A 72089-nucleotide genomic window follows, 5' to 3' on the forward strand; every position below is an offset into this window, starting at 1 on the left:
AGGAGTTTATATTTTCGTTCCATAAATATAGAATCAACAGAATTGATTGAAGAGATTATAATTCAGTTGAATGGTTATCGTTCACATCTTATTGTGGCCCAATTCATGATATATAGCAAACATCCGATTATTGTTCTGGTCAGTAAAGTCAACACCTTGCAATGAGCAACGCTGAAAATTGCTTCCAATTTATCTGAAATCATTTACCGTGTTATTGGACCTCACAGCTGCCTGAGACACAGAGAGACTCAGTGGCCTGTTCCAAAATCTGTGCATTGGGCTTCTAACGTGGTTCAGGGCAGTCAGTCAAACATTACTTCAAAACAAATAATTTGGAATCCTCCTTGGGCAGGGGGATAACCCGCCAACAGACTATCACTGGTCTCAGTGTAGGTACAAATATTGTCCAGGTTAAATACTAATGGCTGACCAGCAACTAGGTTTTGAAATTCATCTTCAGTCAGAGCCTGGACCAGAGAGCAGACGTGTTGACATGGAGAGCCAGAATCACTCCATACAAGTTACCTGTGGTGATGAAATCTGACCTGTCTCCCAGACTCCATATACCTGCACCCCGGACCAGACATGGGTGAAGACGTTAACAAGTTGACAATCTATTGCAGTGCCTTGTGTCTCACAAAGAAACCTCTAAAGCCATGTTCAATACATGTCACCTTCACATTCTCCAGTATCAAAGTAAAATTGTACATCTCTATGAATGGTCAGAGATTACTACATGGATCACACAGTAGAACGTAAGTAAAGTAACCAGCAGCAAACGGCAATCCACAAATCACATTAATAACTGAACTTGGCGGATTCTGTCTGGTCGAAGTAACCACACAGATTATACTGGCTTTCAGTAACTGTGACAATGCACACCAAAACTGGATGTTTTGGCCTTACACATGTTTGTGGGCGGCACGGTGGCACAGTGGTTAGCACTGCTGCCTCACAGCGCCGGAGACCCGGGTTCAATTCCCGCCTCAGGCGACTGACTGTGTGGAGTTTGCACATTCTCCCCGTGTCTGCGTGGGTTTCCTCCGGGTGCTCCGGTTTCCTCCCACAGTCCAAAGATGTGCAGGTCAGGTGAATTGGCCATGCTAAATTGCCCGTAGTGTTAGGAAAGGGGTAGATGTAGATATAGATGTAGGGGTATGGGTGGGTTACGCTTCGGCGGGGCGGTGTGGACTTGTTGGGCCGAAGGGCCTGTTTCCACACTGTAAGTAATCTAATCTAATCTAATCTACCTCTCCAAAGCTTCGTGATCTCACACACATCACTCCCTCACACATTCAACAGTTGATGAAAATCCACAAGCTGGGTGAAACTGGAAACAGAGAACAGTGCAGCACTGTACAGGCCCTTCGGCCTTTGACGTTCTGTCGACCTTTTATCCTATTCTAAAATCAGACTAAACTACATAACTTTCATTATACTATCATTCATGTGCCTATCCATTTAAATATCCATAATATAGCTGATTTTACTACAACTATTGGCTGTTCATTGCACACACCCACGACTGTCTGTGTAAGGAACTTACCTCTGACATCTCCCCTAAACCTTCCTCCAATTACCTTAAAATCATACCCCATCGAGATAGCCATTTCCACCCTGGGAGAAAGTCTCTGGCTATCCACTCTATCTATGCCTCTCATCATCTTGCATACCACTGTCAAGTCAAGTTCCATTCTTCTTCGTTCCAAAGAGGAAAACAATCTAGCTCCCTCACATTTTCTTTGCACGACATGTCCTTCAGTCCAGGCAGCATCTTGATAAATTTCCTCAGCATTCTCATCAAAGCTTCCACATGTTTTCCATAACGAGGCAACCAGAATTGATCACAATATTCTAAGTGTGGTCTCACAAGAGCTCCATATAGTTGGAGCATAACGTTCCAGCTCTTAAACTCAATCCCTCGGCTAATGAACACATCAAACACCTTCTTAACAACCGTATTAACCTGGGTAGAAACTTTGTGGGAGCTTTGCTATGGCCCATATGATCCTCCATTCCTCCACAATGTAAGAATCCTGCCTCTAACCCTGTATTCTGCATTCAAATTCGACCTTCCAAAATGAATCGTATCCCGCTTTTCCATCTTGAGCACCATCTGCCAGTTAGCAGCCGAGTCCTGCATCCTGTCAATGTCCTGTTGCAAACGACAACAGCCCTCCACACTATCCACAATTCCACCAACCTGTGTTACATCATCAAACTTACTAACCTACCCTTCCACTTCGTCATCCAAGTCATTTATCAAAATCACAAACAGCAGAGGTCCCAGAACCGATCCTTACAGAACACCACTGGTCACCAAGTTCCACACTAAATACTACCCATTTACCACCACCCGCTGTCTTCTATGGGCTAGCCAATTCTGTATCCAGACAGATAGGTCTCCCTGTATGCCATGCCTCCTTACTTTCTGAATGAAACTACCACGGGGAAGTTTATCAAACACCTTGTAAAAATGCATGCACTCCGCATTCACTGCTCTACCTTCTTAAGTGCGATTAATCCAATCCTCAAAGAATCCAATAAGAGTTGTGAGGTATGACCTGCCCCTCACAAAGCCATGCTGACTATTTTATATCAAACTATGATTTTTCAGAATCCTCTCCAATACTTTGGTCAATACTGATGCAAGACTGACTGGTCTGTCATTCTCAGGACCATCCCTGTTCCCTTGCCTGAACAAGGGAGTAACGTTTGCCACCCTCCAATCAACCGACGCTACTCAAATGGAGAGTGAAGACGCAAAGACCATCGCCAAAAGCACAGAAAGCTCTTCCCTCTCTTCCTGTAGTAACCTAGGGTGTTTCCTGTCTGGCCGAGGGATTTATCTATCCTTATGTTTGTACTTCAATCAGTCTGTATTTCACCTCAACTTGTTTACTCCCTGTCCAACCAACTGATTGACTGCTTTCCATTTCAGGGCTCTGTACAGTGCTGCCTTCCTGAGCAAGTATGGTTCCCAATATCCTGTGTATTATGTAATGGAAAACATGGGAATGCCTTTCTCATGAAGGACAGATGCCAAAACTTTGACTCTGCTGTTCTTCTGATGCTGCCTGAATGGCTGTGCTTTCCCAGCGCCACACTTTTCGACTCTGATCACCAGGATCTGCAGTACTCACGATCTCCATTACTGAGGGCTGTCCTCTCTGCACACTGAGAAGGCAATTAATCAACAGAAACCAGTTGTATTTAGAACTGGCTGTTCAGTTCTGGAAAGATGCATTTGACGAACACTTTTACTAAAAACGAAATTACAATTCAAAAAATTTTCATTCAGTCCCAGAGTTACAGTTTTGGTTCATGAATTGGACAGCTTGATAACTAGCAGTGAATGACTGAAGAACTCCGAGGTACAGAGTATTCCAGGCGATATATTTCATGTTGGATGTGCTTTACTTTAATGCTGCTAATATTATCAGGCAGACGAATAAGACAAGGAAACGAGGTGACATGTGGAAGTGTGGCACTTTTGCCATTACAGAGATGTGTTTGAGGGAGGTCATGGCTAACAACTCAATATTCTGTGGTACCAGAACTTTTGTCAGGACACGAAAGGGGGTAAAAGAGGAGGTAGTGGTGCCTTATTAATTATGGAGTCAGTTACTGGCGTAAGAAGGGACGATATCTTGAAAGGATCTTCTACTGAGGCTTGGTGGTTAAAGGTCAGTCTCAAAACCATGACAGAAACACTGTTTGGGATATATTGTAGACCCCCAGATAAAGGAAAGTACGGGAGCAGGTATATAACCAAGTTATTTGGATGTGTAAAAACAATAATACGATCATTATATTCAGGTATTTTAATTCCAAACATTAGTTCGGTCAGTGATAACTTCTTAAGCGGGGGCAGGTGCTTTGAAATTTATTCCAAACAGCTTCTTATATCAACATAGAGCAGATACAACAATGGGCAGTGCAGTGCTCGGCCTCACTGTGGGGAACGAAGCCACTCAGGTGTTTCAGGCAGAAGTGGGAGACCATTATAGGACCAGTGACCGTGATATCGCACATTTTGACTTTGCTAAGCAAAAGACCCCAAAACTGTTTGAAATATAAAAGCTTTTTGGATTGGGTATACAGATTTTATGAAAAAAAATGACAGGATCTGGGCAAAGTGCAGTTGCTTCTGGGTGAAATCGTAGCAGAACAAGGTGGGGCGAAGGTTGAGGGATCACTTGATTAAAATGGAATTGATGACAGTGTCGGCCCCGCATGTTACACCGAAGATAAAATTTAGGAAAACAAGCCCAGAGAACCTCAGATATCGACGCAAATTCCGAACAGGATGAAAAAAGGAAGAGAAGCTTAACGCAGATACCAAGTGAGCGGGCCAATGACGGTCCTAAAAGAATATAGCAAGTGGAGGGCTAAACTTAAAAACTCAGTAGAAGAGCAGAAGAAGGGTTGATAAAACTTTAGCATGTAAGATTAGCAAGAATCCAAAGTCTTTTTTTTGGTTTATTAAGGGGAAGACGATAATGTGGGAAAGAATGAGAGTGTTAGGGTGTAAGAGGACAGCCTGTTCACAGAGCCAGAGAATATGTTAAATACATTCTACGAATCGGTCTTCAGTTTGGACGAGCTGTTTCTGGATTCAGGGAGATTGACCGTTTGACCCTTGAGCAAATTGACACAGGTGCTGAGTAAGAATTGGAAGTTGATGCAAGATAGAGTGGGCAAATAACCAGATTAAAGACCACCAAGTCTCACATCAGTGAGGGGGAAACAATTGTAGAAAATTCGGAGGGCTGTTAAGGCTGGATCATTAAATTTCTTCAAGGCTGAGACAGACAGATTTTTATACAAGTGTTACAGGAAATCATAGGAAAGTGGAATGGGGATTGGCAAAATAAATATAACCTAATCGAAGGAAAAGCAGACTCAGTGAGAGGATAGATATATTGTTTCCCCTTTGTTTAATGGAGTTCTTTTCCAATAGCCCTGTATTCACAAGAACATCAACCTCTCTCACTATGGAGTGAGACTCAGTTTGGAATGCAATTGAGGGATTCAAGGAATTCATAAACGCGATACTAATAGACAGAAAGTACGAGAGGTCTGCAATAACACGGATTGCCTGTCGGGGTGAGGATTTGCATCGACACTGGCACCACTACCAGAAGGAAGACCTCAGCAAGACACCCTCCAAGGCTAAGCAGAGACCTGCACTGGAGAACAGGTAGTCAGGGGCCAGGTGTCAAGGAGTGCTGAAGGCCTAAAGACTATGAAACTATCGTGTCTCCTTCCTTCCCTTCCCTGACCAAAACTATGTGTGGAGGGGTAGAGAGACATGCCGTTGTAGCAGTAGGGCTTTGACATGAAGGGCTTCGGACAGCTCCAGCTCAGCAAAATGTACAGGGAAACTGAAATAAAGTCCTTTTAACTTTATTGCTACAGCAGTCGAGATGGCAGTTAGGGCAGTCTCACTTTCCTCGTGTGGGATGTGGGAGCTCACGGAGATTTTCACTGTCCCTGATGGCTACACGTGTGTCTGTGCACCCAGCTTCAGCTCCTGGAAGACCGTGTTAGGGCGCTGGAGCTGGATGGCACGGTGGCTCAGTGGTTAGCACTGCTGCCTCATAGCACTAAGGGACCAGGGTTCAAATCCTGGCTCAGGCAACTGTCTGCATTGAGTTTGCACGTTTTGCCCATGTCTGCATGTGTTTCCTCTGGGTGCTCCGGTTTCCTCCCATAGTTTCAAAGATGTGCAGGTTAGATGCATTGGTCATGCTAAATTTTCCCGTAGTGTTAGGTGTAGGGTAGTGGGTCTGGGTGGGCTGCTCTTCGATGGGTCGGTGTAGATTTGTTGGGCCGAAGGGCCTGTTTACACGCCGTAGGTAATCTAACTTAGGATGCACTCAGAGTCATCTGAGATACTGAGAACTTCATAGATAAGTGCTTTAGTGTAGTGGCCACGCCCAAGACACGCCCCTAGTTATGTCCCCCCAGTTATGTAATATTCCAGTCCAATGTTCATCGCCCTCAGTTCATTAGCTTTACCTGTCAGTCCTGTTGTAGTTAAATAAACACACTTTATTCCAACAGGCATACCTTGCTTCCTGTCATATTCTAGGTAGAGAGTGGCTGTGCGACCACCAGGAATTGCAAAGGGAGTAGGCAGAGAGTACAGAAATCTCGTGTGGCCATTCCTCTCGATAACAAGTAGACCATTTTGGATTGTTGGGGGCGATGACCGTTCAGAGGAAACCAGCAGTAGCCAAGTTGGTGGTACTACCACTGGCTCTGGGGCACAGCAGGAAAGCGGAAAGGTAAACAGGACGTTAAAGATAGGAGGGTCGATTGTTAGAGAGACAGATCAGAGATTCTGTGGCCACAAACGGGAATCCAGGATGGTGGGTTACCTCCCAGGTGCTAGGGTCCAGGATGTCTCCAAGTGGCTGCAGAACATTCTCAACAGGTTGAGTGAGCATCCAGAAATCATTATGCACGTTGGCACAAATGGTACCCGTAGCAACAGGGACGAGTTCCTGCAGCGTGATTGCAGAGAGCTAGGAGAAACATTTAAAAAGAAACCTTGACAGTGGTAATCTCATGAGATGGAGATTACCATCAGAGACTTGTACTAGAGGGGGCACCAATATCTTGGCGGCCAGTTTTTATAGTGTTACAAGGGTGGGTTTAAACTGGATTGGCAGGGGGTGATATCCTCAAGAGCAGGGAGGCAAGTGCGAGGCTGGAAGGAGATATAGTAATCAGAAATAGTAAGATTAGGCTGGAAAACGACAGAGAAATGCCTTTTGGATTAAATTGCATCTATGTCAATGCAAGAAGGCCTACAGGTAAGGCCGATGAACTCAGGGAGTGGATTCGTCGGTGGGACTGGGATATTATAGCCATTACAGAAATATGGCTAAGTGATGGAAAGGACTGACAGCTTAATGTGCCAGGGTACACGTGCTTTGGGTGAGACAGAGATGGCGGAAAGAGGGGAGGGTAGTTGCATTTCTGATTAAGGGGAGTTCCACAGCAGTAATCAGAGACAAAATAATTGATGGATCACCCAGTGAGGCTTTGTGGGTGGAGTTAATAAATAGGAAGGTGTTGGTGAGGTGATTGGGGATGTATTATAGGCCCAGAAATAGTCTACAGGGATGAGAGTAACAAAAATGCAGGGAGAGAGGGGAGACCTGCAGGAGCAATAGGGTTATCATAATAGGAAATATAATTTTTAAAATACAGACTGGAATGGACAGAGCTAAGGGATTTGATGGGATAGAATCGGATAAAAGCGTCAGGAAAGTTTCTTCAAGCAGTATACAGAGTGTCCTACTCGGGAAGGGGCAAAACTCGAAATTTTCTTCGGAAATAGGGCAGGAAAAGTGACTGAGTTAACAGTGGGGGAGCACTTTGTGACCAGTAAGCGTAGTTCTATTAATTTTCAAATAGTTATGTAGAGGGGCAAAACTGGTCCTCAGGTTCATGTTCGAACTTGGGGCGTGGCTCAGGTCCAGGCAGCTGGGATCAAGGTAATCCCTGGAGGTATATAAGAGATAACGGAGTTTACTGAAGAAGGAAATCAGTAGGGTGAAAAGGGGACAAGAAAGAGCCTTGGCTGAGAAGATTAAGATGAATCCAAAAAGCTACTTTAAATATGTTAAAAGAAAACTCAATAACTGGATAGAAAATAGGACCCATCGGAGACCAATGTGGACAAGTATGTGTGGAACTATAAGTGAAGTCCTCAACGAATATTTCTACTCTATGTTTACCATGGAGAAAGACATGTTCACTTGAGAACTTGAGGAAGTTAGTGGTGATATCTTAGGGACAATCCATATCATAGTAGAGGAGATTTTGGACGTACTGGAATGTTTGAAAGTGGATAAATCTCACGGTCCTTACCCGATATATCCAAGAACACCTCAAGGGGCTCCAGAAGAGTTTGCGGGGACACTGGCCTATGATGTTGATCATCATTGACCACAGTGACTTCCCGGAAGACTGGAGGATAGCAAATGTTGTGCCCTTATTCAAGAAGAACTGAACACAAAAAACCTTGGAACTAAAGACCAGTAAATTTCTGAGGGATAAGATTTACTTGCATTTAGAAAGACAGGCTTTGATTAGGAATAGTAAGTGTGGCTTTGTGTGAGGAAGTTTGTACCTGACAATTCTCTTAAAGTTATTGGATGATGTGACTAGGAAAATTGACTTAAGTGGGGCAGTAGATTTCAAAACATGTGGTGTTGAAAAAGCACAGCAGGTCAGGCAGTATTCATCAGGAACGTCCAAACCATCGATTCTCCTGTTCCTCTGATGCTGCCTGACCTGCCGTGTTTTTCCAGTGCCACACTTTTCGACACTGATCTCCAACAACTGTCGTGCTCACTTTCTCCATGGACGGTAGATTTAGTCAATATGGATTTCAATTACACCAGAAAAGAATGAGGCTTTTCATCCCCTGGAGCCTGATATACAATTACAGGAGGAGGCAAATAAGCCCCTAGGGCCTATAAAACTGTAACCAGATCATGCAGCACCAGTATCCAGTTGCACAGGATCAATCTATTCAGCTACTTGAATCAGTAACACAAGAAATGGAAGAGGCCACAAAGTGACTGGACTATGGGGTATGCTGGAATAAAACCAGGCCATATAGCCGCTCAGACCTGCCCTTCCATTCAGTAAGTCAGGGATGATTTGCACTCGGCCGCAATTTCTCTTTAATGCCCAATTCTTTGTAGCCCTCGACTCTCTCTTGGGTCAAAACCCATTGAAACCCACTCACACCCCCCAAACATTTCAGAGATGTAGCCTCCCCTAACTGTCTGGTCCCAACTATCACTACTCCCTGAGAGAAGGAAACACTCCCCACACATATACCTTGGCCTATTGACATGGATAGAAAATATGAACACAGCGTAAAATGACTGGCCCTGATAACACGGCAGTATTTGATTGAGCGAGATGTCAAAGAGACTGAACAAAATTGAACTTGATGAGAATCAGTTGTAAACTCCCCACTGGTTGAATCATTCAGAGCACAATGGGGCTGGTGGACATAAATCCTCAGTCCCTGGATATCTCTGTGGGCAATCCTCAGGGTAGCTTCTTCGGCACAAACATCTTCAGCTGCTTCCTCAATGTCTTTCGTTCTGTCACACAATCAGAGATGGGGATGTTCTTTGAAGATTATACAATGTTCAGAACAATAAGTAAACTCCTAAGGTACTAAAGTATCAAATCTGGACAACATTCAAGCTTGTGCTGTTAATGTATAGGTAACATGAATCAAAAGCTCTGCTGGGCACTAAACATTTCCACGGTTAAAAGAAAGAGGAACCCCTTCAGCAACTCTAGCTGGTTTCCTAGTAATATAAGAAAGCCATTCAGCCCATCAGATCTATTGGATAACAAGAGGCACAATGCATTCACTCACTCCTGCCTATTATACAAGAAGACAATTTAAAATAAAAGCAGATGTTGGAATCCAAAATACACACGCAGGAATCTGGAAGAACAGAATAAGCAAGGTAGCATCAAGACTTTGAGAAGTGAACGCCTTGGATATAACCCTTCGTCAGGACTGTGGATGGGAGTAAGGGGGTATATAGATAAAGTGGCGGGTGAGGGAGGAGGAGGCAGAGTGGCGAGGTGGGGATAAGTAAACACAGGTAAAGGGTATCAGCGAGTTGTTGATGGGAGCGCTGAATCCAGTTGGTAGCTGGGCAAAAGGTTGCTCAGAGGAATGGAAGGCAGGGGAGGGCTTGGGAAGGGAGTCGGGGGATTGGAAGGGAGGTTAATTGAAATTGGAGAATTCAATGTTGCGTCTCCAGGGTATAGGCTGCACAGGTGACAGGTGAAATCTTGTTCCACCAGATTATGGTTTGGTTCATTGTTGCAATGGAGGAGGCCAAGGATGGCCATGTTGGAAAGGGATTGGGAAAGAGACTTGAAATAGGACGTGACTGGGATGTCTTCCATTCCACCTAACGGCCCTAACTTTCAGCTCCCAATGGGATTCATCCCCCCATCGCCCAACCATTTTGTACCCACCACTTGTGTCCACATAGCCGTAACTCACCATCCCCCTGATCTCGCCACCCCAAACCACTCCCTTCCCTCTTTATCTGCAGCTCCCCCTACCCCCCCAACCCAGTTCTGAAGAATGGTTTATACCTGAAATGTTGACTTTCCCAGCTCATGGTGCTGCCTGGCTTGCTGTGTTCTTCCTGCCTTCTGTTTGTCTCCTATAACCCAGGAAGATAAGAGTCTAGTCAGCACAGCGTGCTGGTTGGCAGAAACCACGGGTTGCTCACTGAAGTCTTTGAACCTCTGTCTTCGGGCAAGGAGGAAGATATTCAGTTCCTTGAGACACTGACACATGAACAGAAGAGGCCATTCAGCCCCTCCAAACTGTTAGACTTAAATAGGAGGATGTCATTGTTGCTGCAACACGACAAACCAATGAGGCACAGACTGCACAGACAGACTGCTCCATGTTGTTCCTCCTGGCTCCATTGCTAATGGTACACACGTGCTATGTTAACGTGGTTTGCCGATCATGAGGATGGAAAGTGATTGGTTTGTGCCAAGTCCCAAGGATGCATCTTCTATCTCCGAGATGTTATGGACCAGGCTAGACCACTCAAAACACTTTTAAGCAGGCAGCCCAGCGCATGCCTTTGCAATTTGTTTCGGTAAGTGTACAATGAAAATTAGTCGGAGTAATTTAGATAGGTTGACTACTAGATTTCAAAACAGACATAAACTTTATTCATAAAATTACACAATGAAACACAAAGAACAGAATAAAGAATCACGACAGATTTCAACCTATTCAGGTAGACTTAATTATGCTATTCCGGATATACACAACTGTCCCAATAGGCAAACTCCCAATAAAAACCAATATAAATGGAACACAAACTTCCAGATTGAAGTTGAAGTTCAGAAAAGAGAGAGAGTTTCCACACAGCTCAGTTGAACTTCCCAGTTCAAGACTCAACTGAAAACTGCTCAGGTAAGCTATTTCAACTAAAATAGCTCACCACTCTCCGTTCATTATACTGGTCACTTATAAAGCATGACCACTTTGGCCTGAAGTCTCATCTGTTTCCAAGTAAACAAAAGGCCTCTGAAAATACTTTTCATCTCTGTACCAAACCAGACTGGTCAGAGCTTGGCCCCGTTTTATTGTACCTCTGAAAAAAATCAAGGACAAAGTCTCCTTGAGCCAAGGAACAGCTTTTAGACAAAAAATGGACTTGCTTTGTGACATGTCTCTCCCACCCCTTGAAAAAAAGAACCACCAATACTAAAAGGTGGCTGCATTTTCAACCCTTCCAAACCCAGTTAGTAGTCTCAAAACTGACAGATACACTATATTAATTGTAAACATTGAAACACGCACAAACCCATGCAAATTCAGGCCGCAGTATACCCACTACCGAACACCTCCGTATCTCATTCGAGTCTCAATAACTCATCAGCTTTCACGTTTTCGTGACCTGCCACATACACAATTGTCAGATCGAATGGCTGCAACAACAATCTCTATGTAAACAGTCTGGCATTTTTGTCTTTAAGTTTTTCCACAAATGTCAATGGGTTGTGATCAGTGTATACGATTGTCTCAGATGAATTGCTGATAATATAAACACAGTTATGGTGTAATGCCAACAACAAATTTAAAGTCTTTTTCTCCACCGTTGAAGATTTCTGTTGATGAATGTTCGACTTCCCAGAAAAATACCCGATGGGTCTTTCTATTCCCTCATCATCCTCCTGCACCAACACCGGACCGACACCCACATCACTGGCAACGATAGCCACCTCGAAAGGCTTCATGTAATACAGTGTAGCTAATACTGGGGGCAGTGGCTAACACAGTTTTTAGGCTGCAAAATGCCCTTTGACAGTCCTCTGTCCACTCAGAGTTCTTGCCCTGGACAATTCGGTGAGTGGAGCAGCCACACTGCTTAAAGTTTGGCACAAATTTTCAGTAAAATCCAGTCAATCCCAGGAACCGTAGTATTGCATATTTCTTCTTGTCGACAGTGTGGAACATTCCCATAACTACTATAGTTTTTGTATCTCATGGGGCCATTGGTCCATGTCCAATACCGTGACCCAGGAACGTGACTTGGGCTTTTTCAAATTCGCTTTTAGCTAGGTTAACCACCAAGCCTTCCTTCTGAAGCCAATCAAACAAGTCCGTTAAATGCTGTAAATGTTCTTTCCATGAGTGACTAAAAATCACCAGGTCATCAATGTACATCACATGGTTGGGTAATACGGCAATGACCTTATTATCAGTCTCTGAAATGTGGCTGGATCATTTTACATACCAAATGCAACAACTTTGAACTGATATAGTCCATTTGGCGTTATGAAAGCGGAAATTGCCTTTGCTTTCTCTGTCAGAGGTCCTTGCCAGGAGCCTCTGAGCAAGTTCAACTTAGAACTATAAGTATCTTCTCCCACTTTTTCGACACAGTTCTCCAAACATGGAATTGGACATGCATCAGTCTTTGTAACGAAGTTGACTTTGTGAAAGTCCACACATGCTGGGTAACATCTGGCTTTGGCACCATGACTATATATGAGCTCCAATCACTGTAAGTCACTTCGATTATACCATCGTGGAGCGTGTGCTCTATCTTCGTCTGAACCTGTACCAACATTAGAGGGTAATGCCTTTAAGGATGTTGCTTAATCAGAACAACATCTCCTGTGTCTACATCATGCACAATTATGTTCGTACTTCCCAGTTTATTTTTGCATATATCTCCACGGTATTGCAATACCTCTTTCAGGTTACTATGCTTTTCTTGAGGAAGGTAACTCAATAATTTATCACAAGTTTTGACAATTTTCTCATTGTTCAATTTGATTTGAGAAATGTCCAATTCAGAATCCTCCAAACTTGGTTCTTCTTTCTGTGCTGTAATCATTAACACCTTCTCCTCTTGCTTTCGTTCCCTATCAAAATACCTGTTGAGTATATTCACATGGCACACTCTGTGAGATTTCTGCCTGTCTGGAGTCCGTACCAAGTAGTTCACTTCATTCAATTTCTTCCCAATTTGATAAGGGACACTAAAACTTGCTTGTACAGGCTCAACTGTTACTGGAAGTAACACCAATACCGTATTCCCAATTGCAAAATTGCAAATTTGTGATTTATGATCCACTTCCTGTTTCATTGTATGCTGCGATACTTTTAAATGCTGTCTACCCAACTCTCCAGCACTATTTTAGCTGCATTTCGGAATGGCAGGCAGTGTCCAGTAGGGTACCACAGGGATCCGTGCTGGGACCGCAGCTTTTTACCATATATGTTAATGATATAGAAGATGGTATCAGCAATAACATTAGCAAATTTGCTGATGATACAAAGCTGGGTGGCAGAGTGAAATGTGATGAGGATGTTAGGAGATTACAGGGTGACCTGGACAAGTTAGGAGAGTGGGCAGATGCATGGCAGATGCAGTTTAATGTGGATAAATGTATGGTTATCCACTTTGGTGGCAAAACAGGAAGGCAGATTACGACATCAATGGAATCAATTCAGGTAAAGGGGCAATTCAGAGAGATCTGGGTGTTTTTTTACACCAGTCAATGAAGGTAAGCATGCAGGTACAGCAGGTAGTGAAGAAGGCTAATAGCATGCTGGCCTTCATAACAAGAGTGATTGAGTATCGAAGCAAAGAGGTGCTTCTGCAGCTGTACAGGGCCCTGGTGAGACCAGCCATGGAGTACTGTGTGCAGTTCTGGTCTCCAAATTTGAGGAAAAACATTCTGGCTATTGAGGGAGTGCAACGTAGGTTCACCAGGATTATGAAAGGATTGGACACTCTGGCAGCAGGAAACATGTTTCCGCTGATGGGTGAGTGCCGAACCAGAGGACACATTTTAAAAATACAGGGAAGACTATTTAGGACAGAGATGAGGAGAAACTTCTTCAGCCAGAGAGTGGTGGCTGTGTGGAATGCTCTGCCCCAGATGGCAGTGGAGGCTCAGTTTCTGGATTCATTTAAGAAAGAGTTCGATAGAGCTCTCAAAGATAGTGGAATCAAGGGTTATGGAGATAAGCCAGGAAGAGGATACTGATTAGGAATGATCAGCCATGATCATATTGAATGGCAGTGCAGGTTTGACGGCAGAATAGCCTACTCCTGCACTATTGTCTATTGTCTATTGTCTATTTAATCGTTCGCTAAAATTTGACACATCGTCCAAATGTGTGGTCTCTGAATTCTGACTTATTAATTTTTCCTTAACTAATGGTAATGGTCCTTACACTTCTTGCCCACAAATTAATTCAAATAGTCTGAATTTGGTCGATTCATTTCGTGCGTCTCTGATCACAAATAGTTCAAAAGGAATTTCCTTATCGCAATCATCTGGATTATCCTGACCATAAACCCTCAACATGGTCTTCCTTGTTTGATGCTCATGCTCACTGTGATTCCGAATACTACATAGTAGATTTGAATTGCTTTATTCCCAAGTAATCAATCACCTGCTTGAATAGTTCGGATGTTAGGCTTGATCTGTCTGGATCTCTATTGGTAGTCCGTACCTAGTTAAAAATAAGTTTTGTTTTCTACAACTGTTTTAGTTGTGATGCTGCATAATGGGTCTGCCTCTGGAAATCGAGTCGACATATCCATTATTGTTAATAAATACTTATTCCAACTTTTTGTTTGAGATAGGGGACCTATAAAATCTGTCAAGACTCTTGTGTAAGGTTCCTCAAATTCTGGAATAGGTATTCAAGTTGTAGGTTTTATTCATGCCCGTGTGACATATTTGAGATGTTCTGGCAATATTCAACTACATCTTTATGTAGTCTAGGCCAGTGAAAATATCTTTGTATTTCAGCCTGTAATGTCCTCACCCCGAAATGATCTCCAAGTGGTAGCTCATGCGCCACTCGCAGCACCTCCTTTCTATACACAACAGGCAAAACAATTTGATGAATTTCTGTCGACGTCTGATCTGCTTTAATGTGTGCTGATCTCCATATCCGCATTAAGACATCATTTGTTAAGTAATAACACACAGGAATGCATTCATTCTCTTTCTTACTAAATATCTTTTGATATAAATTTTGTAACTCCTCATTTTTCAGCTGTAACTCAATCAGCTTATCAGAGCTAAAAATACGCTCATATTTTCCTACTTGTTCCTTCTCTGTTCCACTTATCTGATCAAAAAGAAATTTTCGGATAACTCTACGTCAGCTTCCTTATCTGTGCCTTTATCCTGCTTAGACCTGTGCATCTGTGATCTTCTGGTCATGCAATCAGGGGGAAATTTCTGGACAAACATTCTCCATGTCTTCAGTTGCCTGCATCTCCACTGGCTTTTCAACTAGAATAGGCAGCACGACTACCAAATCAGCTATATTATTTGCAAGGACTGAGAGCTGAGAGTTAGGGGTCCAGTACTCCTACCACACATTCTCCACTCTTCTCTGGACTCCCTAGCCTCACTTTACATAACTAAGCACTTTTTGCCTCACTATGAATTCCTGTTACTAGCACATTTTCTGACAATAGTCTCTCAAGAGTGCATAAACCCTCACCCCTCAGCATTACAGACTAAAAAGATCCTGTGTCAATTAATATCGGAACCTCCTTACCAATTACTCCTGGCCTATGTGAATAAACTCTTCCCTTTCATGTAAGTTTTTATGCAGATTTGACACGTCCACTGATCATCTTGTACACACTGAGGCAGTTGCCTAACTCCCCCTATGCTTTATGTTCCGAGTCCAACAAAACTTCCAGGCTTGTCTGTTATCCTACAGCTGTTTTTCTCCCAGCCCATCAACACTGTGATTTTTTGTGGCCCACTTTATTACAATGAAAACACCATAGTATTTTAACTTCTTTGTCCCCTTCAAGGTTTTCTTTATTACTGTCGTACGTTATCCTTATAATCTGCACTGTGATCTACCTTTCCCTTTGCATGTGAGGATATCTCTTTGCTCCAATTTCTGTCCCTCAGGGACTAGAACTGGTTCTGGAAGCCAAACCAAGTTTATGTACCAGTTCATAATCATCAGCTATTTCAACAGCTAAACTTGCTGTTTACATTCTCTGCTCTTCAACCTGAGTTTGCTCTACTTCAGGTAGTGAAATTTTGAATTCCTCCAAGTACTAACCTCTCTAAGAGCATGATAGCTTTGCTTGAATTTTAAAGCTCATATCCAACTATCGAAATTAGTCTGTGTGATCGTTAAAAACTCAGTGGTTTGACCAGGATCCCTCATTAGATTCCTGAAAGGTCGCCTATACAGACAAAATGTTTTCTGTAACCTGCTCATACTCCCCAGATACTTCCTCTGATAGGGATGTGAATACCTCACCAGTCCTACCTACAAGTTTCGTTTGGATCAACAAAACCCATATTGCCTCTGGCCACTGCATTTGTTTCGCAAACTTTTCAAATGAGATGAAAAGGGCATCACATTCTTCTCATCAAATTGAGGCAATGCTTGAACATACTCAAACAAATTCTCACTAGGCTTCTGACTACCAGGGGCTCGCTCATCGTCACTCTCATCCTTACTAAGCACATACTCAGCCGTTATCTCCAGCCTTTTACACTGACTTCCCTTTTTATGAGTCAGTTTTTGCTATTCAAAAGCTCTCTCTTTCTCTCTCCCCTGTTGCTCTCTCTTTTGCCATTCTTTCTTTTTACTCTCTGTTCTGCTGCTCTCTCTTTTCCCCCTCTTCTGCATTTTATCAAAAGTCAAATGTTTCATTTTGCTGCCCTTTCCCTACTTCTCGATGTTAACTCAAGATGTTTCATTTGCAACTGAATTCTTGCCATCTCTGATTCTGATGGTTTCTCCAACAAGTTTAATTGACGAGCTACTGCTGTAATTATCTCTCCTTTCCTCACAGAAGCAGTCAGTTCCAATTCCAGCTTCTCTGCTAATTCTTGCAACTTGGTCTTAGTCACTTTTCGTAAAATTTCCAAAGTCACTGCATGCACACCCAGGAAACTTTTGGCAACTGAAATAGCCATTACTATTCTAAGCTTTGTCAACCCAATCAAACTAATACCCGAAATAAAGACACTAGCATCTCCCACTCGCTGTTAAAAATCCAGCAATGAGCTTACAATCTGTGATGGACGAGGCGCGAACACTCAAAACATTCTTCAGCAAGCAGCCCAGAGAATAACTTTGCAGTTTGTTTTGGTAATTATCCAATGAAAATTACCCGGAGTAATTTAGCTAGGGTGACTACTAGATTTTAAATCAGACAAAAACGTTATTCACAAAGTTACACAATGAAACACAAAGAACAGAATAAAGAGCCCCTACAGAATTCAACCTGTCCAGCAAGACTTAGTTGTGCTATTCCAAATACACAGAATAGTCCTAATAATCAGACTCCCTTGTAAAAACTTTATAATGGAATGCATGCTTGCAGGTAGAAGCTGAAGGGCAGAAAAGAGAGAGTTTCCACACAGCTCCCAGTTGAACTACCCAGTTCAAGACTCAACAGAAAACTGCTCAGCTCCGCTCAACTCAGCTAGCTCAGCTAAAAGAGCTGACAACAACCCGTTCATTATACAGGTCACTTCTAAAGCATGACAACTTTGCCATGTAGTTTAATCTGTTTACATATAAATAAAAGGCCTCTGAAAATCCATTTCGCGTTTGTATCTCACCAGACTGATTGCAGCCTGGCCCCGTTTTATTGACCCTCTGAAAAACATCAAGGACAGAGTCTACTTGAAGCAATGAACAGCTTTTAGCAAGAAAGAAGGATTTGTTTGTGACAGAGAAGACAGGCTAGTTTTCTGTATGGACGTCAGAAACTGGTGGGAATGGCTAATACTATCAGAGTGTGGCTGATGACAGATTTGTGAACAACATGACGTTCAATGCAGGGTCACACACCAACTGTACATCCAGACGGTGAGAGTTCATTCAGAACCTGGAGCTCTCTCTCAAACAACATGGGGGCTTCATAGAGCTTTGTAAACTATCATAGCGTAATAGAATCCTATAGCACAGAGACTGGCCCATTACCACAAACTGGTTCATGCTGATCAAAATGTCCATCCTTGCTAACCCCATTTCCCTGCGCTTGGTCCATATCCTTCTAAACCTTTCCTATCTATATATTGTTCAAATGTGAAGACACGTACCATGGAAAATATGTTATATCTAATGCTATCCGTGTTTTGTTTTGGAAATAATGAGTGTTGATTCAATACACTCCAGTGTTAATGCAATCACTTTTTTTCTCTTTGTAGCGTTCCAGATTAAACACTCATTTCCTTCACACTCTCCTCATGGTACCATCACCGCAGAGATTAGTCTGCTGAAACTCCGTCACACCATCACTCTTTAGCAAGGAGATGATTGATTATAAATTAAAGAAAATACTGTCTCAAGTACACTCCACAACTGCAGGACGGTGTCTTCACTCTTATACTTTAATCAATTTGTAATGAACGATGCTACTCATTTATTGTGCTGAGTCATAGAGTCATTGAGATGCACAGCATGGAAACAGATCCTTCGGTGGGACCTGTCCGTGCCGACCAGATATCCCAACCCAATCTAGTCCCACCTGCCAGTACCCGACTGCTCTGTAGGAAGTCTGTTAGTGCCTCATGATCAAGTACATCCAGCTCCTTTTCACCAAGAGCACTTCCCATCATCTCGCCTTCTCATAAATACAAACTGAGAAGGATGGCACTTTTTCCAAATCATTTATTGCCTTATGAAGCAAAGTCACACCAAAAACAACATCACTATTGCTGTTGTGGTTCTGTTCGCCGAGCTGGGAATTTGTCTTGCAAACGTTTCGTCCCCTGTCTAGGTTGGGAGTCAGTGCTTGGGAGCCTGATGTGAAGCGCTTCTGTGCTGTTTCCTCCTGCATTTATAGTGGCATTGCCATTGCCATTGCCATTGGAATTGATAGGATATACTGAGGAGGCGATGATCTAGCTGTACTATCTATGAATTTAAATCCAGGGTATCAGGTAATGATCCAGACACCGAATCCAAATCCCACAATGGCAAATGTTGGAAATTGAATTCAATAAAATATCAGGAATTATGAATCAATTAAACCATTGTTGATTGTACTACCTGGCACTCTCATGGCCTTCAGGAAAGGAAATCTACTGTCCTCAGCTGGTCGGGCTTTCATGTAACTCCAGGCCCACAGCAATGTGGTTAACTCTGAGTTGCAGTTTGAAATAGCCAAGCCAGCCACTCAGTTATATCAGTCACTTCAAAGCCTCAAAGAAATGAAACCGTATGGTCCTCAGCACTGACTACTTGCAGCCCACAGACTGCAGTGGGTCAGGAAGGCAGCTCACCAAAACCTTCTTAAAGACAATGGGGAAAGGGGATTAAATGTTGGCCCAGCGTCCCATTAATGAATAAAGAAAGATGTTCCCACTCAGGGAAGAGACATAAATAATTTTAAACAGGGACTTTGACATATACCTTATATGGTCATGATTATCAGTAACATGGGAACAGGAGAAACATAAGCAAGGTTTAATTTTATTTTTTATTTCCATCACAGATGATTATCGGAAATCGCTTTGTTTGCTTCTTTCTCTCTATCTGTCTCTTTCTCCATCTATTCAAATCTGTCCTTCTCCCCTTCATAACAGATGTCGGTGTCACCAACATCAATCACACTATTTCCCAACTGTGTTCCGTTCTGATGTATGGTCATTAGAATCGAATTGCCAATTCTATTTTTCTCCCGACGCGAGGGGGCTGCCAAATCTGTTCAGTTTGTCTCGCACTTTCTCGTTCTTTGTTGTTTCTGATCTGTTGCATCATTCTTTGCTTTATTTAACCTTTAATTTTGTTATTACTTGGAATGTCTGCATTGCTGACAGGGGCAGCATTTGTTATAACCAAATGTCATTTACTGCGAGGTCATTCTTTCAGGCAGTACAGAACCAAGCACATTGCTGTGGGTCTCACATCAATCTTAAGCCAGACCAGATAATAACGCAAGATCTTTTTATCAAAGGACATCAGTGAAATAGATAAACGTATAGACAAAATTCTGGAGATGTAATGGTTGTTATTTCCAATTCCTGTCTTTTGTATTTACTTTCTGACATCGTCTGTGGTTGGATGTGGAACAGTCTCTTTCTGTGTCATAACCTGTGCATCTGAATTACATTTCTTCCGACATTACTGCTCTGAGAGAATGTTCCTGTCATTAAGTTATTTTAGACAACAAGAACAAAGTTGTGATCGAAATATTTGCAACTGAAAGATTGCTTAGAGGAGGGGTGGAGCCATAACGTCTGAATTTTACCAAAGTATAGATAATGGTCTATTAAGCGTTATCATTGATGCCAAGATGGTGACTGGGCATATAATCGAGCTGGTAGTGGATAGGTTTTGTAATGGACAGAATGCCGAGACATAAATGGATTTTATTTATTTAAATTCGGTTTTGAGAACAGTCTCGTTCTCAGATGTTTGTGAGGGCGGGGGTGTGGGCGCTTCTGAAATTTGTGGGTAATCAATGGAATTTGCATTTGAAACTGAAGACAATAGTTTCCGTCTTTGTCAAATATAGATAACAGAAGTAGCAAAGACGTTCGCCATGGTCGAAGAGATTAATAAATGGATAGAGATGAAGAAACTTACCAGGAAAACCAACAATAGCGAGGATAGGATAGTAACCCGCCAGGATAATCATCAGTGCAGCATATATCCGAAATGGCAATGTTGACAAAGACCAGGAAAAATAGAAAAGACCCCAGTATAAACTCCTGTCCATTGTTGCAGCATTCCAGTCTAATGTTCTCAGATTCTGATCCATTAATGGATCATTCCAGACTATTCTCAGATGTTTAAATCTCCTTTTTGTGTCTCTGCAGCTGCTGATCCCTTTGAGCGCTGGAGTTGATGCATTTGCTGCTCCAATGGCATAAACCATTGCAAGAGGCCCCTTACTAATATGAGACGGAAACCATCCAGTGACACAACTCGGATCCATGGAGACTGGCATCAATCACAATCACCGAATAAACAGTTCCATTTAAACCCTTTCAATATGGTTCCTTCAGTTCACAAAAACTACTGGATTGGATTGAATGCTGGCACCGTTGGCTATTGATCACATCTTCTATCACCCATTGCTCTCGTGAAGTTAGTAGTGAGGGAGAATGATGCATGTTTTCTTATAGCAGGCTAGATGATTCTGCTGCGTTGTCAGTTTGCAATACTGTAACCAGCCGAACCTCCCACCACCACCACCCTCAAAAACCACAATCTACGTGCTGTTACCGGGCAGATCTCTCCTGGACTAGACCAGGCACCATCCAATATATTTACAGTGCATATATTTGCATTCCAATACATAGGAAATGTGAATTTGTCTGGGCATTCCTTTAAATTGATCTAATAAGGCATTTTTGTATCTTCAACACTCAATGTGCTTCAGCACTTTGTTTTAATATAAACTCAAAAACACCTTGACATACTTTATTAAGCGCAAGTTTCTTCACTTTATCCTCATGGTAACATCATGTCAGGGTTTAGTCTGGTGAAACTCTTTTGGACTGAATCGCTGACAAGATCATTCTTTATAAAGCTGATTAAACCTGTACACAATGCACCTAACAGTCTCTCAACAAAACACTATCATTGGGAAAGATACATTTACTCTGATACTTTAATCATTTTGCATGAAGAGTCACATATTATTTACTTCCTGCTGCGTAAAGATTCTGTTTGTGACTTCTGACCAAGCACATCCAGGTCTGTTTCCAAGCACTTCCCAGCCTCTCACTATTTAATGAACATTAATGTGAATGATGATATTTGTTGTTCCTATCTGAAATATTTTCTATTTTGCGAATAGCTATTGCCCAAATACTGATCCTTCTGATACCCCAAAGCCTTCACTCCAGAAAATTATATTATTCTCTTCATTCTCTCGATTATCCAACTTTTAATACATTCGGTGTATTCCACCCCTACTTACCCATGGATTCTAACGTTCCCCACTCACCTGTATTCAACCATGTCAAACGTCTGCTGAAAATTCACATACTTCATTTCCATTGGTTTTCAATTGTCCATGTCACAATGGACATCCTCCACAATATCCTGCAGGTTTATCAAAGATCAAGATCATTTTCCTTTCCTGAATCTAGATTGACTCTACCAAATCATGTCAGTATTTCCAAGTGTCTAGTTATCACATTCCTCACAAAAGGTTCCAATATTTTTTGTCAAAGCTTACAAAGCTTACATTGTTTAGTTTGCTGTTTGCTCTCTCCGTTCTGTTTTAAATATTTAGGTTTACAATCGCTGCATTCCAGTCTGGAGGATCCTTTCCAGAATCTAACCAGCTTCGAAGAATAATCAGTCATTCTTTCACTAGCTCTACTGCCACCTCCTCAATACTCTGGGACGTAGCTCATCAGATGCAGCAATATACCAAATTTAAATTCAATGAGATTTTTAAAAATGTACCTTTTATTAATTCTAATGTCCTGCTGTTCCCCATTTTAACCAATCACTCTGTTCCCTTTTATTTCTGAAAGTTTCGTTCTGAAATTTCCTCAGGGAGATGGACACAACATATTGTTCTCAGCGGACAGATGGTTTCTGTCAGCCAGTGAATATATCAGAGGACTGCACTCCGGTGGTGATGGATATGTTACTCACTCCTGCCTGGAAATTTCCAGAATTAATCCAGTTTAATTCATGATGAGCATCAGCACAGTCCTGTCACTGGTGTGTGAGCTGCACAGTATATTGAAGGAGGGGATACAGCTCAGTGACCACCTCAATTTTGAAACAAACTGGTTTCCTACCTGACACATGGTCCAGGTTAGACAAATGTCCCGGGAAATCCCAGGAGAGATAATGCACTGTCCTGCACCTCCCTATTTATAGAGCTTTCCTTCCGTGGAGCCTCATCTCCATTTGTTTACCATGGACCCAGACACTCTGTAAATGCAGTGTATAGAGTGGGGTCACCAGACCCAGCAGCTGATTATACAAACCAGAGATAAGCATCCACAGAAACTCCACTGATTTTCCAATGACAGGAACAAATCAATTCCCCACACGGAACGTGCACGGGCTCAGTGTCGAAAATTATTTCTGCGCCTCAGTTTCTCTTCCTGAATGAGAAAGCCGTTCCATCTCTACACAATCCCACAGTGACAGTTTCTCTCTCCAAAGAAGCAGTTGACAATGTAACATTCCCTTTCTCTATATCTCAGCAACTATAAGGGCAGCACCAGCATTGCGAATGGATTTAATCATCACACTCAGAGAAGAGAGATACAGGGAACCTAACTCACTTTAAATAGGGACAAATCTAAATGGACACGAAATTCAGGAATATGGGAAAATGGGGAAATGTGAGGATAACTTGCCATTTTGTTTTCCTTTCAGTTCATCATCAGCAGCCCCTTTGCTCACTTTTCATTTCATTTCCTCTTTTTCTTGCCATTTCTCCATCCATTCAATTTAAACCTTGCCCCCATCTCTCTCTCCAACCCAACCGTCCATGATACCAGGATAAATAATATTATTTCCCAGTTTGCTTTCAGTTGTGAAGCAGGGTCACTGGACTCAAACCGTTATCTGCATTTCTCCTGACAGAGGCTTACATACCTGCGAGATTCTCCAACACTTTCATACGCTGGAGAATTTTATTTTCGATCTGTAACAACCACCGTCCCTTGGTTTATTTCACCTTTAATGTTGTTGTTTCACGGGATGCCAGCATCATGGGCAAGGGCAGCATTTGTTGTCCATCACTAATTGTCCTTGAAAACGTGGCCATTTGTCAAGACAAAATGGAGCCAACAATGTTGTTGTGGGTCTGAGTTCACACTGAGCTCAGACTGAGTAATATTGTTAAGCTTCTTTAGCAAAGACAATCGGTGAAATAATAAAAATAATTCTTAACGGTTTCTGGTTTCCACGAAGGAAATTAGGTTTCATTCCAATTTTTATCATTCGAATTTAAGCTCTGTCATCGGCTGTGGTAGGGTTTTAAACACTGCCTTGGAGTCACAACCCGTGCCTTTGAATTATGCTTCTAGTTACATGATCACTCTGATACAGAGTCCTCATTGCCTAGTCCGTATTCCCTAGTTCCTGCCAGAGAGGAATGGCGGTTAAATCAGTTTAACTACCAACAATCAAAATAATTTTGGGGAAAAAAGAGAAAGAGAGATTGAGAGGTAATTTCCAGTAAGATCACAGTTTTCGGAATGCTGAAATGAAGACATTTCGACAGCATCTGCAACATGAGCCAGTATTCCTAGGAATGATAGGTGAAGGGGATACTGGCTTCAATAAAGATGAGGGAGAGTTTTAGATGAACATTTGTTCTGCAACTTTGTAACTAGGTGTGGGGTCAGCAGAGTCTTCGACTCATTGGGCTGAATCTAACAATAGTTTGTCTCAGTAACATTTTCATTGAGTGTGACAGAGGGATTGTCTGTACGAGACTGAACTAGTTTCATGGTGCTATCTTATCGAAATCACCTCATTAACTACCTACTCAATCTCATAGTGTTCCTCGCATTCAATGCCATCCCGATTCTCCAACCCAACATGGCTGGAGGGAATCACCATCGCACTGATTTCCCTGACTATTCTATGATCACTGACACTGATGCCAGCTTTAAAAGGCCAATGAGCACACTGTTGTAATTCCTCAGTTTGAAGCCACCCTGCACAGTTGACCCCGAGCATGGCAGATAGGGGGAACTGACACCACGACATTTCAACAGGGGCACAGAGGTCCTCGTGGATGGGCCAGAACAGGGGGTCTATTCTCTTCCCAGAGGAGGCCTGAACATGGTCGGAGCTCACCACGCAGCTCAGTACAGTATCTGCGGTCTCTGTCTCTCTCTTTCTCTCTCTCTCTCTCTCTCTCTCTCTCTCTCTCTCTCACACACACACACTTTGAATATGGAAAATTCCAGATAGTGTTCCAAAGAATTCCCATTTTCAGGTACAGGAACTTTCAATCATTCAACCCCGCGAGGTCCTGCAAAAATATGCACTTATTTTATATCCAATCACAATTAGTAATTCTGGCTATTTCACTTTGTCTCACCTTATTGTATTCAGCCAAACACTGCTTCTAAACACTTGTCCCGTTACGAAATGCAATTTTGAGCAGAGAACTATTTTTCCTCAACTGTTATCTTGACTGTTATCTGAATTGTACCTTTTTTCTTGTTATGAAAGTTTCTCTTGCCCTTTGCCTGTGCCTGTTTCTGTCTGTAACAGTTACACTGTCTCCCAATCAGTTGGCTGGACGGCTGGTTTGTGATGCAGAGGGAGCCCAGCAGTGCAGGTTCAATTCCCCCAAACTGACAGAGGTTGCCATGAAGGGGACACTCTCTCAACAATGGGCAATCGAGCATGGCCAATCCACTCTAAGCTGCACATCTTTGTACTCTGGCAGGAAACTGGAACATTGGGAGAGAACCCACACAGATACGTGGAGAATGTTCAAACTCACTTGAGGTTCGAATTGAACCCAGCTCCTTGGTGATGTGTGGCCGCAGTGCTAACCACATATCCATCATAGTCCTCAGTTAGTTCTGTTAATTACTCGTAGCTGACTGAAGAAATCCAACTGGACTCTTCTGATAACTGACCCTGACCCAGTATGAGACCTTTATCATCGGCCATATCGCCAACCTGGTTACATTTAAAATTTGTTGTGAGCAGTGGAGGAGTGGGACTAGAAATGGAAACAGTGACACCCTCCAACCTCAGTCAGAACCGGAGTGAGGAGAAATTCACAAAGTGGGAATTCATTCAAGTGGGAATTCCCTTGCCCAGAAGGTTGGGAGGGCTGAATCTTCATATTATATCGAGGCTGACTTTGTCAGATTTTCCATAGACAGGTGAATCAGGGATCATTGTGAAATAAGAGAACAGTGCATCTGGGAACACAATGAGATGATCAATGACCTTATTGACTGCTGCAATAGTGTCAAAGTGCCGAATGGCCCAGTCGTGTCCGTTAGCCCTATGTTCTGATGTTCCATTCAGCCCTTCGGTCCTGCTGTGCAGGAGCAGATTGAGGCCACTCTGATGGTTTGGTGTAGTTTGGCAAATGTATTGGAAATCCAGGCTAGGTCAGGCAGTGACCCCCCCTCCCCCATCCCTCTTTTCAGGCTTCCCCTCTCTGTAAGTTCTGCTCCTGATATTGGTCATGTTACAGGCCCAGATTCGCATTGAATAAAGCCCCCATGCTCCACACAAGGTCAACTCAGACAAATCCTCTGCTGTCTCTGAATGCAACATTTTACATTATGACTTCCATGAAAATATTCAATTATTTTCCAAAAACATAAATAGGAACGTAAGAAATAGGAACCTGCGCTGTCATTCAGTAAGAGCATGGCTGATCTACTCTACAACTCAACTCCACTTTCCTGCTTACCCCTTGCATCCCTCAACTCGCTGAAATGTCACAAACCAATCCACCCATCTGTAAATACAATCAGTGACCCAACCTCCACAACTCTCGGGGTTAGGAAATTCCAGCCATTCACTACCTTCTGAAAGAAGACATTTCTTTACGTCTCAGTTTGAAATCGATATTCCTTATTCTGTACCGACATCCCTGACTTCGAGGCTCTGCCTGGTGTGGAACCACATCCTCAACACCGACCTTGTCAAGCCTCCTCTGCATCTTGTCCGTTTCAGTAATGACACCCTCATTCATTTAAACCACAATGAGTAATCGCCTCAGCATTTTTGATGTATTCAATAATTTAATCCTTTCATCCCATGAACCAGTCTAATGAACCAAAATTTCTGCATCAACATGCTGACGTTATGTTTCATGCAGAGAACATGCCACTACGTTGTACTGCTTCTTTTTTTAAGGAGTCCTCTCCATTTAATAACTGCCTGCCTTTTGGTTGTCAGTGTCATCCTCAAACTCGAATGTATATTGCACACAGCTCCTGCCGTCAGGAGCTGAGTGCAGCTCTTGTAAGCAGCTGTTGCCATCGGACTGATATTTGCGGTACTCCATTTTGTTCATAAAGATGAATGAATTCTGACTCTCCGATTTCTATGTGTTTACCAAGTGTTATCCCATGCTAATGCTATACCCATCATACTATGAGCTTCTGTCTTGCGTAAGAACCTTTATTTTGTGAAACCTTGTGGAAAATTTCTGAAAAGCCTCATGATTGCCAGTCCCCCTTTGTCAAGGCCACTTGTTACATTCTCATGGATTTCCAGAAAAAACTTTGCATGATTTTACAGGCAAAATGTAGTTCTCCTTTAACAAGACCATGCTGACTCTGTGTGAAGCTTTTCTAAATGCTCTGCAGTCTCTTCCTTAATAACAGACTCTCACAGATTCCCAGTAATAATGGTGAGGCTAAGTGTTTCCTGCTTTCAGTCTCGCTCGTTTCTTGAAGACAGGCGCAACATTGGAGGGTCTCCAGTTTCACTGGATCACTCCTTTAATCCAGAGAGTTATGGAATATTTCACACAGTGCCACCAGCCACTCTGTGACCACTTCTTTTAAAACCAGCTATGAATTGCTGATGACCTGTTTACCCTTGGTCTTATCTGTTTGAGAAATGCCTTGTTCCTTCTGTTAGACACAGCTCAAGATCTTCCCCCCATTACCATTTTGTTTTGTACCATTGAAATATTTACAGCACCTTCACCCGTGAGGATCGTGTAAAATACTGGCGTAAATTATCTGTCTATTTCCTGTATCCAGTTCCCCAGTCACACCCTCCAATTGTCGCAAAAAACCTTCCTGACTTTCTTTCTACCAAAGATCACACAAACCTCTTGAATTCTTCTTATATAAATGGAAAAGCTCGTTCTGCTTGTTAATATATTTCTTGCCAATTTGCTTACATCACATCTTTTCTTTCATTTATTTCGCTTTCTATATTCATACAATCATATCGCATACAAACACAATCTTTGGTCCAACTTGTCCATGCCGGCCAGGTTATACAAACTAAACTATTCCCATCTTCTTGCATTTGGCCCATATGCCTCTAAACGGCCCTCATTCACGTGTTCGTCCAAATGTCTTTTAAACGTTGGAACTGTTCCCCTGGCAGCTCATTCCATAAACCAGTGGAAAAGACCTCGGCTTTTCATCTTGTCTATGCCTCCCCTGATTTTGTAAATTTCTATAATGCCACCCCACAACCTCCTACACTCCATCTGATACTAACTTCAAGAACAAGCATTTAAAGATCAGCACTGCAAATTTGAAACAATGTTAAAAGCGATAGGTAAACAGCACTCAGACCAATCTTCATACGGTGATTTGTTTTCTTCTTAATGTTACAATACTAAACCAGCATGAAAATCTTACTAGTGCCAATAAGCCGTCAAGTGACTTAATTCCTTGGTCTGTTAGCGGTGATCTCTACAGTGAAAATGTATCTCTGGCCAGATCTATATAATACCACATGTTCAACATTCTCCCTCCTGGCCTCCCTATGGCCTTATGTGGTGGTGTCTTCTTTATGTTGCAGTCAATAGAGAGAACCCATTTCCCCCATTCACATCTTAATTTAAACTCATTTTGTATCATCTTCTCGTTTACTGCTAAAAGCCTGGTTATCTTTTGCCACACCCTCTTTTCCCGCCACCTACCCCCCCACCTCTGGCAAGGAACTAAAATGCCCAGTTTCCAATCCTTTTCAGTTCTGAAGAAGTGTCATACTGGACTTGAAAGGCTAACTCTGTTTCTCTGTCTCTGCAGATGCTGCCAGACCTGCTGAGTTTCTCCAGAAATAAATAGGCACAGCACGAATTTTCAATTAAACAAATAACTATGAATACTTGAAACAAAAATGCACAAATTGCTGTGAAAACTGGGAGCTTTGTCGAAAGGTCACTGGACCCGAAAGATGAACTTAGCTTTCATTTCACAAGATGCAGCGAAAACAGTTTAGTTCCTTCAGCAATTTCTGCATTTGGAACATTATCCAAAGACGTGTGTTGAATCTGCTCAAACACCCTGTCCAGCAGAGAGTGCTGTACATTGGGATTTGAACAAAAATGCAAAGTGCACAAGTTCATTGTCTCTGAAACGACATAAGTCTGGCATCACTGACACGACCGAGGCCTTAATCATGGTCAGGGAGAAAAATACTCGAAAAACATTCATTTCAAACGCAGAAGATATTGTGACGGGAAAGAAAATGATTCAGATTAATATGTTACAAATGTAACAAATTGGAGGCATGACATCAGGGAGAGACCCTCAGCAGAATGAGAATATGAAACTGGAAGTGTTCGCACATCAGAAACGATGTTAAGTCACTGAGTACAGGGCTGATGGGTGAATGGGTCCTGGTGTGTGAGCTGGGGGAATGTCTGTCGAATTGATTTGCAGATATTGCAGATCAAACTGGGTTATCATGTGATGCTGTAGATCACAGCAGCAGCCGCAGCAGAATTGCATTCAATCACAATCCATAACTTTTCCCCAGGCTAATCCATGACTCTACCATTATCATCAAGCCGAGTGATGGTTCAGTGACGAGTTTGGGTGAACATGCCAGAGTCAGAACTATGTGTATCTAAACCTGATGACAACCCATTAAAGCTACCGCACTTAACTGATTACATTCCAAACAGCAGAACTACCATCTGGTGGAGAAGGGGAAATGATCCCAAGACAAACAGATATGATTGAAACTCTGCAGTCAAGCCACATCCAGTCATCATTGTCGATGGATTAATAAACAACTTACAGGAGGAGATAACTCCAAAAATATCCCCAGCTCTGTATATCAGTGTAAAAGACAAGGATAAATACTATCTGCACTATCCTCAGCTAGAAGTGTTGAGTCGATAATCCACCTCAACCTCCTCATGATGCCCACAGAATCACAGATGCCAGTCTTAAACCAATTCGATTCGCTGCACGTGACATGAAGAAACAGCTGAACACAGTAGATATGATAACGACAATGGACCCAGACACCATTCCTGCAATAGGACTGAAGATTGTACTGCACAATAAGCTGTGTCGCTGGGGAAGCTGTTTAAATCCAGCTCCAACTCTGACATCTGCCTGGCCACATGGAAAGTTCCTCAACTATATCCAGTCCCATAACAAGGGAATGAATACTGTCTGATCATTTCCCACGCCCTCAGTCCCGTCGCGATTATTACATTGGTGGGAATTATTTTTGACTGAGCTGTCATACAGTACAAAAATAATGTGCTCAGTGTGGTTTCCGATAGGTCCCCATGTGGAGATGTTGTTGTTGTGCAAATGTCACTGGATTACTGATCCAGACCAGGATAATACTCTGGCAGCTGGTGGAAGTTAAAAACAATTAACAAAATATCGAGACATAAAATCTGGTGCCAGTAATATTGACCTTGAATCTAATGTCCATTGTAAACATCTGTCCCTTCCCCAATGTATTTACAGGAAGTGAATCTCCCGTGCTTCCTCTTCTGGTCTACAAGTGTCTCCTGACAAATAGACATGTGATAAACTCTGCAATGGTCAATGGAACGGCCAAGCAAGACACTCGATTGTACAAAATTGCTCTGAGTTCTTAAAGGATAAAACCAGACAGAACACTGGCAACGAGCTTTGGGAAAGGGAACGGCACACACAGTCCTGTCAACTAGACAGATGCTGCCTTCCTAATGTTTAAGAGCTTGTGACACCAATGAAAGAGCTTTCCCGCACACTGCACAGAAACATCAGGAAGGGAGCAGAGCATGAGACACTTTTAGTTTTCCCTGTTCTAGCTTATGGAGACAAGTTCACTTTTATAACCCTAGTTAATGCATTCTTCATAAACTCATTAATTCCTGTCTTATGCTGCTCAATGATTGACAGTCCAACCCATACAATCACAGAAGCACTGACTCTGTACTGTCAGAAATACAGCACAATCTACATTAGTCCCACTATCCGATAAGAGGCCCATAACCATATATGTTATGGCACTTCAATGGCACGACCACGTATTTATTAACGGTTGTGAGGTTACCTGTGCCAGCTGCCCTCTCAGGAAGTACATTCCTGAACCCAACAGCCTCTGGATGAAAACCAATCCTCATATCCTCACTAAACATCAAACCCTTCACTTTAAAATGGTACTCCCTTCTTCTTCGCCCTTTGACTGAAAGGAGCAGCTGCTGTCTATCCATCCTGTTCATGTCCTTGGTAATCTTATCCTTCTGAAGCATGTCCCTCTCAGCCTTCTCTGCCTCAAAGTAAACAACCCGAGCTGATCTACTCCATCTAAGGGAACATCCTGGTGAATCTCCACTGCACCCTCTCCAGTGCAATCACATTCGTCCTGTAATGGGACTCCCAGAACTGTACATAACTCTACAGAACTGTACGTTTGGCCTCATCAAAGTTCCGCATAGCTCTTGTAATCTGTGCTTCCATGAATAAAGGCTATGTTTATGGTCGCTATGCTTTGGCAACTTGTGCATTAACCTGTTTAATCACATTCAGGGATATGTGGCGCAGCACCCTCTGAGCTTCCTAGTGTGCTGCTATTCATTGAGTCCTCCCCTGTCTGGTTCCTTCTTCCAAAGTACATCACCTCATATTTCTCAGGGTTACATTCCATCAGCCATTGATACACCCATTTGATCATTCCATCTGTATCTTCCTATAATATAAGGCCTTCCTCCTCACTGCCAACCAACAAGCCAAACTTTGTGTCAAACTCAAAATGATTTATCACTCACCCCAACACCTCCATAATCACAGCTGCATCATTTATGAATACTACAAATAATAAGGTTAAAAATCACACAACACCAAGTTATAATCCAACAGTTATATTCGCACGCACTAGCTTTCACAGCGCTGCTTCTTCATCACGTGATTATGCTCTTCGAAAGGTCGTGTCTCCAAATAAACTGTTGGACTATCATCTAGTGTTCTGTAATTTTTAAACTTTGCGCAAGCCAGTCCAACACTGGCATCTCCGAACCACAAATAATATGGGACACAGAACTGATCCCTGTGGTACACGATTGGATACTGGTCTCCAGTGAAACAAACGGACTTCTACCAGCAGACCTTCTGTCTCCTACCACTAAGTTGATTTGAATGCAACTTGACAAGTCACTAACGAGTCCTACCTGTTCCAGGGTTATTCTGTTCCACTTGACGTACCTGTAGAATATCTGGGGATTCTCCCTAATCTTGTCCTACCAGAAGGTTTCCATGTCGCTGTTTCAGACAGTCCTCTTCAAATGAAGAACTGCCTTTTTCTTGCAGTCTGAAATGGTCCATCCTTTACTTGCCATTATTTGCCTTAAATGTAGAGTAGACAACCAGAGAAACATCCTGTTTATTTCCACCTTGTCATTTGTTTAGTGACTTTTCTAAATTTCACTCTGATCACCTCTCATTCTTTGAAACTCTAAAGAACACAGGCCGAGTTTCCATATCAGGCAATCTCACCATCTGAGGGATTAATCTGGAGACTGTCCATTGCACATCCTCCATGGTCAGTATATTCTTTCTCAGATTGTGTCAATACTCTATGTACAGTCTCATTAGCAAGCTGTGAAACTGCTTCAGCATGACCTTCCAACTGTGTTCTGATTCTCGTAAATGAAGGTGAACTTGACTTTAACTTTCCACTTCTATATATTCCTCCAATTACCATTCACATTACTTTATTTAGGAATTCACTGCATGAGTTCTTATAAAAAAGTCTTCTGAAAATCGAAATATGCCATTTCTATGTTGTAATAAACAAGTTCAAATCATTCTAAAGTTTTTCAAGGATGAAGACTCTGTCAGACTCTGTCAGTGTATACTGATTCTCTCCAATGTTGCTGTTAATTTCTAAATATCCAATACCTGATCCTATATAATAGATTCCATCAGTTTCCCTACAGATGTCAAGTTAATTGGTCTGCAGTTCTCCACACTATCTCTTCTTCCCTTTGCAGATGTTTGAATCCCTTCCATTCATCTACAATGCTTGGAACACATTGACTAACTTCCAGCCTCTGCAGAATGTGCAGGAAAATAAAACAGTCATCGACAGCACAATTAATGCGTCTATTGCTGATTTACTTCTAATATTTTGATACGAAGTACAACTGGCTCTTCAGATTTAGCAATGCTCAATCCAGCTACAATACTACTATGCTAACCTTCAACTACTACCTTGTTATTGATATGAATTGATTTTATGTCTTTAGTTCCACAGGTTCCATGTGATCATTTGGTATTTCTCAGCGATTTTCTGGATCTTCCTCCGTGATGACAGATGTAAAGTAACTGGTTACTTTCCTGGCCATTTCCCTGTTCTCCACAATAACCGCTCCTCTCCCGATTATAAAATTCCTCGCTTTTATTTTGACTTCGCTTTTATTTTGTTTTCTTTGCAATACGGATTGCAGATTTATGCAGTCTTTGTGTTCTTCTTTCACAGAATCATTAAAAGTCACAGTGTGGAAAAGGACCTTGGGCCCAACAGGTCCACCCTGCCTCTCTGAAGAGTAACCGCTCAGACCCATTCCCCTCTGATTCTACACTTTGCGATGTATGCACCTAATCTACGCATCCCTGAACACTTTGGGCAAATAAGCATGGCCAATTCACCTAACCTGTAAATCTTTGGACTGTGGGAGGAGACCGGAGCACCTGGAGGAAACCCACGCAGACACGGGAAGAATATGCGAACTCCACACAAACAAATTTCTGAGAATTCTCCGGTTTCCACAATGTCTAGAATTCTTCTGAACTCACTTCCTATGATTAATATAATCTTTAATTTATTATGTTAGCCTTCATTAAGTCACTTGCCCTTTCTTTGGTGATTCTACCTTAAAGAAACAGACATATTTTCAGACATTGCAGTATTTCTGTAGATCTCCTGGTCCTGATCAGGTGTATCCAAGACCACAGCAAGAGGCGAGGGAAGATATTGCGGGGGCCCTGGCTGATCTTTTTGTATCATCGCTGTCCACGGGGAAGGTCCCGGAAGTCTGGAGGGTAATGAATATTGTGCCCTTGTTCAAGTAGTGTTTGTGAAGAAGAACCTGTGAACTATAGACCAGTTAGCTTAACAACTGTGACATGTAAGTTCCTTGAGAAGGTTCTGAGAGATAACATATACATGCATTTGAAAAGATACGGTTTCATAAGGAGCAGTCAGCACTGCCTTGTGCATAGGATATCATGGCTCACAATTCTTTAGCGTTCTTTTGAGGAATTGACCTGGAATGTTGATGAGAGTATGGTGGTAGACGTAGTCTATCTAGGTTTCAGAAAGGCCTTTGATAAGGTTCCACATCATAGGCTGCTCTGAAAGGTTCGATAGCATGGAATCCAGGGGGATCTGGCAAATTGGATACTCAATGTCCTTGATGGTAGAAAGCAGAGGCTAATACTGGAAGGATGCTTGTTGGACTTGAGGCCTGTGACTAGTGAAGTGTCTCAGGGGTCGGTGCTGGGTCTATTACTGTTTGTTATCTATATCAATGATTTGGATGAGGATGTAGAAGGCATGATTGGTAATTAGGCTGATGACAATAAAATCGGCAGTACTGTGAACAGTGAGAAAGGACATCAGGAATTGCAGCAGGACATTTTTTCAGCTGGGGAAGTGGGCCGAGAAATGGCAAATGGAGATTAATATAGATATGTGTGGTTTGTTGCGTTTTGGAAAGTCAAATCCAGGTCGGAGTTTTGTGGTGAATGTTAGACCCTGAAGGAGTGTAGAGGGACAGAGGGACCTTGGAGTTCCGGTCCGTGGTTCTCTGAAAGTAGTTGCACGTAGACAGGGCAGTGAAAAAGGCTTTTGGTACACAGGCCTTCATCAGTAAGGGCACTGAGTATGGAAGTTGGCGAGTTATATTGCAGTTGGACAGGACGCTGGTAAGGCATGCACTTGGAGTATTGTGTTCGGTTGTGTTCACTTTGCCATAGGAAGGATGTGATTAAACTGAAAAGAGGATAGAAGAAATGTACAAGGATGTTGCCAGCACTCAATGGGCTGAGTTGTAGGGAGAGTTTGGACCGACCAGAACATTTTCCTTTGACTGCAAGAAACTGAGGCGAAATCATATGGAATTGTATAAGATCATGAGATGCGTGGATAAGGTGAATGCACTCATTCTTTTTCCCAGTTTTGGGAATCAAGGACTAGAGGAGATCAGGTTAGAGGTGAAAGAATAAAAAGGATCTGAACGGCAACATTTTTACACAGAGGTTGGCGCGCATATGGAATTAGCAGACAGCTAATTTGGTTGAGGCACGTACATTAACAACATTCAAAAGGTTTTTTCGACAAATACGCGGATCAGAAAGATTTAGAAGAATAAGGGGCAAGGGCGGGAACTGGAATTAGCAGGATGGACATTTTGGTCGGCACAGACCACTTTGATCCAAAGGGCCTGAATTCATGCTGCAGGGCTCCATGATTCTATGCCTCTAACAGCCATGGCGTGTCTACTACTTCATGTTCAAACATTCTATATTGTATGCTGGTGCCGTGTAAAATATAACATATTAACGTCTCTAGTTCTCAGACCAAGGTTAATAATGAATCCTTCTGACTACACAACACCAAATCCAAAATAACTTGCTCTCTTGTCTGAGTCACAACATAACTCTTCAACCGACCTGTTATACGCTTATGGAACTTATTTTCACAACATTAGCAGTCACTTAGTTAACGCAGTTTTGATGCAATTTCAGATTATGCAGTAATACTGCAGCACCCACAATATTTGCATCTCTAATTTTCGGAGCATGTAATGCACAGAATTTGCACGAGACCATTGGTTTAGATACATGATACACCAATGCTTGCTTCTCCTTCCTATCTGTAAGATCCACCCAAACTGATTCTGTGGAATCTGAGGGACAGAGTCTGTGGCGTTATTAGTGATAGACTTGGAAAAGACATTCGGGGACTGTCACTTCCACTCTGACATGATCTGAAGAAATGACCAGCATCACAGGACAAGCATCAATATTCTCCCCACTCTGTCAGGTTAACTGTCACCGTACTCTCTCTGCTCCCTCACACACATTACCTGTTATAGCACCTACCCCCTAACAAGTCTCACACACTACCACTCTCACTATTGAATTCGGCACCTTCCGCACAACCCCCACCCCCACCCCCACGCGATCTCTCCCTTCACTATACTCCCAACACTAATAGCCCTGCATGGATACAACACTGTGGAATGACTCCCTCTGGACACCTCAGCATTTCCCCTCCCCCTCCACCTACACCAGCACTAAGAGCAGGGCCACTCACCCCCACCATCACTCCCTCCCCCCTTTCTCCCATTCCAGGAGAAACGGACTGTAATAGGAGAGAAAGGGCCAAGCCAGATGGTGGAGCACCCGATATCTGATCCCTCCTCCACTCCTCCACCATGTGGGGAGGACCCTGGTATGAGCTGGAGAGGACTGGGACGTGTCATCTGGAGAGTCCGTGACATCCATGTCCGTCCAACTGAGTAAAAAGACAATGTTCAGTGAAGGGTAATTCGCACTTTAACCATTCTGTCTGTTCTCACAATTTCTCCCTCCCAAAACAACAAATATCTCATTGCAGAGTGATACAGACACAAAAATATTCAGAGACATATGCAAACACGCTAATATACTGACACTCACAGAGATAGAACCGCACACGTGAAGTGGCATAGAGAGACATAAACAGTCACACACAAATAGACACAAGTAAAACGCACAGGCTAATACACAGATGAACCTATGTCAGCACATAAATACATAAACACACAGACACATGAACAAACACACACAAGTGGACACACAGACCCACAGAGACACAGACACTAGTGCTGACAAGACATAGATAGGTTTTTGCTGAATAAGCATGTCAAGAGTAACAGAGAGTAATCAGGAGAATGATGTTGAGAAATCTCTAAGTCAGTATTAAATGGCATTCAGAGTCGAAGGGCCGAATGTCTTAATTCTGTGTTTTTAATGCTCGTGCGGTGTCATTCTATCAGTTATTCTCTTCCTGGGACAGAAGCAGAGAATGAGTTTAATACATATTTGATTGAAAAGAATCAGTGGTACTATTGGACAGGTTTAGAGGGCTGAATGGTTTATGTCTATGCCTGATTATTCTGTCCTTGTGTTTCAAAAGAGGTGGTGCTTTGATGTTAGGTTAACACAGATTAAAATAACAGGTCCCACACTGAAATAAGGTCGCCCCTTTCACTTTAGTGTTGTACTATCGGTAGGGTCCTCATCCTCAGGGAGCGGTGAAGACTCGGTTATTGAAGATATTCAAGGCTGAGCTCGACTGACCTTCGCTGGACAGGACAGTCAGTATTTATTGAGAACAGACAGGAGACGGATGGTCAAACACAATCGGATCAGCCATGAACATTCTGACTAGTGGCGCCGAATGGACAACTGCTGCCTCAATGTGTTGCTCCCTCAATTCACCCTCGAAGCTGTTACTGAGACATGCTGCTGTCCCTACGCCATGTGTTGCTCTCATAATTCACGGCCAATGCTGTTACAGGGATATACTGTTGTCGCTACCCCATGTGTCGTTCCCTCAAGCCACCCTTCGATGCGGTTACAGGAATATACTGCTGGCCCTACCCAATATGTTGTTCCCTCAATCCACCCTCGATGCTGTTACAGGGATATACTGCTGCCACTACCCCATGTATAGTGCCCTCCATCCACCCCTCGACGCTGTGACAGAGATAGGGGGCCTTCTCATTCAGCCAGTCATTATCGTTACCATGAGACTGGAGGAGACCATTCTGCCTATTTAATGAGTTACAGAGCAAAATAGAACTAATCATTTTGCTCATTGAGTACATTTTACTGCACAGGAGTCCATTTAAACTGCATGAGCTGCTACACAGCAAGCTGTTGCTAACAGGAAATAGAGAATAGAGATTAATGCTTATTTTTACATTACAAAGCTGTAACAGGTGGAGTGCCTCAGAGATCACTATGGGATCATCAACGATCAATATCTGTATCAAAGATCTGGAGGAAGGGACAGGATATATCAGAGCCTAATTAGTTTAAACACCAAGCTGGTCATCCAGTATGTCATCAAATGGAGGTCGTGTGTGATCAATGTGATATAGGCAAAGGGAGGTTAGTGAGCAAACCTTATCCAGATATAGCAAAATGTGAGTTGTCTATTTTGGATGGAAGGATAAAATAATGGTAAACAATTTAAGTGGAGAGAGATTGCAGAACTCTGATACAGACGGTATTCATGATCCTGGTACACGAATCATATGTAATTAGTCTGCACTTGCTGTAAGTGATTTGAAAGCTAAGTGGAATGATTGTGTTTCTGGCAAAGGGTCCCAGGTTTAATCAGGAATGTTTTACTGCATCTGTACCGGTAAAAGTGAGGAGTGCAGATGCTGGAGATCAGAGTTGAACAGTGTGAGGCTTGAAAAGCACAGACAATCAGGCAGCATCCGAGGAGCAAGAAAATTGACGTCACGGGTATAAGTCCTTCATCAGGAATATGCCCGAAGCATCGAATCTCCTGTTCGTTGGGTGTGGCTGACCTGTTGTGGTTTTCCAGCTTCACGTTTTACGAGTCTACATCTGTAGAGGGCGTTGCTAAGACCACATCTGGTACATTATGTGCAGTTTCGACCCCTTAACCTTAAAAAAAGGTTATAGAAGCTTATCAACAATGTTTTGTTCACACCTTCCTGGAATGAAGGCCTTTTCTTCTGAAACATTATCAGTTTTGGACTTAGATGAGAAATCCTTTTGAAGCAAATACAATTTTGAGAAAAGTCAGCTGGATGCATATTTTCTCTTCTCAGGGAGACAAGAACTATGGAATACATTTAAAGAATAAAGTGTATTATTTTAGCACAGATATTATAAAGACATCAAACGATTTTTAAAAATTAAGCATATACATACCAATGATTGCTGGGATCAAGTCCAGCGAGGCAAGGGATCCAGTTGGACCGGTGCAGCTATCAAGTGGATTTAGTGCAGGGATCCGGTACAATGACTGGAGAGATCTAGCTCAATTATCACTGAGATCAAGTAGAGCGAGTGAAGGGATCCATTAGGACCAGCGCAGTGATCCAGTGGATTTAGCGCAGGGATTCAGTAGGATGACTGGAGGTATCGAGTTCAATGATCACTGGGATCAAGTCCAGCGAGGGAAGGGATCCAGTTGGACCGGTGCTGTGATCAAGTGGATCTAGCACCGGGATCCAGTATGATGACTGGAGGGATCTAGTTCAATGATCACTAGGAACAAGTCCAGCTTCCTCATTTCCCCTCCCCCCAACTTATCTCACCCCACCCAATCTTTATAATCTGGCATTTCCATGACTGATGCGTCTAGCCTGCACATCCCTGGACATTATGGGAAATTTAGCGTGGCCAATCCACCTAACCTGTGCATCTTGGGACTGTGGGAGGAAATTGGAGACTGTAATTGAACACGAATCTCTGGTACTCTGAGGCAGCAGTGTTAAGCACTGAGGTACCCAGTGTGGGCAACACAACTTGTCTGCATATTTCAGCGCTTGAAAAGTGACATTTGAGCAGGGAGATTCCATAAGATCCAGACCTGTCATTGAGCGACAAGAGGAGGGCATTGAGATCTTGAATGGCTTGGTCAGGAACAGGAGCAGGACATGCACGCCATCGACACTATAATGTAGGAATACCAAGAGGACATTCAGACCAGCGAGTGTATAAAGCAGGAACAGAATGTGCCCAATCAGCTACTCATGTCTCTTACACAGCAATTAGCACAGATCTTTTACAGCCTTGCTCCTGTTACCCAGGAATTGTGTAAGGAAATGTAAAGGTTATAGAAAGCAAAGAAATTATAATAACCAAATTCATTAGGGAATGAAAAGTTGTGAGAAATCTATTGGTATTGAAGACAAATTGTTAGATTCCATTATGAAGGAATTAATAACAAGAAATTTTCAAAGTCAAGCCAAATTCCAGCACAGTCAACATAGTTTTATGAAGAATAAATCATGTTTGAATGATTTGACTAGCTTTCTTAAAAATGCAACAAACAAAGAACAAAGAAAATTTACAACCCAGGAACAGGCCCTTCGGCCTTACAAGCCTGAGCCAATCCAAATGTACTGTCTAAACCTATCGGTCAATTCCTAAGCTCTGTATCCCTCTGCTCCCCCCCTACTCATGCATCTGTCCAGACGCATCTTAAATGAATCTACCATGCCTGCTTCTTCCACCTCTGCTGACAACGCCCACCACCCATGTATGAAGTACTTGCTGCGAGTATCCCCCTTAAACTTTCCACCTCTCACCATGAAAGCTTGACCTGTCGTTATTGAATCCTTCGCCGTGGGAAAAAGAGCTTGTCTCTATCCGCCCTGTCTATACCCTTCATGATTTTGTAAACCTCAATCAGGTCCCCCCTCAATCTCCTTTTTTCTAATGAAAAATAAACCTAACCTACTCAACCTTTCTTCATAGCTAGCACCTTCTATACCAGGCAACATCCTCGAAAACCTTCTCTACACCCTCTCCAAAGCGTCTACATCCTTTTGGCAATGTGTCGACCAGAACTGTACACAGTATTCTAACTGCGGCCGAACCAATGTCTTGCACAATGTTAACATGACTTGTCAGCTCTTATACTCAATACCTCGTCCAATAAAGGCCAGTGTACTATATGCCTTCTTGACCACTCTAGCCACCTGTGCAGCAACCTTCAGGGTACAGTGACCAGCACACCCAGATCTCTCTGCCCATCAACTTTTCTCAAGGCTCTTCTGTTCATTGTATAATTTGCTCTCGAATTAGTCTTGCCTACATGCATCACCTCACATTTGTCTGGATTGAATGTCATCTCCCAATTTTCCTCCCAACTCACCAGTCTATCTATATCCTCCTATATTCTCTGGCAGTCCCTTTTGCTTTCTGCATAATCTCCACCAATCTTCGTATCATCTGCAAACTTGCTGATCATACCAACAGTACCCTCTTCCAGATCATTTATATATATTACAAACAACAGTGGCCCCAATACTGACCCCTGTGGTACACCACTGGTCAGCTTTCTCCATTTCGAGAAACTCACTTCAACTACTACTCGGTCTCCTGTTTCTCAACCAGTTCTTTATCCTGGCTAGAACAACATGTGACTACAATTTCTCCATTAGTCTACCACGGGGAACCTTATCAAACGTCTTACTAAAGTCCATGAGTATGACATCAACAACCCTTCCTTCCTCTATCAACTTGGTCACTTCCTCGAAGAACTCTATTAAGTTGGTAAGGCACGGTGTCTCCTGCACAAAATAATGTTGCCTATCACTGATAAGCCCATTCTTTTCTAAATATGAATGGAACCTATTCCTCAGTACCTCCTCCAGCAACTTTCCCACCACTGATATCAAGTTCAATGGTCTGTAGTTACCCGGAATATCCCTAGTACCCTTCTTGTACAGGGGGACAACATGAGCAACCCTCCAGTCCTCCAGCACCTCACATGTATTCAAGGATGCCACAAAGATACCTGTCAGGGCCTCAGCTATTTCCTCTCTCACCTCCCTCAGCAACCTGGGATAGATGCCATCCAGTCCTGGGGACTTGTCCACCTTAATAACCTGTAGCATACCCAACACATCTTCCTTACTTATGTCAACATGATGCAGACTAATCAAATTTCTATCTCTAATCTCAACATTCGTCATGTTCCTCTCCTCAGTGAGCACTGATGCAAAGTAATCATTCAGAATCTCACCAATTCTTTCAGGTTCGACACACAGCCTTCCTTCATTATCTTTTAGTGGACCAATCCTTTATCTAGTCACCCGCTTGCTTCTTATATAAGAATAAGATGCTTTGGGATTCTCCTTAATTCTGCTCATTAAAGCTATGTCATGACAACTTTTAGCCCGCTTGATTCCTCGTTTAAGAGATGGGTAATGGGGCTCATCTAGATGTATTATATCTTGATTGCCAGACAGCAGTGCGTAATGTGCCACACAATAGATTAATATGCAAGACAAGACCACATGGGGAAAGGAAAGATTTATTTACTAAGAGAGATAATGGGATAAGTAATAAATAAGTACGATATGGAGCCGCTGGTTTTGGACTGGGTCGGACAATGTCAAAATTCACATGACAGTCGGTTAGAGTCCAACGGGTTTATTTGAAAACGCAAGCTTCCATAGCGCTGCTTCCTCATTAAGTATTAGAGAGAGAGGAAGACCTTCGACCCAGAAGTTATAAGGAAAAGATCAAAGGATTGTACAACTCATGCACATAAATGGTACACACCTAAGATGGCTCTGAAATCCTTAATCACTGAGAATCGAGGTGTAGGTTTTGATTGATTGATATGCAAATCGCAGACATTATCGCTGTAAAGGAGGTGACGCCTCCAATCAGGCAATGTATTTCAGTGGTCAGGTCTTGTTTGGAGTTTGTCTGTGTCTTCATCTGGAGTCAGACTGGGTTTGTTCCGAGTTCAGGAGTTTATAAAATGCCACATTGACTGACTGTCTCCAAATTGTATGTTTTTGGAACAAAATAAAGCGTATCTGCAAATACAAATGCAAATTCACGCTGCAGATTTGTACGTGCATACGTGTGTGTGCGTGTACGTGTGTGTGAGGGGGTGTGCCTGTGTGAGGGGGAGAGAGAGAATGTGTGTACGTGAGAGAGACTGAGGGGGAGTGTGTGTGTGAGTGCGGTATGAATATATAGTGGGTATGGGTGTGCATGCATGTGACAGAGCATAGTGTGCATGTGCACATGTGAGACGGGGGAGTGTGTGTGTGTGTGTGTGTGGAGCAGATAGGGCGTGTGTGCATAAGTTTATGTAACGGGGAGAGTGAGAGTGTGTGTTTGTCCAGGCGAAAACACAAACAGATACTGCAGATCCCTTTCCCCACAGGCACTCACTCCATGGTTTCAGAGCTTCCGCTCTCTGCAGCCTCTGCTCCATTTGTTGTGCATGTTACAGTCCCACATGCTGTAACTACAGTCCCCATGCTCCATCCCGAGTTGGGTCACCAAAAAATCCTCAGTTCTTTCAGAATGTCTGAGGCAGCTCACAGCACAACCTCCAGCAAACCATCCCCTGCACCTCCACTAACCTTTCAATAACAGGAGTCAGTCAGAAGCCCCACAGCTACAAGCCTTATGGACAGACCAGACCCCTCAAAATATTTTTTAAAAGGCAGCCGAGACTTTAACTTTTCCTTATTTTAACTGTAGATGTGAATTGTGCATTCCACAGAAGTTGCAACTGGTCAACCGACTCAACGCTAAGTAATATGTAATCCATTCAAACACTCCAATTAAAACACAATCAAACAGATGAACAAATTGAGATAGCTTCTCAATTGGAACACTTACTCAAACAATAGATACAGTGCCTTCTACTATTTAACTGTGCCAATACAGGAACACCCCATAAACATGTTCCTTGACACAAAGGTACATTCAAACACAGAATCTTAGGTGCAGTTCTCCAATCCAGGAAGAAGTATCTTCAAGAGAGTTTTCAGAGAGAGGAGCAGCTCGGGATCATGCATTGAAGCTTCCAACCCGCCTGGGACACCGAGCAGCTTCTGAATGCTGCAGCTAAAATCAAAATGAGAAGATCTGGTCTGGGAGAGCTGGCCACTGCCCTACAATTGTTACCACTGTTTTAATAAAACCTAAAGGCCTCGTAAGTTAGTTACTTCAGCCGTTTTCAGTAGGCAGTTTGGCATCTCTGCCTTTAAGACTTCTCTTCAAAAAGAGAGAAAATAACATTTTCAAAATGACAGCATTGTCACATCTCCTCCTTTGACAAAATGAACCATTAACACACAACAGCAGCTTCTTTTTAAATCCATTATTCTTACTCTATTAGTGGACTACAATACATAGATACGACATTGACAATAAGTATGCAAACATTCACAACTCCATTCTATTTCAGTCTGTATACTCCTGCCGCAGAACGCCTTTGTCTTTCTTCATTCAAGTCTTGACAACTTGTCAGCAAGTACAGTTTCTTGTCCTGTCACCTGTATAACTTCCAAATCGAATGGCAGCAACAAAAAAACCTATATCTGAACAGATCAGATGTTTTCTCCCTAAATTTCTCTAAAGACTTTTAGGCGTTATGATCGTATATAGATTTGTCTTGGGCAAGTTATTTGCAAGTTAAATGCTGAAATGTTGTGACACCAACACCAAGCTCAAAGTCTCCTTCCCAGTTGTGAAATACTTCTGTTGATGATTTCACCGGACACACCAACCACACCTTACATAATGGAGCAATTTGCATCTCTCCAATAGTTCTTCTGAATGACATGTCTCCTCATTTCTCAGCATCAAGAAATTACATGCCTCTGTACCTCTTAATGTTGTAATGTCTTTTCCTGCTACTCCTGGCCTATGCTAGTCAACCTTACTCTCACAGGTGTATATTTTAAGAAGTTATCATACATTCTTCTCAATCCATCATGGTATCCAAACTTTGATTTGTGGACGAACTCATAATCATCAGCCATTTCTGCTTCTAATCTTGCCATTGTAACTCTCTCCTCTTCTGCGCGAGTTCTCACTATTGCAGGAAGTGAATTTTTGAATTCCTTCGAAAAAAGAACCTTTCTAAGAGTGTCATAGGTTTGCTCAGCTTTTTACACCCTTTACCACCTTTCATAATTACTTTGATTCTTTCAAACTTAATTTGCTTTTTTAGATTCCTGAAACACTGTCTGTCGGCTTCTGACACAAGCTCATATGCTTTCTTCACCTTGTACTCCACAGATACCTCCTCCAATAGGGATACAAACAGCCTGAAGTACACCCCATTGTCCATGGAGCACCACATGGGACAGGCTGGGAAGTGACCAACAGCCTGACATGCACCATTTCATTGTCTCTGCACTTCACCATGCCAGCAGTCGATACACTAGGGAGCCGGAAACCAAGGTCAGGGAAAGGTACAGAGGGACGGAGAGATTCACATTAAAGACAGAAACAGATAGTTAATTACCTGAGAACCTGTTGTGGAAATATGGGGGAAAAGACAGAGCAGTGGGACTAACTGGAGGAGTGAATGCTTCTAGAGAAAAATTATAAGCATGAGAACATTGAATAAAGGTATTTTCAGGTGAATTGAAATGGTTTGTTCAATCAAATTCTGAAACTGATTCACAGAACACTTCAAATAACGAACGCTGGGACAAGATGACAGCCCAGCATGGAGAGCTGTGCACACTATGGTCGTGTATTGCTCAGTAAACTGCACTATCTGCCCAGTATGGGGAGTATTGCAAAACTTGATTATCATATGGGAATGATACACACAACAGATTACTGTCTAAAAGGGGAGGATTTCCAGTATAAGTGAAGGTGTGTGTGTGCATGTGCGCGAGTATGCATGTGTTTGTATGTGCGTCATGCACCCGGGTGTGTGGGTGGGTGCGTGCGTGTGTGTGATGCATTTGGGTGTTGAATGCAAAAATCATTGCAAGAGAGTAAATACACATGAAGGAAAACAGATTAAATATGAACCACTGGCAGGGATTTGGATAAACGACACAGAGAGACTGAGGAAAGTTTCATGAACAGATGAGTGAAAGTGCTTAAGAATAGTAAAATAAAGACATTGCCAGACAAAATAGCGATATAGATCAGCGTGCACAGCAATGTCAGATGAATGGAATTTTGGTGTGTTTTCGAATCAGATTTGTTTCTGCAGGTTTCAATCTAGAGTGTCAGCAGCAGATTGTTGTCATCATTATGTCTGTATTTCACAGTTGGAGATTCAAACAGCAGATGAGTTAAGACAGTGAAGTACTTTCTGGAGCAGTGTGTAGTTAAAGGTAATAATGGTCAGGGCATGGTGTCAGGAATCATCTTATGGCCAAAAGGATCACTAAAGTTGTGATTCGTCTGTTCCAAACACAACCTGCATGTTTCACCTACACGCACCAACCTGCTCCCACTCCCCACGCCCCCCCTCCCCCCCACCATGATTTGGAGATATACTGCTGTTGCTTCAGAATCGTTGGGTCAAATTTCCGGAATTCCCTCCCTACTGGCATTGTGGGTAAACCCATAGCAAGTGGACTGCAGCAATTCAAGAAGGCAGCTCACCACCTTTTCATGGGCAAATAGGAATGTGCCATTAATGCTGGACAGCCAGCGATGCCCAAGACCCAGAAATGAATGAAAAAAGATATTGGCCAAGGATGGGATGGAGCCCCAGGAAGAAAATTGAGTTTGTAAACATAATAGACGACAATGACCCCCACACTCCCAATATTTAAATAACAAGGGCAGAGAGACAATGGTTCATATCTGCAATTGAGTAGGTCAACATAGAGACCCATGAGTAATACAGCCAGATGCAAAGAGGGAGACAGGAATTGAACTGGATTCAAAGTCTCAACAGGAACACTATTGGGGGCAAGAAGCGTAGACTACACGAAAGAACACAAATTCAGCCGTAACTGGCTTATAGAAAAAAAATATCTGGACAGTGAGACTTACCAGGTACACCGATAGACAGGAGAGGATAATAAAAATATTGAATAATGCGAAGTGCACAATAGATCCGCCATGAAATTGACAACCGACCATAATACATAGAAAGATACCAAATATAATAGGATAAACTCCTGTCCGTTGTTGGAACATTCCAGTCTAATGTTCTCAGATTCTGATCCATTGTTGGAACATTCCAATCTAATATTCTCAGATTCTGATCCATTGCTGGAACATTCCAATCTAATATTCTCAGATTCTCATCTCTCCTCGCTTCTGTCTGGAGCTGCTGATCCCTGTTTGTGCTGTTGGTGATTCTCCCGCTCATACTCTGGCATAACACATTGAACTGCACCCATTTATGATTTAAAGACGGGAACTCTCCACTGGGGTATTTAGAATCCATGGAGACTGACATTAATCACAATCACTGAACAAACAGGCTCAGTTAAGCCCTTCCTTCCATCACATCTCATATCACAATAAAAGGGAATATTTACTCAGTTTGAATGGAATGGATGAGTGTTACTGGATGGACTATGAATCGTACATTTTAAAAATATTTTTCCTTGAATGTACGGGTACTGTAAGAGCACTGCAGGATTGTTCATGTAACACTCTGTCTATGAAAGGAGACAGGGTTTAAATGTCAGACTAGCTGCATAAGATATCTGGTGAGGAAATTTCTGGATACACTGACACAAGAAAGTGAGGATTGCAGATGCTGAAGATCTGAGTCGGGAAAGTGGTGCTGGAAAAGCACAGCCAGTCAGGCAGCTTCCGAGGAGCAGGAGAATCAACATTTTGTATGTAAACCTTTCAATAGGAAAAAAGGTTTGAGGCCCAAGGGTGTTAAGAGATAAATGGGATGGGGTGAGTTTGGTGGGAAGGTAGCTGTGAATGTGATAGGTCGATGAAGGTGGTATGTCGGAGAGGAGGGTAAAGGGATAGGTGGGAAGGATAATGGACGGGAGGACACATCAACAGTGCCGTGCTGAGTTGGAAGGTTAGATTTGGGATAAGGTGGGGGTCGGGAAATGAGAAAACTGGAGAAATCATCATTGATCACATGTGGTGTATGGTCCCAGGGTGGAAGATGAAGCTTTCTTCCTCCAGGCGTCGGGTGGTTAAGGAGTGGAGGTTGAGGAAGCCCAGGACGTGCATGTGCATGGCAGAGTGGGAGCGGGAGTTAAAGTGCTCAGCTTCGGTGCGGTGTGATTGGTTGGTGTGGGTGTCCCACAGATGCTCTGTGGAGTGTTCCGTAAGTTGGTGTCCTGTCTCCCCAATATAGACGAGTTAACATCGGGAGCAACGGATACAGTAGGTGCCATATGTGGAAGTGCAGGTAAAAATCCAATTGACGTGGAAGGTTCCTTTGGGGTATTGGACAGAGGTGAGGGAGAGGTGAAGGTGCACGTTTTACAACTCCTTCGGTGGCACAGTAATGTGCCAAGATGGCAGGGTGGGTTGGTGGGTGGTGTGGACCTGACAAGACAGTCGCGCCTGGAATGTTCTTTATGGACCACAGGTAGGGTGGGGAGGGAAATATAACCATGGTGTTGGGGTCTGTTTGTAGGTGGCCCAGATGGGGGACGATGATGCATTGCATCGAGAGGTTTGGTAGGGAGGAGGATGAGGACCAAGGTGTTCTTTCCCTGTTGCATTTGGAAGGGTAGGATTCAAGGGCGGAGGTGCAGGAAGTGGATAAGATGCGCTGGAGGGCATCGTCGACCATGTAGGAGGGAAAATTGCGGTCTTTGAAGAAGGAGACCATTTGGGATATACACTGGGTTCAGAGTGCGGTACTGGAAAAGCCCAGCAAGGCTGACAGCATCCGAAATCGCTTTTGCCTGAAACATCGATTTTCCTGCTCCTCGGATACTGCCTGACCTGCTGTGCCTTTCCAGCACCATATTATCGACACTAATCTTCAGTACCTGCAATACTCACTTTCGCCAACACACGAGGCTCAGGGACTTTCATAATACTGCCTTGAATTCAGTTTACCCTGCTTTAGAAAAGTTGTTGTTAAATTTGAAAGAGTGCAGAAAACTTTTACAAGTATGTTGCTAGTGTTAGGAGTGGGTGATGTTGAGCTACACGGAGAGTACAAATAGGTTGGGGCTATATTCCCTGGGGTGTTGAGTCTGAGGAGTGACCTTACTGAGGTTTATCGCAGTGAATCCCAATTCTCCAGGGTGAGCAACGTCAAAGGCCAGGGAAATAGAACAGTTTTACTCACATTTGAAATGGACAATAACACATGGGACAACACGTCACTGAACGATGGTGATAGATTGAAGAATGGGACTGGCCAGTGGAGTCAGGATTTGGAGGGTCCAACCACAAGAATGAGAACAAAAGTAAAAGCATTGCCATATCATTTGAAGTCATTAGTTCTATCACATTCTCAATCCACCTCAGAGAACCAGCCCAGACACCATAAACCCAGAGGAGATATCTGTTCAGCATGGAGCACTGTGCAGAACCATGCTCATGTATTGCTGAACACAACCCTCAATTGGTCCAGAGTATAACACTGTACAGACCTCTGAAGTGATTGATCTATAAACCCAGATGAGATATGTGTTCAGTATGATACACTGCAGGCCGGACTGGTGTACTGTACAATAAAATCCCCAATCGACACAGAGTGGAAAGATATGCAGACCACAGCAGTGTATTGATCTATAAAACCAAATGAGACATGAGACCATGGTGTGGAACTGTGTCCACCACCCCAGTACGTTTCTCAGTAACACTGCATGAGATCACTGTCCTGCGTACAGTATCCTGTAACATTAGCCAGTGCTTCCAGGAATAATTGGTGAATGGGATATTGGTGTGAGTTCAGGAGAATTTTGGATTAACATTTGTTCTGCAGCCATTGTAACTGGGAGTAGGGTCAGCACAGACTTCGACCCATTGGGCTGAATCTAACAATAATTTGTCTCAGTGACATGTTCGTTGAATGTGATAGAGGGATCGTCAACACAAGGCTGAGCTAGTTTCCTGGTGCTATCGTATCGAACTCACCTCATTAACAACCACCCCTCCTCATGTTGTCCCTCTCATTCAATGCCAGACTGATTCCAACACCCATCATGGCTGGAGGTACTCACCATCGCTTGGATACCCCTGGATATTCTGTGATCCCTGGCACTGTGGCCAGCTTTAAAAGGCCAACGGGCGCATGTTTGAGCTTTCTCTATTAGGAACTGCCCTGCAAAGTTTACCCCGAGCATGGCAGATAAGGGGCAATTACACCACATTTGTCGACACGGGCACGGAGGTCCTGGTGGATGGGCTAGTACAGAGGGGGAACATTCTCTTCCCAGAGGGGCCACACCACTAGACCCACCGAGCATGATCTGAGCTCACCACCCAGTTGAGTGCAGTATCTGCAGTCTGAAGAAACGTCCAGCAATACAGGACAAGCATCAATAACCTTCCCCGTTCTGTCAGAATAAGGGTCACCGTATTCTCTCTGCTCCCTCAGTCTCACTGTATATCTGTTATAGCACCGACCCCCGAACAAGGCTCATGCTCCACCACTCTCACTGATGCATGTAGCATCTTCCCCCTCTCTCTCTGCTTCTCTCACCTCCACTATACCCCCCACACTAACAACACTGCATGGATACAACACTGTGGACAGACGCCACTCAGAAAACCTCTTTATTCCCCCCTCAGACCTACACCAGCACTAACAGCAGGACCACCCACCCCCCACCCTCCCTCCCTCCCTCCCTCCCTCCCTCCCATTTCAGAAGCCTGGAATAGGACAGAAAGGGACAAGCTGGGTGGTGGAGTGCCCAATATCCGTTCCCTCACCGGCCATGTGGGGAGGACCCTGGTACGAGTTGGACAGGAATGGGACGCCTCGTGTGGAGATTCTGAAGCATCCACGTCCCACCGACCGAGTAAGCAGCAAAGTTCAGTGAAGGGAAATTCTCACGTTAAATCCATTGGCAGTTCCGTTTCCCCCGACACAACTTCGAAGCCGTGACCCTGATGCCATCTCCCTTTTGTATCGAGCTGCTACAAATGGAATCCCCGCGGTGGACAGGAGGGTGGGCTCACAACACATCGTCACCACCACCTCCCAGGAAGGGAGCACGGAGACTCCGTCTTACGCCTCCCCCTGTAAACAGCTCAGATACTGAAGCTAATCTGTGATAGTTACTGCTCTCCCCACTTGTCCTGACATCTTCAATAATCTGTGCTCATACACACCGAGGTCGCTCTGCTCCTGCACCCACTTTATAACAGCACAGCCTGTTTTCCTTCCAAACTTCATCACATCACACTGTCTTGCATTGATCGTCGTATGAAATATACCTGAACTCTACACCAAATTGGCGTTGTCCTGTTGCTGTTGCACTCCATCCTCCACACACTTCACAATTCTTCCAGGTTTGCTGACATCAACAAGCATCAAAGTTGTCATAGTGTCACACGCCAGTCAAAATAACTGAAAGAGAATGTGGTGCTGGAAAAGCACAGCAAGTCAGAAAGTAAGGACTGCAGATGCTGGAGATCAAAGCGGAGAGTTGGTGCTGGAAAAGCACAGTAAGTCAGGCCAGAATCGGGATTATACACAGGGCTGATGAAGGGCTTATGCCCACAATGCTAATTCTCCTTGTCTTCGGATGCTGCCTGACCTGCTGTGTTTTTCCAGCACCACACTCTCGGTTTTGATCTCCAGCATCTGCAGTCCTTACTTTCCCCTACAGAACAATTGAAATACTGACAGACTCACTGATGTGATCAAGGTGTACACTGATACCTAAGGAGCGTCAGAAATGACAACACACACCCCAAAGAGCCAGAGAAGAAAACTGACATGCTGCAAACAGAGAAATAGAAATAATATTGTACACCATACAGAGTGGATGAAATAGCGAGAATTTGCCACAGAGAAAGAGAAATACCGATTGAATCCCATGTTTGTCTAATGTCAGTGTATCTGTGTGCGTGTATTTATTTGTATGTCTGCATCTTCGTGTATGTAATAGTGCATGCAACTGTGTGTATTAGTGTGTGTGGGTGTACCTCTGTGTGGGAATGGTCTGGCGGTCCCTGTGTTGGTTAAAGTGATGGAATTCCACACTCTGCTGGCCTTTCCACTCCATTGCACAGACAGTGGCGGAGGGTGAAAACCATCTGGTAGGAGGGAGGGCAGCAGGTCACAGCAACATACCAACTGACACCAACATCAACAGTACACTGATAGACAGACAGACTCAGTCACAGACACACAGATGCAGACACGGACTCTCTGTCTCTCTGTCTCTCTGTCTCTGTCTCTCTGTCTCTCTCTCTAGACTGGTGTGGAGAGATTGCAATTGTACTGAGGATCATATGGGGAAATGTCTGTGCTCCACAGCATTTGTCTTCAGACGTCTGTTAGTGAACCATTGTGGAAGAAGATGAGATAATTTGATTGCACGTTCTGCACGTTCTGCTACTTGCATTTTATTTGCTCTACACTCTGACAAATGATAAGTGCGAAAGCATTGTTCATGACACAATGGTGCCAGCAGGCCAATGCTAGACATTTCCACCTCCTTCTCTAATATCTCAGGGACAGCATTGCAAGGGATCTGATAAACTCCTCTCTGTTGCTAATGCTATTCTTTGAAGCATGAATGTGGGTGATTCACAGTTATTGATACATTCTCAAGCAAACGATGAGTTCTCTACTTTCCCCCTGTAGTTCAAAGATGTGCAGGTTAGATAGATTGGCCGTGCTAAGTAGTCCATAATGCTTAGGGATGTGCAGCTTAGAAAGATTAGCCATGTGAAACACAGGGTTAAAGGGATGGGAATGATTGTGGGACACTCTATGGCTGGTCAGTGTGAACTAGAGGGAATTAATTACAAACTGAATGGATTCTATGAAGCCTACTGCTTGCAAAGTGGAGTTGGTGAACCAGCAGAGGATTATATTACATCATTTTAAGCATTCGAGGAAACAAGGCGTTATTCCCCATTTCAATTAATCGCCAGTCCCCAAACAAGAGAGATCCCATTACACAGTGTTTCAGGATGGAGCAGAACTCTCAAAATAGATTAAGAAGTTAGTCTGGACCCTAATGTTTTCTTATTTTAAACATAAGGTGCCGTGTTCCAGATCCAATTCAGTTGATCAAACTAATTGAAGTTACTCAAATCACAGTTTATTTGATCACTATAGTATAAATATAATCAAAGAAAGATGAATATGGAATAACTCTACTCTATTGGAAATCTTAACAAAACTCAGTAAATAATTTTACTACTAAACAGTAACTGATCCAATGTGGGAACAGCTCATAAACACACCCTGGGCACAAAATTCAGAAAAACAAACTGCAGGACATGCAACTCCTGCAACCCAGAAAGGAAAATTCAGAGAGAGTAGCAGCCAGCGACATGTAGTACAGTGTTCAACCCTGGTGAGATCCCGGCTACAACTGCGGCAAACTGCCGACTATACGCCCTGCTTCTTTGAGACCTTGACTGTACTCATTGAGGCTGCTTCTATTGTTCCAACTTGTAAAAAACTAAGGTCCCACAAACTATTTACTCTAGTTGCTCTGGAAGATTGCTCGGTAACTCTGCCTGAAAACTTAAACTTAAAAGAGTCCAGGATAAAATAATCCCTTAAATCTACAACAGACACATGCACAAACACACATACAGACACTCATATATGAACAAACATGCAAACACAGTAACACAGTAGCGGCTTTGAGATAGAGTTTGGTAAACTTTTGATTAATAAGTGAATCAAGGATAATTGGGAGAAGTGAGGAGTATGTGGTTGAGAAACAAACCATCCAAGATCAAGCAGCAGAGCAGATTCGATGGAGCTAATTCTGTTCTCGTTTCTTATGATACTTTGATATCTGGAAATGGCTTTCTGAGGGTGCTGTGCAGACTGGCTTTGATAGATAATAAACCAAAATATAGTCAGTGGTAAAGTGGGGCATGTTTGGAAGCTGAATGTTTTATGTCTATTCCTAATTATTGTCATTTCCTGCTCCTCAAAAGCAGTAGTGAATTTATTGTGAGGTTTGCACATTTTGCACGTTCTCCCTGTGTCTGCGTGGGTTTCCTCGGGTGCTCCGGTTTCTCCCACTGTCCAAAGATGTGCAGGTCAAGTGAACTGGCTATGTTAAATTGCCCATAGTGTTAGGTGCATTCGTCAGAGGGAAATGGGTCTGGGTGGGTTACTCTTCAGAAGGTCGGTATGGACTGGTTGGGCCAAAGGATCTGTTTCCACACTGTAGGGGGTTTAATTTACTCTAATTTAAACTAATCTGATCAAATATATGATAAAATAAGCGCCTTCTAATTAAGACTGAGTTAAGGATATTTTTTTCTTCTTGTCGATTTTCACATTCCCAGGGAACAGTGAAGACTGGGTTATTGAAAGTATTCAAGACTGAGCTCAACTGACCATTGATAGACAACAGAGTCAGTGTTTATTGGGAACAGACAGGAAAAGGATGCTCAGACACAATCATATCAGCCAAGAGCATTCTGAATGTTGCAGCATGCCTGAGGGGGCGATTGGCCAACTAATGATCCTATCTCCTGTGTTGTTCTCTCAATCCACTCCTCAATGCTGTTACAGAGGGAGAGAAAGACCACATTCAGCCAGGAAGGCAATAAGACAGCGGGAGACCATTATGCCCCTCTAAGGAGTTAGACAGAAATGAGGTGATGGTATTCAGCCATCCAGTACACACTACACAGCACAGGACGAGGCCATACAAACTGCCTTCGGTGCTGAGCAATCACAGCAGCCTCCTGAATATAACAGGAAGTAGTGCTTCGAGATTAATATTGGTTTGCAGGTTGTAAAACAGATATATATTAATCTCTGAGTTACTCCACTAGTTACAGTTATTTGGATGACCCGATGGATTGAAGCTATATGAGCTAATTTATCAAGATTGTCATACAATGCTTCGTCAACTGGACGCAGGGAGTCAGCAATGGGATACAGACAGGGGTGGTTTAGTGCGAAAATCTTCAGCAGAAACTGTTTAATGTGGATTATGAGAGTGGGTGTTTTGGAAGAAGGATATAAAATCACTAACTGTTTAAATGGTGAGAGATTTCAGAACTCAGTGACACACAAGGATTTGTGAGTACTGTCGCGTGAATCATGTAAAGTTAGTCACCATGTGTAGCAAATGATTAGGAATGTAAATGGAATGATGCTGCTAAGGGTATCGGGTTTAACCGTAGGAATGTTTTACTGCATTCGTACAGGGCATCGCTGAGATCACGCCTGATGCAATGTAAAATGTTTTGAATCCTAAACTAACAAAAAGAAAGATTCAAACTGAGGAGGGGCACCATTCAGACCCAAAATGTTAACTTTGATTTCTCTTCAGAGAAGTTGCCATATCTGCTGAGATTTTCCAGGAAATTCTGTTTTTGTTCCTGATTTACAACATGAAGTTGTGTGTAGAATTTTATATTGATTTTCAGGTTGAAAAACCGAAACCAGTGGAATGCTCCAGGGATCGGTTTATATCTGTTATCCAACGTGCTTTTGGTTTCTGGAAAAATAGATTCATTTCATTTAGAAACTTCCAAAGATACTTCACTTTATTATTTGTGAGTTAAAGGCTTTGTATTATGAAAGCTATGCATTTTAGGTCTCAGTGAAGTGTTCTTGCTATTGTACTAAACAAGATCTTGAAAACCGTGCATCAGGTGAATACCTGATGGACATTTCCTCTTGTTTGGGAGACTAAAACTAGGGAATTCATTTTAAGAATAAGTATTCAATTTGACACAGATATTAGAAAGTCATTAACTTCTTTTTATAAAAGGAAAAAGGATCATAGTCACAGAATAGAACATCATGGAACCACACCTTTTGTTCAACTAATACTACCAGCCTGCGTTTGGCCCATATCCCTCCAAACCTTTCCTATTTTTGTACCTACCCAAACATCTTTTAAATGTTGTAACTGTACCTGCACGCGCCACTTCCTTTGAAAGTGCATTACACACACTAATATCTCTATGTCAGAACAAATTGCCCCGCATGTACTTTTGAAATTTTTCTCTTCTTACTTTAAAATATTCTCGCTGGTTTTGAATTTCTCCGTCCGAAGGGACAAAAACATGCCATTCACCTTATCAATATCCCTGATGATTTTATCATGTAACCCTTGGATTTTCTGCCCTCCAAGGAAATAAGATTCAATCCAATCTCTCCTTATACCCCAATCCCTCCGTTTTTAGTAACATTCTGCTAAATAATTTTTAACTCTAACAAACTTAATAATACCCTTCCCCTGACTGAGTGATCAGAACTGGACCAAGTACTCCAAAAGAGGCCTTGTCAATGTCTTGTACAACCTCAATATTAAATACCGACACCTATAGTGAAACGTCTGAGTGACGAAGGCAAACGTGCTAAATGCCTTTTAAAATACTTTTTCCACGTGTGATACAAAGTTCAAAGAATTATGTACCAAAATCCCTCGATCTCTATGGCCTGAAGTACTGCCTTGGACCGTATAATTATTTGTTTTACGTCATGCACTTGTTTATTTTACCAAAATGCAGTACCTCACATTTAGTTTATCTAATCTCCATCTGTCACTCCTCAATCCATTGACATAATTGTACAATATCTCTTTGCAATCGCGGACAACAGGTCTCACTGCCCAATATAACCACACTTTTAGTGTCATCTGTAAACGTACCAACCATGCCTTTGATATTATCATCCTAACCTTTTACATCAATGACAAACGAAAGTCCATCCGGTACTGATCCCGGTGGAACACTGCTTGTTATAAGCTTCCAGGCAAAATCAAAACCCTCTATTCTGTCTCCTTCTGTAAAACTGAATTTACAACCAGTTGTCAAGCTTACCCGCAATCCCATGTGCTCTAGCTTTATTAATTGGTCTACCATGCAGAACCTTATCAAAGGCTTTGCTAATGTTCATTTAAACAACATCTACCATTCTGCTACAATCTTTCTGTTTACTTCATTTAAAACAAATTAAAATCATGTTATAAGACATGATTCCTCTCATACAAAATCTTTCTGACCAACACAATTCAACCCTTCTCTCTCAATGCATGTAAATCTTATCTTTCAGAATCTCTTCCAACAACTTACTCATCACCAATGTCAGACACACAGTCTATCGTTTCCATGCTTTTCCTTCCGGCCTTTCTAAAGGTGCAGCATTAGCCACCCTCCAGTACTTCACTTGTGTGTATAAATGATTCAACTATATCTGCTGGGTTCCATTAGTTTAAAAGAACAAAGAGCAAATAAAAATTACGAAGAATATTTCAGCACAGGAACAGACCCTTCATCCCTCCAAGCCTGTGCTGATCCAGTTCTTCTATCAAAGCATATTTTCTAAGGATCTGTATCCCTTTGCTCCCTGCCCGTTCATATATTTGTCTAGATAGATCTTAAATGATGCTATTGTGTCCACCACTAACACCACTACTGGCAACACGTTCCAGGCACCCCCACCCTCTGCATAATGAATTTACCACATATACCTCCCATCAACATATCCAATCTCACGTTGAACTCGTGGCCACTAGAAATTCAGTACGCTACTCTGGGGAAAATAAAATCTTCTTGCTATCCACCCTATCTATACCGCTCATGATTTTGTAGACCTCATTCTGATTCCCCCTCCCTGACCTCTGTCTTTCTAATGAAAATAATCCTAATCTACTCAACTTTTCTTCATAGCATGCACCCTCCATATAAGGTAATATCCTAGTGAACCCCTTCTGTACTCTCTCCAAATCATCCACATCGTTTTGGTAATGTGGGCGACCAGAAATGTACCAGATATAATGCTGAACCATAGTCTTATTGAACTGTAACATGACCTGCCAAATCCTGTACTCAATACCTAGTTCGATGAAGGAAAACATTTCATATGTTTTCTTGACAAATCTATTGACCTGAATTGCCACCTTCAGGGATCAAAGAACTTGAACACCCAGAGATCTCTCTGTATATTAATTTTCCGCTGGACATTTCAACTTACTGTATAATTCGCTCTTGAATTGGATCTTCCAAAAAGCATGACCTCGCATTTGACAGGACTGAACTCCATTTGCAACTCTCAGCCCAACTCTCGAACCTACATATCTTTCCTTCTACAATGCCCTGGCATACACGTGATCCGGTCCTGGAAAATGATCAATCCTTATGGTTCCTCAGACCTTGCACGCACAACAACACCCAAATCTCTCTGCGCTGGTCTTTTGTTTTCACAGTCTCCCTCCATATAAATAACCATTTATTTTTGCTATTCCTTCTGAAGTGCTTGATCACGCACTTTATTAAAATTAACTCTATCTTCCAATTACACAGTGCAGATTTCTTATATCCTTATCACACCATGCACTCCAACCTATCTTTACCATCATCAAATATGCATTGATTGCATTCTACACCCCCCCCCCCCCACCAACAAAAACAACTTTAATACAGAGAATAAGCAACTGGGAGTCCAAGGGCTGACATTTGTGGCACTCCACTTATTATGTCTCTCTGAACTCACACAGACATGTTCATCAAGACTCACTTCTTTGTGTCTTCACAAATGTTCAATCTCTGAACAATAACCCACAAGTTCCTAACTTGTGCAATATACGCTTTATATGGTACTTTATAAAATGCTTACCAAATCTAATTACACAATCTAAGGGTTCACTTTTATTATCACTGCTTCTCCTTTTCAGATAAAACTATTGAGTCTCTTTGATTCCATTAAATTATTGTAAATCACACTATAATGGACATGAGCACTTTCCTAATAATAGACAAGGCTACCTGGCCGTTATTTTCCTGGTTTCTGCATTTCTCCCTCCTTGAAGACAGGCATCACAGTCAGACTTTTGAATCCACTGAAATCCCCTTGGACTGCAGTGATATTTCAACAAATGCCAAGAATATGTCTGGAGTACATTGTTTCGAAATCCAGGAAATAGACCACTAGGTTTTGGTGGATAGTTTATCCGTAATCATTTCCTTTATCAAAGGGGTTGTCCTGAAGTAAGGCCTGAGATCCTTTGGGATATTCTCTGTCGAAACGGTGTCACAACTAATATAAAATAGTTGAAAGTTTCCGTTTTTCCTGTGTGGAATTTCCCGATGTCATCTTCCAATTGTTCCAAAAAAGGTTTTAACTATATTTTTATTATTATTTTTATTTCCACATGCAGCCTCGTGCTGTTTTTGTTTATACTTTGCAACAATTGACCTTCCTAAATCAATTGTCCCCACTTTTATTCGCTTTACGTCTTTCAGCTTGTGGGCTCTAAAAATGTAGTCCCAAACCTCTGCTCTACCAGCAGTTTTCATCATTTGTGCGCCTTTGTTTTCATTGGGTACTCACCCTGACTATATTTGCTAATCATACAAAGTTTACCATCTCATCAATTCCTTTTTGATGTTTGCAACAATTGACCTTCCTAAATCAATTATCCCCAACTTTATTCGCTTTATGTCTTTCAGCTTGTGGGCTCTAAAAATATTGTCCCAAACCTCTGGTCTAGCAGCAGTTTTCATCATTTGTGCGCCTTTGTTTTCATTGGGTACTCACCCTAACAATATTTGCTAATCATACAAAGTTTACCATCTCATCAATTCCTTTTTGATGTTTTTTAAATTTTTTCACGGAATTAGGGAATCATTGGCTAGGTCAGCATTAGTTGCCGATCCCTAATTGCACAGAGAGCAGTTATGAGTCAACCATATTGCAATGGGACTGGAGTCACATGTAGGCCAGACCAGATAAGGATGGCAGATTCCTTCGCTAAAGGGCTTTAGTGATCCAGAGAGGTTTGCTAAAAATTGACAATGGATTAATGGTCATCATGAGATTCTAAATTCTAGATTGTTTTTATTGAAATTAACTATCACCATCTGCCGTGTCAGGATTTGAACTCGGATCCCAGAACGTTATCAGGGTCTATGGATTAATGATCTAGCGATAACACTACAAGGCCATCGTCTCCCCATCATGTTTGATCATTGTGAAATGTTAATTAAATATCTGCCAACGTTATCAACTGAAATTCCTTTCAGTCTATTTTCCAGCTCATTGTTAGCAACAAGTGCTCACGCTATTGACTATAACATAAGAACTAGGAGCAGGAGTAGGCCGTCCAGCCCTTTGACCCTGCTCCATCATTCAATAAGATTATAGCTGATCTTTTTGTAGACTCAGCTCCACTTACTCAACCTCTCAATGTATCCGTTATTTTTTTTCCATTTTTAGAAAAACATATACCTTACTTTAAAACACTTTCCTGAATAGCGTCAATTACTTCACTGGGCAAAGAATTCCACAGATTAACAACCCTCTGGATGAAGACATTCTATCTCAATTCAGGCCTAAATCTGCTTCCTCTTGCAGCTGTGCCCTCTTATCCTAGCTTCACATGTCTGTGAAAACATGCTGTCTATTTCTATCTGATCCATTCCCTTCATTATTTTATATGTTTCTATAAGATCCACCCATTATTCTGAATTCTAACTAATATAATCCCAATCTACTCAGTCACTCCTCATAAATCAACCCTCCTCAACGCTGGAAACAACCTCCTCTGCACCTCCTCCAGTGTCTGTACATCCTTTCTTAAGTACGGAGACAAAAACTGCATTTAGTACTGCAGATGTGATCTCACCAGCACCTTGTACAGCTGCAGCATTACCTTTCTGCTTTTAAACTCAACCTCTTTAGCCATGAAGGAGTAAATTACATTTGCCTTCCTAACCACTTCTTGTACCTGCAGACCAAAAGTCTGTAAATCATGCCTGATTCTTCTCAAACCTCCAAGGGGTTTTCCTATGTGGATTCAATTATGATCAGCTGACAATGAATAACATTGAGATTCAATGGATTGACAAAGAATAATTGTGAAAGTAATGAGTCAAAGTTGAAGACATCCCTGTCTGACAGGGAGCTTCACGTGTGACGCATTGGGAAGTGAATGAAAATACAAGCAATGACACAGTACCATCAACTGTACAGGGGCTCAAATCATGGTCAAGGAGGGAAACAGAGAGAAACACATTCATTTCAAGCACAATTCTGGAAGGGAAAACAAATTTGAGGGATCTATGAGAAATGACTTGAGGAATGGTACTAATTGGAGACGTGATGCCAGAGAGAGACACTGATAAGAATGAGAACTTTAAAATGAGATATTATCATACCAGAAGCCACTGTAGGTCAACGATTATAGGGGTGATAAGTGAATTAGACTCCGTGTGAGTTGATGGACAAGCAGCAGAGTTGAGGATAAACTGAGGTTCATGGAGAGTATGAAGTGAGACGCCAATGAGACGATTATTAGAATAGTTGAGACTGGAGCAGACCGAGACATGGATGAAGTTTTCAGAAGCAAAGTGTCTAAGGCAGGGATGCATATCGAGGCTTCAATAGAGCTGGGAAATGGGGAAAATTTCGGTGACAGATAGGAAAATTAGGAAGAAACTCAATCCACTTTAAAATAGAATGCTGAGATTGTACACAAACTTGTTCAGGCTCAGGTAAAAGCTGGGAGAGGAATAAAGTCAGTACATGTGGGAGATCACAGCAGAGTTTGATGATATGGGCTCCTGTGTTATAACAGAACAGTCAGTATAGATTAATGCAGGAATGATCTATGGAGCAGAAAGCAAAAATAGAAATGAATTTATAAAAAATAGAGCATGTCACTAATTCTATCATTGATATGATACTTAGAATAAGTAGTTCGCAAATTAAACAATGTTACAGCCTCCAAAAGATTGATCACCAAAACAAAAGCATGGCCTGTGTAAGATGCAGAGCACAGCTCCCTCATTGTATGTGTGCAGAGATGGGGGTGGGGGTGAGTGGTATTGAACATTTCAGTAAGGATGCTGGACTACAGTTATGCAGAAATTCGTGAGTTTACATCTTGAATCCTATCTGCAGATTTGGTCAGTCGTTTTTGTAAGTATGCAAATATCTTGTATGCTGCCAGAGTTAGTTTACTCAGTTGAAACTTCAGATATTCAGGCTATCTTTTGTGAAAAGGTGATAAGCTGGCCTTGTTTACATGAGTGTGCTCAGGAGAGAGGAATGAATTTATAAAGTACTGTATAATATTCACAATGTGCATATGAAAATGAGGATGTAAATTATTGGTGGTTCCTCCTACAGTTTTAACATTCCTATTTATCTTTTGATATCATAGATGAGTTGTCTACAATTTTTTAAACACTATGTCAAAGAATGTGCAAACGGAGGCAGCCGAACTGGGAGCAAGCCATTCAGCTCCTTGTGCTTACCCTGATTGAATAAGGTCACGCTGAGCTGATTATAGCATTGAAACTGCATTCCCAACTAATCTGCAAATCTGTTCAACCCTTTCCTAACCTAGAACCTATCTACTTCTGCCTTAAAAGGTGTTTAGGGTCTCTGCTTCCACTAAATTTTCAGCTAGAGTAATCCAAAATACAACCACCTGCAGAAAGGAAAGTTAATTGCTGATTTGAATGGGTGATCCCTCATGTTTAACAAATGAACTATAAGTTTGCATGTTATACGCAAGTCGAAGTGTTCTATCCACAGCTAATCTGTCAGGATCCAACAGGATGTTTATCAGACCTTAAGCTAACATAGTCTATTCAACAAATCAAGTCTGCTCCACAATTCATTACCATCATGGCTGACTGATGATCCTCAAATCCGCCTTCTTGCCTTATCCCCATAGCTCTTGATTCCCTCGCTGCTTAGAAATCTGTCCACTACCTGCTTCGATTAGACTTAGCGACAGGGTTTCAACAGGCCTATCATTCAGTAACCCTCTGACAGAGAAGGCACTCCTCACCTCCCTCATAAATATATGCTCTCTTTGACTGAGGCTATACCCTTTGGTCCTGGACTCTCCCACAAATGGAGCCAACCTTGTTGGCAATGAGCCTTTCAAGCCTACTGACAATCTGTTTTTGTTTTCATTGAGATCTCCTCTCATTCTTCCAAACTCCAATGAGTTTTTGACGAAGCTACTCAAGCTCACTCCATAAGAAAATACCTCAATTCTCAGGATTAATTCTATGGAGCTTCTCCCATTTGCTACCAATATGTCTGTTATCTCCTCTACATATTTCCTTTGAAAATTAGACCAGAACCGTTCACATTTTTGTACGTTCAGTCTGCATAGAAACGTGTACATGTTTAGACTGATAATTATACACCACCACATTTGAAATAACTGCTATTAGTGCGTTCGAATTTCCTATAATTGCTGAATTGCATGCCAACTTTTTAACTGTCAAGCCGAGGGCCTGAAATTCCTGAATCTTTTCTCTTGTAAATTCTTCTATTTTACCTGACAAAGTTAACCAGTACAAGCTTTCCAACGCTATATGTCAGATGCCAACTTTTGGTGCAGTCACCTTATTTTTTTCTATCTCCTGATAAACTCCTTGCATCATCCTCACCATTTTCCTTCCCACTTCTGTTTGTGTTACTCATAAATATGGAGGTAGTACTTTCATATCTATCACCCAACTCATTGTGCGGTTAATAATTCCGGCCCCAGCTCTGATCCTTGTGGCACTGCACTGGTTAAAGCTCATTATCCCAAAAATAGTTCCTAGATGCTTCTCTTTCAGCTACTCTGCAGACATGTTATACTCAATTAAACTATCAAGTGAGAGCAGGAATTAAACCCATGCTATTAGTATCATTCTGTTTGATAGACTAGCTATCTCGGCAACTGAACTTGCCAACACCCAGTGCCTGATAAAGCTGAAACATTAACATCTACATTTATCTTCAATATTGCACACAATAACTGATACAATTCTGTGACGTTGCCTGCATAAAATGTTTTACAAATAAAGCAGAAGTGCACGCAGCAGATTGCATTGCTTTATATAACTCTGTCATCGCTAATTTTATTTTCTTTCTTCTATTGGGCGATTTTGCAATTCCTCATCTCAGACGTTTGCTTCATCTTGTTCATCTGACCTCCTCATTACGTTTGGCAAACCATAAAAATGTAATGGAGATGGATTATTTGCATAAATTTATGTGTGGGGGCATGTATTCATATTCCCGTTAATAAGGGGATCAAGCATTTTCGAGGGTAGAGGAGAATGTTGGATACAAATTGGAAAGGAGTCAGTCATGATCTTGTTGAATGTCAGAACGCGAGGGGCCAAATAGCCCACATCAGCTTCTCGTTTCTATGCATATTCCTGTACAATTACTTTCCAGATGACCTCCTTTTCATCAATATTACCTAGAACATGACACTACAGTATAGGCCCTTCGGCCTTCGATGATGTGTCGACCCACAGAGCCAACTTCAAAAAACCATCTAACCTATACAGATTAAAAATGAGATGTAAACAATACTCAGCCCAAACCTCATTCTGTGATTTGTTTTTCTCCATGTTACAATACCAAGGCAGCAGGAAACTCTTACTAGTGCCAAAAAGGCATCAAACACCTGAATTCCTTTGTCTAAAGGGGGTGATGATCTCGACAGTGAAAACGTGACTCTGGCCAGATCTATGTAATGAAGGGAATTCTTATACCACACGGTAAGAATGCAGTTACTTTTAGCAGAGTGAAATGTAGACTGAGTATACTTTTTGAAATTTGGATCACTGTGTGAATTCAGGGCAAAGGGGGAGAGGTGTTTTCAATAAGGTTTACTCCAAGAAGGAAACTTTCCAGAGTGAGATGTGAGTGGAAGTTGTAAAACAGCGTGAATGGAGAGGCCTAGCCACACTGAGACCAGAGGAAAAGTGGCAGCACAAAATGCAGCTTGATTGCTAGTGCAGGGAAGGTAGACTGGATCAAAGAGCTGAAGGTGATGTGGGTAGGGACAATAATGTGAGAGAATATGCTTTGTAATTGGAGAGGGAGAACCCGGAATCAGGAAGGGGAGACGAACAGGGAAGTAGATGGAACAGCAATGGCAGGGGTTTCTGGGATAATTCAGGAAGCACAGCTGAAATTCATGCCTAGCATCTGCCAATTGTCCCTGAAATAAACATCCTAAATCTGGCCCGATATCAATGCTCATCAATTTGTGATTGAATATTATCTTTGAGAGCTTTAGTCAACCATGGGTGGTTCATCTCCTTATCAAGTCCTTCTTTTTGAGCAGAAACAAATAATTGCTGAGCATAATGGGATATCTGCTTGAACGTCTGTCCATGTATACCTACTGAACTTCCTCTGGGTTTCTATTCACATCACGCTTCTGACCAGATGTGAGTCAGAACTCCTCCATTTAATGTCTGGTTCTTTTCAATCATTCAGAGGGAACTTCTGCATGTGGCTGAACATATGATCAGCGGAGGGTGACTTCTTTCTCCCAGTTTCTCCATCTCTTATGATTCTGATTGATGACGCCATATTCCAGTGAGATGCCTCTGACGTGAGCACTTTTCCTTCAAACCAGAAATCTCCTAACTATGATGGACAGGGCCTTATGCTGTGACTGACCTATCTCCCACATTGCCGCCCCCACTGCACTCTCATTCACTTGTACTGTTTCAAATCAGTCTCCACACAGTTGGAGGCCGGCACGGTGGCTCAGTGGTTAGCACTGCTGCCTCAGAGCACCAGGTACCCGGGTTCATTTAGAGTCTCGGGCAACTGTGTGGAGTTTGCACGTTCTCCCTGTGTCTGCGTGGGTTTCCTCCGGGTGCTCCATTTTCCTCCCACAGTCCAAAGATGTGCACGACAGGTGAATTGGCCGTGCTAAATTGCCCATAGTGTTCGATCCATTAGAGCGAAATGGGTCTGGGTGGGTAACTCTTCAGAGGGTCGGTATGGACTTGTTGGGCTGAATCTAATCTAATCTAAAAAATCCTGCCATTGCTGCTCACAATGCAGTATCCTTCACACCGGGGAGACAAAACAGAAACGGTTTTGAGGAACACTCCCACTCTGTCTGTAAGAATAACCCTGACCACCTCATTGCTTCCCATTTCAATAACCTACCTTGCTCTCATGCTAACGTTTCGGTCCTGAGCTGCTGCAATGTTCCAGTGAAGCACAACCCAAGCTCGAATAATACCTCACTTTACACTTTGGTACGTTACAGCCTGTAGAGGTTAATGTTCAATTCGATAACTTCACAGCCTGACCCCATTATGACTGTTCTCCATTTTCATACATTCTCTCTCCTAGTCTGGCTATGACGTTGTGTGTTTGTATCTTCTTTACCTTGCACTCAATAGAGAGAACCCCTTTCCCTCAATTCGCATCTTTCACACCATCCTCTCGTTCACCACTGTTAAAAGCCTATTTATCTTTTGCCACACTCTCCTTTACACATCACCCACTCCCCCACCTCTGTCAAGGGATTAAAAATCCCATTTTACAATAAATTTCAGTTCTGAAGAAGTGTCACACTGGACTTGAAACGCTAACTCGGTTTCTCTGTCTCTGCAGATTCTGCCAGACCTGCTGAGTTTCTCCAGGGTTGAATAGGCACAGCACAAATTTTCAAATAAACAAATAATTATGGATACTGAAAATAAAAACACAAATATTTCTGGAGAAACTGGACCTGAAAGATGAACTCTGCTTTCATTCCACAAGATGCTGCCAGACCTACTTAGTTTCTTCAGCTATGTCTGTTTTTGAACTCGTTCCACAGATGTCTGTCAAAGTTGCTCAAAAGCCTTGTCCAATACTGAGCACTGGGTACCAGGGAAGTGAACAATAACACCAGGTGCACAGATTCATTGGCTCTGAACGTGCATAAGGCTGCATCACGGGCACTGCAGAGCTCTTAATAATGGTCAGGGAGAGAAACAGAGCGGAACACATTCACTTTAAATATAGAAGATGTCATTGCGGGAATGGAAAAGATTCACATGAATATGTTAAAGAATTTAAGTAATGTGACAAATTGGAAGCGTGACACCATGGAGAGATCCTAACAGAATGAAAATATGAAAATGGAAATGCCACCACATTAGAAACCAGGTTAGATCACTGAGTACAGTGCTGATGGGTGAATGGGTCGTGGTGTGAATTGGGGGACAGTCAGTAGAATTGAATTACAGATATTGCAGGTCAAACTGGGCTTTCAGGTGATGATGTGGATCACAGCAGCAGCAGCAGAATTGTGTTTAATCACAATCTGTAACTTTTTTCCCTGGGATAATCTCTCAATCTACCATTAACATCAAACTGATCCATGGTTCAGTAAGGCGCGTGGGTGAACATACCAGAATCAGAACCTAACCCTGATGACAAACCATTAAAGCTATGGTACTTGACCAGTTACGTCCCAAATAACAGGATTAACATCTGATAGAGAGGACAAAATTATCTAAAGACCAACAGATCAGATCTAAGTTTTGCAGTCCTGCAACATCCAATTATAAATGTCAATGGACTACGAAACAACTTACTGGAGGAGAGTACTCCACAAGTATCTCCATCCTAAATAATGGAACTGCTCTATACATCAGTGTAAAAGACAAGGATATAGTGTCTAAACCATCCTCAGCCAGGAGTTTTGAGTGGATGATCCAATGGCAATGGCCCCTGACACCATTCCTGCAATAGGACTGAAGACTTGGGCTGCACAACAAGCCGTGTCCCTGGGGAAGCTGTTTCATTGCAGCTCCAACTCTGACATCTCCCTGGCAATGTGAATAATTACTCTACTATATCCAGTCCGCTAAGAGGGAATAACTACAATCTGTCCAATTACCACCCCTTCAGTTCGATCATGATCGTCACATTAGTGGGAGTACTTTTTGAAAGAGTTGTCAAGCAGCACAGGAATAACCACCTCAGTGTGGTTTCTGATAGGTCCCCATGTGGCGATGGTGCTGTTGTGGAAATGTCACTGGATTACTAATCCAGATCAGGCTAATGCTCTGGCAGCTGGTGGAAGTTAAAAACAATTAATAAAATATCGAGCTCTAAAATCTGGTGTCAGGAATACTGACTTTGAAGCCAATGTCAATTATGATTACCATTTTCCTTCCCAAGTGTAGTTTCAGGAAGTGAATCTCCCGTGCTTTCCTGGTCTGGCCGAAAAGTGACTCCAGAGACACAGACATGTGATAAACTCTTCAATGGTCTCTGAAACTTCCAAACAAGACACTCAATTGTATCAAACTGCTCATCATTCTTAAAGGATAAACCAGGTCAGAACACCCGGTCTCAGCCTTGTTATTGGAAATGGGAATGGGAAACACAGTCCTGACGTCCCCGCAGAGTCCTCCTTTCGAACGCCTGAGAGCTTGTGACATGACTTGCAGAGCTATCCCACAGACTGCACAGAAACATCGGGAAGGGAGGAGGTCATTCAACCCATTGAGCATCCCCCATTCTAGATAGTGGAGAAAATCTCCTTAGTGAGATTTGCCCCGTACAGTGTTCATATCATTTAACATGTTTAAACATCGGGATATATAAAATGGGAACTGCAGCAGTTGCTTTGGTCCATCAATTTATATCCTCCCTTCAATATACAGGCAGTACTCCGATAGCGCATGTTTATTGAACACAACTTGTCTGCATCACAATTCGTGAATTGTGCATTCTCTTTATAAAGAGATCTCCCATTCACTGTAACGCAATTCCATCCCCGGCACCAGCTGAATAGCAAAACCCAGCCTCAGGATCCTCTGTCTGTAAAATGCACACTCAGTGTGTTCACTAAAGCAGGAATGTAATCCTCTGCAAGCCTTGAAACTGAGACTGAAACTAGGAATTGTCGTCTACATTTGGATGGATGTTTATTTCAAACCAGAATTCCATGTCAGCATCATGTGGTCAGTCGGCTCACGCGCTTTCTGGCGAAGAGCTTGGTGAAAGGTACAGTGCTGTCGTCAGTGACATTAGGGTGAAAGTGCAACATTTACAGCATTGTTTCATTACAATATATGATTTAAAGATTTTCTTAGACTATGCTCGTGTGTGTTAGATTAACTTAAATTTTTGGTTTTTCCTGATTTATTTTTTGGGGGGAGTGTTTTGCCCCTTCCCCACTTTTTCCCATAGACCACATTATTAATACTGCATGATTTTCTACAACACGGTGTTCCACAGGAATACAACTACTGTGTTATTGGAGAAAAACATGGAATGATATCTGATTCTCTATCTTCACACGATACTCCTGCTCTCTGTCTATAACTTTAATTTCATGAAATCCTCATATATATTCAGTGTCTTGGCTTCCACAGCCTTATGTGTCAGAAAATTGACCAAGTTCAGCAGTCTCTGAGTGAAGATATTTATTCTCATCTCAATGCAGAGTGGCCTGTCTGTACTTAATGTTGTGGCTCCTTGTTCTTTGACGTCCCAGTCAGGGGAATTATTATCCCTGCTTCCAATCTGTCTCACCCTGTCAGAGTTTTGTGTATTTCACTGAGATCACCACTCATTTTCCTAAACCCCATGGAATACTGGCCCAGTCGCCTCAAACTCTGATCGCACACCAAGCCTGTCTTCCCAGAGATCAGTCCGGTCATCCTTCACTGCTCTCCCTCAATGTCAGATTTGTAAGGAGAGCAAAACCACACAAAATACTGCACAATGTTCGAGATGGGGTCTCACCAAGGGCCTGTACAGCTGCAGTAAGACACCATTGCTCCTATACTCAAATACTCCTGAAATGAAGGTCAATGGGCTATTTATCTTACAAACTGCTTTCTGTTCCTGCAATATTGCTTTCAGTGACTGGTGATCAAGAAGATCCAAATCCTTTTCAATGTTACAGCTACCCACTTGGTGGGACTGTGTACACTGGTCAGTGTGTCAGTGCCATTCCCAGTATTGACTTCTGATTTCAGAACTCACAGCCCTGCATGGCCTTCACAGGTCGGCGCAGAAGGAAACAAAAATGCAGCTTTAGTTCCTTTATAGATCAACATTTTTCAAACAATCCATTTTCAATTGATCGGCTGGCATTCTATTGTTCCCAACAAAGTGCACAACGTCACATCTCCCCCCATTGCTCTCCGTCTGCCACGTAGTTGCCCAGTCACTCCAGTTGCCTCAATCACGTTGGAGCTTTTTGACATCCTGCTCACCCACTCACAATCCAACATCGTTTAATGCCATCAGCAGACTTGGGAATATTGCATTTGAGCCCCTCAATCAAAGATATGATGTGTATTGGGAATATCTGGTCCCAAATCCCGATCCTTGCTATATCCTCCAAGCCTTCCACTCTAAAAAAAAGTTTTATTCCTCCTCACTGTCCCCGGCCAGCTCTCCCATTCTAAAACCATGACCATATATTAGCCCCAGTCCCATAGGATTCAAATTTGCACAACAGGCTTGGGGCTTTATTAAAAATCTTTCTGAAAATCCAATCGTAATGCATTGATAGCTTCTCCATAATTTTGCTAAAACTTCACTTTCTCAAATATGATTCCCTTTTCATAAATCTATGTTGACTTTGTCTATGCCCATTATGTTCTGTTAGAATACTTTCTCTTGAACTGTTTAGTTGCTAATTTCATTCTATTCTCTTTTTCTCACCAGACTAAAGTTTCATGGTATTGCTGGGAAGCTTGTTTTTTGCTGTGGTATCTTCTGCGAAGACAGAATGAAGTAGTTGCTTCATAGTTCTGCCATTTCCCTGTTCTCCATTCTCCATTCTCTGGTTCAGACTGTACTGAGCTGCAATTGCTTTATCTTACCTTTCACACTGGCATATCTTTCGAAGCTATTACAGTTCACTCGTATAACTCTCATTGATATTCTCTTTGGAAAAGCATCAATTTCTGTCTTAAACAGTTTAATGATGAGCATTCCATAATCATACAATCACAGAAACACAGTCCCACTTTCTGACAAGAGGCCCAGAACCAGGCATGTTATGCCACTGCAAAAACTCGTCCAAGTACTTTATATTTGTTGTGGAGTTACCCGTAACAACCATTCTGTCTCTTCTGGACCCCAACATCTTCTGGTTGACAAAATATCTTTAAATTCTCTCTAAACCTCAAGCACTTCACTTGTTCCTTTGTTCTTGACTAAAAGGAACAGTTGCTGTCTATCCATCTGTCCATGCCCCTCGTTACCTTATCCTTCTGAATCACGTCCCTCCAACCTCCTCTTCTCCAAAGGAAACAACACGAGCTTATCCAGCCTCTCTCCATAGCTGATACGCTCCAACCCAGGGAACATTCTGGTGAATCCCCACCAAACCCCACCCCCTCAGTGTAATGACATCCTTTCATGATGTGATATCCAGAACTTCACACTGCATACCATCTTGCCCGAAACAAGCCACTGTATAACTCTTATAATCTATGTCTACGACTCCTAAGCCTTTTTAGCTGGACTATTAACCTGTCCACTTACATTCAGGGATGTGAGGAAAAGCACCCTCTGAGATTCCTAGTGTGCTGCCATTCATTGAGTCCTCCCCTGTCTGGTTCCTGCTTCCAAAGTGCATCAACTCATATTTATCAGCGTTACATTCCATCTGCCATCGATCTGCACTTCTGACCATTTCGTCTGCATCTTCCTGCAACAAAAGGCCTTCCTCCTCACTGCCAACCACCCGGCCAACTCTTTCCTCCACACTCTCATCTCCACCATCTATGGTAACCATAAATGATAACGTTAAAAATCACACAAAACCAGCTTACAGTCCAAAAGGTTTATTCGCTAGTATTAGGTTTCGAAGTGCTGCTTCTTCATCAGGTGGTTGTGCACTTTGAAAGCTTGTGCTTCCAATTAAACCTGTTGGACTATAACCTTGAGTTGTGTGATTTTTAACTTTGTTGACCCCAATCCAACACCAGCTCCTCGGAATCACAAATATTTACTTGGATCCCTTCCATTCATCTAATGTGCTTGGAACATATTTAATACTTACATTGGTGCCTTATTTCTGACATTTTGATGCAAAGTAAGTCTGTTTTGTCAGACATTGCAATGCTCAATTTAGTTACATTGTCAAGTACTACCCTGTCACTGATATAAATTGACTTTATGTCTTTAGTTCCATAAGCTCCATCTGATCACTTGGTTTTCTGGGTGATTTTATGGATCGTCCTCCAAGAAGACAGATGCAAAGTTACTGGTTATTTTCTTGGCCATTTCCTTGTTCTCCACAATAAACTCTCCTCTCCCGATTACAAATTTCCACATTTGACATTGCTTTTATTTTGTTTCCTTTGAAATATAGATAGTAGATTGATGCAGTCTTTGTGTTCCTGTTTGTTAGCATGTATGTTTGCTTTTAGATTTCCTTATCAGTTTCATGGCCCTCCTTTTCTGGATCATCAATTTCTGAGAATTCTCAGGTTTCCACAATTTCTGGAATTCTTCTGAAGTCACTTCCTATGATTAATATAATCTTTCATTTGTTATTTTAACCATCATTAAGTCACTTGCTCACTCTGCGGTGTTTTTAAGTTCAAGAAAGAGACACATTTTCCGACTTTGCAGTACTTCTATAAATCTCCTCATCCTGTCCAGATATATTCAGGAACTCTGCAGGAGGACAGAGAAGAAATTACGGGAGCCCTGGTTGGTACTTTTCCAACTTTGCTGGCCAACTGGTGAGGTACCG

Source organism: Chiloscyllium punctatum, chromosome 31 (genome assembly GCF_047496795.1).
Source record: "Chiloscyllium punctatum isolate Juve2018m chromosome 31, sChiPun1.3, whole genome shotgun sequence".
NCBI lineage: Eukaryota > Metazoa > Chordata > Chondrichthyes > Orectolobiformes > Hemiscylliidae > Chiloscyllium > Chiloscyllium punctatum.